Genomic DNA, 70,775 nt, shown 5'->3' with positions numbered 1-70,775 from the left:
TGAAACAAATCTTCCAGAGCACACAGAGGGAGAAGGTTACATCCTTCACATAAGCTGGTTTGCACTGCAGAGCTTTTCCTGTTGGAATCCTGCTGCTTGCTGACATAGACCTAGCCTAAGTCACAGAGTGATTACAATGCTGGCTTTGTTACCCCATGTTTATAATCCCTCAATTATTTCGTTCAAGTTGAATACATTTCTGCACCCAGAGAATGTTACAGGACTGGATCCTGACTCCTTGATCATCTAATGAAAAAATTCCAGATAAAAAGAAAGATTCTTAGATTTGCAAAATACACTGCTTTGAATGAAATAGAGTTAAAGAACAAAGAAATGTGGGATATTATGAAGACAAAACATTTTTTTTAAGACTTTCCCATTTTCCTTTTCATGGCTGAAGAGGAAGAAATAATGCAGCTGTAGGCTGCAGAGGGATTCTTAGGCATTACTCTTAGAAAGCATTAATAAAAAATGAGAGGAGTTGTGTCAATGACTGCAGTTCTGAAAAATGCTTGGTAAAGATGCTCAGTGTTTTCATCTTGTGGAAGGTGTAAGGATTGAAAAAAGAGTGAGATGAACAAAAGAAAGAACTCTGTGAATGTTTCCCCTTACTGGTTTGTGTTCTGAGATGGAAAACAACAATTGTCCCTCCACTATGGTGTCGTGTTTGCGTGTTTGCAAGGAGGGATTTCTTTGTAGCTTATTTGCAAAAAAACATGAAATCAACACATTTTCCAATGTCTTGCTACTGATTCGTGTCCATTTTCCAAGTATGTATGGCAATAAGCAGATGAACATATTTAAAATCTCCTACCTGCAAATAGGATGTTCCCTCATCAGCTTGGGCAAATGTTCTCCTATCTAAAACTGCTGAAGGAATGAAACTCTTGGCTTTAGCTTATCCATTTAGATGGTCATGGCTAAGGGAGGACTTTTGGTTAGAACAAGCAAGTTGCCAGGACCCTGGATATTTTCATGCAATGAGTGCAGTAGCTTTAGACTTGGTTTTGCAAGTGCTGTGCTCTCACATTCAGTAGTATCTGCTAAACTGCTGTCTCAAAAGTGCTGGGCTTACAAGCACAAAGTCTGCCCAAGCAAAATTGGGTCAGACTGTGGGAGGGAGAGGATTATTTGGATTTGCATGTAATATGAAAAAGGACAGCTTATTTTGTTTTCTGGGGTTTTTTTTCTCTTTTTTTTTTCAAATAATTCCAGTTTTCCATACTATATCTGATCTGAAGACAAGGTCAAATGGAAGGCCTTGATGGTTTTAGTGTGAAGAAGAAGAAAATTATCAACTGACAAGAAAAGGATTATTAGTGAAATTGCCATCTTTTCAACTTGAGCTGAAGCCAAGAGCCTTATTAAAAACTGAAAACCATCAGAAAGGGCTATGGTTCATTGCCACACACTTGTTTTTGCATAACATTGTCTAGTCAACCTCCTGGACTTGCATGATACTCTGCAAGAAAAAAATAAACAAGGAGGAAAGAAACATGAATATTTTTAAAGGGACTCCTCCTTTACATGTTTGATAGTAACAAAGGAGTACTTTTTTTTCCTTTTTCTCCCCTAAATTTTCTTCTTACAATGTTGTTATTGTTTCCTCCCTTTCCTTCTAGGACATTTTTATTCTGCTTGGTTTTGTTTCTCAAAGTCAGTTTAAATAAAACTGCATAGAGACACTGTTTGTTTTGCAAGAATACACCAGACTCACCAACTAAAGTCAACATCCAGGGCAAATTCTAAAGTAACAAAAGATACAGACCTAAAATTTGCCTTGGTATTTATGACTATTTCAGAGAAGGTTATAATAGTGTAAAGCAGTGGTTGACTGGCAGAGCCTCATACACTGGTTTTCAATCTGCAGTTTCTTATTGGTTGTGTGCTGGTTTCTTGCAGAATGTGAGACCAGAACAGTCTTGTTCTTGAAGGGGGCTCCAGCTAAGTGGGTTTTCCTCATCTTTTCCATCTTCCCTTTCTATTTGTGACCCTTTCTAATGGGATGCAAGGCACAAAAGCCAAGCAGCTGGCTGCCCTATTTTCCGTGCTTATACAGTGTACTGAGATCTTTGTAGCCAAGGCAGACACAAACATCTGCTTCAGATAGCTCAGATTGCCCAGGAATTAGTTGGTCCTCTGAAAACACCTGTGCCCCCAGGGTCCAGAGCAGCAGCCAATGGCAATTCTGTACCTCAAGTGGGAGATGTCTGGGTCAGACTGGCTATAAAATGGTAGCTTCTTCCTTAACTTTCCAGAGGCTTGGCCATGATCTGCCATTTGGTTAGCACAGAAAATGTGCATGTCATTTGAAAGGCAGTGCCTATGTGGATTATGTGTACTGCTCACTGTTGTCCTGATACATTCACAAAAAGAGGTAGAATAAGAAGAGGCTTGTGATACTTTCAGTTCAAATACTCTCAGTTGGTACAAACCTTTCTGGCTTTTCTTTTGACAAGAAGAAACCACTAATGAACTGTCATGTGCCGTTTATTCCACATCGGGAAAAGATAAAATAAAACTTGAAAATTTAGCCATTCTTCATAAACTTTAGTTGGAGCCCTGCTTTAAGCAGGTTGCACATGTGTATTTCCAACTGAGCGTCTCTTTCCTATGGCAGATTACCTCAAGTTCTCACCACACTCCTGAATGCTTGGAAACTTTCTTCTTCTGCTGATGGGACCCCAAACATGAGGGGCAGGTGGGTCTCACATGGTGAGGTGAGCAAGGCTGCTGCAATTGACTTCTAGACAGTGTCTGTGCAATGGCTTGATAAGGTAACTTTTTGTTCCCTTTAGGCAGAAGGAAGTTGGAGTACCAGCAATGGGAACCAGGTGTGACAATAAAGAGGTTGGGAGGAATTAGTAATTTTGAAAGGTATTTGAATTGATGTTTTTTGTCTGAGATGAACAGGGATGAGAGTGGTCAAGTTAGTGATAAATATTTTAAGACAAGATGCAGCCATGTGGCTACCAATGGAGTTAGAAGATCCAGAACAGCAGAGATGCAAGTAGGAGAAGCAGGCTGGAAACAAGAAGGTTTACAGGGTCTGGCATTACTAACAGTGGTTAGGGTACTGGGGAATCATTTGTTCAACAGAGGATATGGGCAAGGAAAATGATCAGTTGTTCAGAATCACCTCTTATATTTTAGGATGTTTGCTTAGTTCTTTTAATAGTAAGTCAGATGCATCAAATGCCTTCTACTGCCTGGCACAGCCACATCAGACTGGTTTTGCCCTCCCTGTTTCCCACAGATTCTGTTCCTTTCAGAAGGGTGTATCCATTCTTTTAAAGTTATTACAGTGAAGAAAAGCTAATACTTTTTTCAGACTCTAAAATGTACATGGAATAAGCAGTCACATCTGTGTAACATTTGAACTTACAGTGTGAATTCCACTGTATGCACTAGTATGTTTGCAACAGCTTCTTGATTTCTGAGAAACACCTGCAATGTCATTTACAGCCAAAGAAACACTTTGTAGGGTGTGAGTGGTGCTGGACTTCTGTTGCTTCTTTGCAGTTGGCAGCCTGGGCTTTGTGAGACTACTTGTGTGAGTTGCAGCAGTAGCTCAGCACCAGCAGCAGCCTCTGACTATTACCTCATCATGAATCCATGTGGTCTATTGATCCATTTCCTTCATTTTGTACATTTACAGGGAAGGAATAGTGCACTTTGGCTTGATCTGTGTTAGGTGGTTACTGGGAAACAATCTGAAGAGCAGAATTGAGAGCCCAGAAGCTGTGGTGCACCAGTCCCTAAAGAAGATGCTCTTACTTTCCATGATGGATGCTTCTGTTTGCTTTTAACACAGCTCACTTCTCATGGTCAGCTAAACCACACAAATGCATACTTAATGCAAAAAAAATTGTCTCCATGGAAAGCTGTTGCAGAACAGATACTCTGCAGTGGTTATTCTTAGCTCTTTCCTGTGTAGACAAGTCCTGTGATGTAGATCATTGCTTAACCTGCCCTTAATATCCTCATGTGAGGTTTTTAAATTATATTATATGGCCAAAAAGAGCTAATGCCAAGATCTAGCTGAAATGTGTTATTTAATTAGACATGGCTTTAGGAATTTTACTGACTCTAGTTTCCACCTGTGTCTTGATTTCCTCTTTCTGACTCCAAATTTTAAAACATTTGGGTTTGTTTTTTAATTACCTTGTTAATTACCAATGTTGGATAATAACATAATGTGGGAAGAGTGGTAAGAATTCCTTAGTTAAATTTTTACAAAACTCATTGGTCTGACCTTCAGATTTGTTGACATTTCAATACTCCTGGACAGGGGAGATTTATAATACCTCCTGTCTCATCTCAGTTTGGGATGTGGGACTCTACTATGCACTTGCTGTGATTTCATGTAATTATTTCCATGCTCCACTGTGCTGTGTTCTCACTTCATTAGCACAGTTAAGCAAGAAACCAGAAGCAATTTTGCAATTATTTCTTTCTTTTTAAAGAAAAAAAAAACCAAAGAAGACTTTTCAAAGTTTTTGTATTGCTAAGCCAAACCAAAAGGAAATAATAAAGAAGCATTTTGCCTGTGTGAATGGAGAGCATGGTAGCTGGGCTTGCTGTTGCCATTACAGCCACTGTACTTTGATTACAGAAACATTGAGTAATATCTGGGGAACAGGGAGAACTGAGATTTGAAGGGGCTACAGAAGCAACTCTTCTCTACCCGTGCCTCTGTAAAGCACGTATTCATTCATATCTGCAATGTCCAGGCCTTGAGATACTGACCTCCCCTCAAACCAGCCTTAGCAACTACAGAATTAATTTCTCACTAAGTACAGGAAAGAGGAATGCAAATTTCATGTGAAACCCTGACAAATTGTTTTAATGTTTTAATGACATGTGGCTGGGTCAGACACAAAAAGATGAAGGATCTGGTTTTGTGCTTATTCAAAACAGACACAAGCAGTGGGCTGTCTGTAGCTGTTCTAATTGAGCAGCTTCAGATGGCAAGGAACATGAAGGGTGATAAGCAAGAGAAGGAAGTTTGAACCTCAGTTTTGGTTCAAATGTTTGAACCTCATGTTTGAACCTCATTTCTCCACTTAAGAGTATCTCTTAAGATTGTAACTGCCTTTGAAATACTACTGTTTCAGTGCTGATGTCTTTAGGTACATACATCATCCTCTGCTAATTCAAGCTTTAGTATTGCCTTAAACTTTAATTTTGCTTTTTCAAACACTGTCAAAGAGATTTATGTCTTTTTTAAAAACACAGCATTGCTTATTTTGAGAGAAGTTTATATTCATCATGGGAAAGAGTGAAGGATTAGGAATCAAGCCTGTGATGGGATTGGTGTTATAGGTTTTTGCAACTGTGGGAAAAAAAAATGCTCTGTGTCTTTTGTTTTCACATAACACCCCCAGTGTATACTCAATCATTCTATCTGTAAGGGTAAAGTGCTCTCATTTATTTTCACTGTTCTTCAGGTGATTTGCTGCATCCTCAGTCTTGCATTGGCAGGTCAGCTCAGAGTCAATCCAGCATTTACATGTGTAGGGTGTGAGTGGTGTTACTGCAAAGGAGCAGGAACGTTTCAGTGGGTGCTGCTTCAAGGGCTGTTTTAGCACTACAGCTTTCTTGGAAACATGGTGATTTATCAATGCATAGTCTTTTTACCAATTTGACATTTTGCACTTCCAGCTGTTGAGATGTGTCCCAAATCTCTGTTTATCACCATTTGCTCTGGTTCTCCTATTGCTCTTGCACATATGCACAGCAGGCAAACTGCACATCACTGTGTACAGCTGATCTGCATTCCTCCATATCTGCTCTCTCCTGCCACTCCACACCTGTCCTGCATGAAGTTAAACAACTCCTGCCTCCTGCCCAAATGTTCAACAAGGCCATTTGTAAGCCACTGAAGCAAATAGTAAGTCATATATTCGGGACATCACTACCACCAGTGTGACACACAGCCATGAAATCACAAGCAGGAAGGCAACCTTGACTGCCCCAAAATCAGCTGGAGAAGCTGTTATTTTTCAGCAGAATTGTTGGTAGTTTAAAATAGTCCTTTACAATGTCTTTGGTAAGGGGTTTAAAATTCTAATCCATGTCATTTTACATATCTATTGAATTGAAGTTTAAGATTTGTCATTTATCCTTAAAATGCATTTAGAAACTTCAGCATGGGTCTTGCATATCTGCCATGAGATAAAGAAAATCAAAATCTCAATTATTCAAGCCTTGACCCATACTTAAGCAGTTAATATTGAAGATTTACATTACCATCTTTATTCCCCTGGTTCACTTACTTCCCTCTAAGTGATCACAACATCCTCTTAATGGAGGCACTAATCTTCATGACAGGAGCTCTGACTGCTGATCTACTGGCAGCAAATAGATCAGTCACTAGAAAGCAATGAGCATAATTAGATTCCTGGGTAAGATGTCAATATATGGAACCATCTTGAGGGAAGTCACCATTCATCTCTGAAATTCTTTGGCTACTGCTTGCCATTCCATTCTTGGGACTAGCACATCCTGAGTGGACCTTTGCAAGGAGATAGCCATACAGAAAACAGCTGCTGTCATGGTCCCCCTTCTCCATATATCATGTCACAGTGGCATAGAATCACTGAATTACAGAATGGTTTTGTCTGGAAGGGACCTTAAGGAGCATCTAATTCACCCAGCCTGCCATGGGCAGGGACACATTAGACCATGTTGTTCAAAGCCCCATTTTCCAACTCTTTGAAGTCATCCACCAATAAAAGGGGCAATATGGTGAAGAACAGTTCAGTGTTAGTGTCTGTCAGAAAGATGGTGCATGGTACTTTGAATATGGCAGCAAATTTAGTCTGGAGCACTGAACATGGCAAAAGGGTTACATTGTTAGTTTGGCCCCCGTCCTTAGCATTCTGATAGGTTCTAAAACACATTGCATAGAGCAAACAAAAGGTATTTCACTGCAGAATAGCACACAGGCTATGAATTCTTTGCAGTTATGTGGGGAAACCCAAACGTCACCCCCCAGCAGCACATTTTTGAAAGGGGAGGAACAGACTGCAGCAATCTGCTGTTGAAACACAGCAGCTTAGGGTCCCTTTAGCCATGAAACTCCTGAAAGAGTCTGCAGCAGGACGGCCCAAGGATGAGTGACTCCCTGGAAGTCCCCGCCACCGTTCACACCATGCACACCGGCTGTTCCCAGAGGTGCCCGTGGCTCCCCATCCCCTCCCGGGAGGTGCCCGCCGGGCAGGGAGGCACGGCCGCTCCACCTGCTGGGGACAGACTGGGCTGGGTGCGGGCAACAGCGCGACACCCAGGCTGGAGTGCCATCTACTGAGGCACCACCGCTGCTACCCTTTGCACTTGGGTGATTCGACCGTAGGAGTCGAAATAAAAGCAGCAACACCTGTGATATTTAAATTATGTCTTATATATAACCACACGTTTAAATGCCTGAACCTATCAATTGTGTTTTCCCTTGTCCCTGAAAGGGTAAAATTAGCTGTAAGTCAACAACCCATTCAAAAAAAGGTAGCATGCATTTTCTAAGCAGTGATGAGCCATGCCCCTGGTACATCTGCAACAGTTTAGAGAAACAGGAGAATTTCAATGGGAAGCACACAAATTCTGCTATTTATCTAAGAACTACCAGGTATTATTCCATAAAAGCAAAAGTTCTAAGCACCTCCACCTGGTCATTAATACAGTGGTTATTAACACTGTCAGGACACAAGCATTTCCAGGTGACTGGAAGCGTGCTGCCTGCACACTGCTTCACCTGGCTTTTGTCCAACAGAAATGTTGTGTCCTGTCCAGGCTTCTTGTGGTGCTTGGTGATTGAAGGAGTAAATAGGTTTTCAGTTCTTCACCTTCCCAATACATTTAGTACAAAGAGCATTTGGTGGTTCAGGGAAAACCAAAGTCACAATTCATTGCCTGCCTTTTGATTGGTAATTTAAAAGGTGCAGTAAAGAAAATTCAAGCAGCCTTTCAATTGCAGACAGTGGAAGAATAAAATGCATTAGCAGCCTTCTGTTGTCCAACTTGTGTGGACATATTGGCTCTTGTATAGTAGCCTCCATAACTGTATTTGTCTTGATTGGTGACATTCTCTTGGCTTCTTTTAAAACAGATTGTCCACAAAAAGGAAAGATATTTTTAGCTTGCTGACCATAGCATGTGCACACTGAAGAGAAATTGTTATTGCCTGTGGGGCAGCAGAAGACAATACAAATCAGTACTGTAGTAGTAAGTGTTATTGTTCTCTGTAGCTGAGAATGCTTTTAGGTATTTCTCAGTATTTTCCTGTTTTATTTGTGTTTAACTGTAGTTATCTAGTTTAAAATAGCGTTTTGTTGTCATTAAAGGAAAAGAAGATCCGACTTTCTAACATCATTTATGGAATACTTGAAAATTTGCAACTTGATCTATTAGGGCCGACATCACTGAGAATTATGTTGAAAATCAAAATTTCCTAATTTCTTAGGGAAGCAAGTACTGTTTATTCTCCTTTACATACATCTCAGATGTATCTTTGTAGTCTCTTGCCTTAAATTTCCTCATCCAGAGAGTTGCACTGACCTATTTCTTTGCCGGATTTTACACTGCAGTGAGAGAAATGGGGGAGTTGCCAAATATAAAATCCTGAATTCAGAGAAATGCATTTGCTAGAAAATCGACCGTGCTGTGACTAGTCAAAATCAAGCAATATTTAGCAACGGCATCCAAAACTGCAGATTAAATCAGCTGCAGTAGATGGAATCATAGAGAACAATCAGAAATGCTGCTCAGTAACAGACAGTGTTGTTCTTGCAACAATTGCAGAATGTCTGTCACAACAATGTGAGATGCTGCTTCTCCCTTGAATCTCTGATTTTACTGCCTTCACAGAATATGTGGTTTAGTACAACTGTTGGAGTATCAAGTTTAAAGGTTCAGCATACAGGGAGATTGCCTTCCTTGCCCTGCTGAAAAATTTCTCCTTTCTAGTTTTACAGGTGTATGTGTGTGTCTGGGTTTTTTGGTTTTTTTTTTTCAATTAATCAAATAAATGAAAATTAACTGAAAACCCAAACTGCAACTCTGTTCATATGATTAAAATTAATTAATAAAACTATCATTTCTTTGTTACACAAAGAAGATTCCTTTATGTATGTATGATTTCAGCTTTTCTGAAACATTAAGACATGCTTTTTTGCAGGGTTTTTTGGTTTCAGGTCAATAATTTCAAATGATGGTAAACAATCCACTGAACACAAAGTCTTACATTACAATAGGGTCTGGTAGAATCATTGGACCTCACCCAATTTTCTGTAACAGCTCCTTGCCTGTGGTGATGTAGAACTGGTGTGCAACTCTATGTGCAAAACTGATTCAGTACCTGCAAAAATTATGGAGAAGGTCATGCCTTTTCCCTGAGAATCACTTCAGGATATAGTATGAATCAGCAAAGTGTCCTTTCATGGCTTCTCCTGTTTCCTGCTTTTAATTATGTTCCTCTCTTGCAATAGCATTGCTGCTGCAGTTCCATCCAGCTTGTGTCCCTCTGCCTTGGCTGCAGTGCTGGTATGTTGAACTGGTGTCCTCAGCACACAACTTCAACTGGCCTTAGCAGTACTGCTGTAATGTCAGGGTTTATTTGCACTAACCCAGCAGATGGGTGGGTGTGTATATATATATATATATATATATATATATACGCACACATATATCTAGATACACAGATACAGACATGTAGGTAGATAGAGATATATAAATATAGGTACAGATATATAGATAGATATAGATGTGGGTAGTTGTGTGTAGGTACTTTCCCCCCAGGGATTTTGAGAGGTGATTTTGCTCATTTTGTTCCAGGAGTGGGCAGAGACAGGAGCATTTTCTACTGTTGTTCTGAATGTGAATAATGGTGTTGTGCCTAAAAGAACAGTTTGTTCAAACAAGCACAAAAATTTTCTAATTTCAGATGGGAGCCCAGCTGGGGCTATCTTCTGCAGCCTACAGCAACATCTCCAACAACAAACACAGTGACTCTCCCTTTTCTCTGAAGACCACCCAAGAAATAAGCCTTATTGGAGGAGAGATCAACAGTCATTCTGCATTTCAAGGATGTGAACAACATTGCCAGAGTGATTTCTTATCAGTCTCTGAATATCTGCCTTCTGTACAGTACCCTTAAGTGATCCTTAGCTGAGCTTTTTAAAACTCTTGTTTTTCCTGAGTTTTGCAGGGAAAACCTGCTCAGTCCACAGAGCTGTAAACCAAATTGGCATTAAAACACTTTATTGATCTGTCAACAATATGGAATTAAGCAGCAATGAGTGAAGTGTTGCATTCAAGTAGTAATGCAACAAGTAAACCCTCAGACTAGACACATTAATGTTAATTAACACTACATTAATGTTAATATAAACACTCTCTGCAACAAATACAAGAGATTTTTGAAATGCTACAAGCCTGCCTGACCACACATGCACATTATTTTAGTACTTGTGAGCATCAACTCTGAAACAGATGTAGGAAAATAAAACCCTGTTTCCCCTTGTGATCTTTTGATTTGTCTTCTTGAAAGTGGTTTTTGTAGCTAACAAACCCCTGGCATTTCATGCAAATAAAGATGTCATTTTTATTCAACTAATTGTGAGTTCAGGGAACAGAATAGAAGAGAAGAAAGTCTTTACTGTGAGGGTAGCGAGGCACTGGAATAGAATGCTCCAAAGAGTTATGGATGCTCCAGCCCTGGAGGCATTTAAGGCCAGGTTGGATGGAGCTCTGAGCAACTTGGTCTCTTGCTTGGTCTGAGCAACTTCCTTCTAGAAAGGAAGACAAATTCCACTGTCTACAGTGGGGGAATTGAAACTAGGTGCTGTTTAAAGTTTCCAACCCATGCCATTCTATGATTCTATTAATGAAATAGAATAGATAGGCAGTGTTAAGACCAGAGTCATGCATTATGCATGACAAACTCTGGTGTAGTAGTGAGGGGTCCATCCAGGACAGCATCTCTCTGCTTTGCACATCCAGGCCCATCCAGCACACAGGGACAGAGATGGATACAGAAGGGAAAAGGTGGTAATATGATAATAAATAGTGACTTTCTTAAAAAAAGAGAGTACTCCTGATTGAAATAATTTAATCTAGAAATTATTGAGAAGAAAAAAACTGTCACCATCTTCTTTTCATTATGATTTCCCAGAGCAGACGTGTGCCTTTAAATGTGTGAAAAAATATTCTCAGTTCTGGAATTTAAAATACCTTCAAGCTGAGAATAAGGTAATTTGCTCATCTTCCATCCAAAGAGACATAATTCATGTTTGCTCTGGATGGATGGTGGTGCTTCACTTACAGTTGTCTGATATTACCTTGCACTCAGTCTCCAAATCCTATCCTGTGATACAGCAATCACTGATAGAGTTTTTAATTCCCAGACAAGTAAGGAGGAGGGTTGGCAGAGCTGCACCTTGGAATTCTGGAGGGCAGGCTTTGGCCTGTTTAGAAGACTGATTAACATTGGCCCTTGGAAGGCAGTCCTGAGGGGCAAAGGGGTCCAGGAAGGCTGGTCATTCTTCAACAGGGAAATGTTAAAGGCAGAGGAGCAGGCTGTCCCCATATGCAAAACATGAACCACGGGGGAAAACTAGATAGCTTTGGCTAGAGCTCAGTCTGTGATACTTAATGCCTTCTTTGCTGCAGTCTTTAATGGTAAGTCTGGTTGTTCTTGGAGTATATGGCCCCTTGAGCTGGAGGACAGGGACAGGTAGCAGAATGAAGCTCCCATAGTCCAAGGGGAGATGGTCATCAACCTGCAACACCGCTTAGACAAACACAAGTCTGTGGGGCCAGATGAAATCCATCCAAGGGTATGGAGGGACCTGATGAAAAGGCTCAGCAAGTCACTATCCATCATTCAGCAGCAGCCCCTGCTAACCAGGGACGTTTGAGTCGACTGGAAGTCAGCAAATGTGACACCGATCTGTATGAGGAGCTGGAAGGATCTGGGGAACTACAGGATTGTTAGTGTAACCTTGGTGCTGGAGAAGGTTAGTGAGCAGCTCATCTTGAGTGTCAGCAAGTGCAGGATAACCAGGGGATTAGGCCCAGCCAGCATGGGTTGACCAACCTGGTTGACTCCTGTGACCTGCTGACTCACTTAGTGAAGAAGGAAAGGCTTTGGTTTGTGTCATCTGCACTTCAGCAAAGTCTTTTACACCCTTCTCACAGCATTCTCCTGGAGAAACCAGCTGCTCTTGGCTTGGACAGGTGCACTGTTCACTGGGTGAAAAACTGGTTGGATGGTTAATCCTAGAGAGGGGTGATGAATGGTGCTACATCCAGTTGTTGGTAAGTCACAAGGGGTTCCAAAGGGCTCAGCACTGGGACCAGTCCTGTTCTAGATCTTTATTGATGATGCAGATGAAGGGAGTGAGTGCATCCTGAGTCAGTTCATGGATGACATTAAGGTGAGCAGGAGTGTTGAGCTCCAGGAGGGTAGGAAGGCTCTGCAGGGGAATCTGGACAGCCTGGATTGATGGGCCAAGGCCCATGGTCTGAGGTTCAACAAGGCAAAATGTTGGGTCCTGCATTTGGGTCACGACAATCTCATGCAGCACTACAGGCCGGGGCAGAGTGGCTGAAAAGTGGCCCAGCAGAAAAGGACCTGGGGACAGCAGGTGAACGTGGGCCCAGCGTGTGCCCAGGTGGTCAAGAAGGCCAATGGCAGCCTGGCTTGAATCAAGGATAGTGCGGCCAGCAGGACCAGGGCAGTGATTGTCACTCTGTACTGGGCACTGGCGAGGCCACACCTCAAATCTTGTGTCCAGTTTTGGGCCCCTCATGACAAGAAAGACATTGAGGTACTGGAGTGAGACCAGAGCAGGGCAACGGAGCTGGGGAAGGGTCTGGAGAGTGAGTCCTATGTGGAGTGTCTGAGGGAGCTGGGGTTGCTTAGCCTGGAGAAGAGGAGGTTCAGAGGGGTCTTGTCTCTCTCTACAGCTGCTAGTTGTAGCTAGGTTGAGGTCAGTCTGTTTTCCCAAATAAGCTACATAACGAGAGGAAATGGCCTCTAGTGACACCAAAGGAGGTTTATATTGAATATTAGGAAATTTTTTTTTGCTGAAAGGCTTGTCACTCATTGGAACAGGCTGCCCATGGGAAGCAGTAGATTCACCACCCCTAGAGGTATTTAAAAGATGTGTGTATGTGACACTTAGGGACATAGTTTAGCAATGGACTTGGCAGTGCTGGGTTAATGTTTGGACTCAATGACCTTAAAGGTCTTTTCCAACCTAAATGATTCTTTGATTCTAAGTTTCTTTAACATCCATTTTCTTTATAAGGACAGAACTTTCTGATTATTGATCCTGCTTATAGAAACTCAGGCAACAAGGCCCAGTGCTTTTCAACGAAGAATCTGGAGCAAAACTACATACACATTTCAAATTGTAACTCTGTGCAGAGCAATGCACCTGGATAACATTTCTGGGAAGGAGAAATTGTATATAGAAGCCAATGATGCCTCCTCTGGTCTAAGCAAATCTGAGGGATTTACACATCCAATCAAGGAAAAAAAAGAAACCAAACTCTGCCATCCCATCCCCATAAGGGTGACCTTTTCACCAGATCAAAATATTTTGGCAGACACTGCAATGCATGCAAGTACTTGACCACTTGCTTTATCCAGTAAGAAAATCCATCACAAAATGTTATTGCATTTTCAAACACCATGCCATCAATGCCAGTGTCTTAAGACAATATGAGCTTCCATCTGGCAGGTGCCATCTGGAGCCCTGGGAATCAGATCCAATTCTCTCACCAAGTTAAAAAATGCTGCAGCACTCTACAAGGAAGAAGAGCACCATTTTTACTTTCATCAGACTGAAACAATTGCAGGCTTTTTTTTTCAGGACAAGGGTTTCAATTTTGCTTGGCATAACTTATTAGTTTTTCTAGCTTAAACCATCTATCATTTATTTGAAATCAGAGTCCAGAATGTCAGGAGTTCCTGACAGGCATTTTGGGACATGAAGGTTTTCTATTTAAACTTCAAAAGGATGTGGTATTACCCAAACTGATGGCTGGGATTGCGTCAACAAGAGGCAGCAGGAATGAAGCACAAAGCCTCTGCAACTCTTTCCTGGTCCTGCTGAGATGAAGGTACTACTAAGCACTTTTGGCTCCACTGCTGCATGCCCTCAAGTGTCGTCACAACTAAAGGTTAGGAGAGTAGGAAAACACTGTCAGGTAGAAACTGCTTGTGAAAGTATACATCAGTCAGGTACACCCTGCAAGAGCTAGTCTGGATATTCACTCTGCAAAACAAAGCACAACTCCTTGAGCCGGGAGAGTCACAGCATCATAAACCCAGAGGGAAAAACATGGTTCTGTTTGATCCTGTGACGTTTTATTCCAGGAACCATACAGCCCTACTTCCATGGTATTGCACTTCAGCTTCTAAGGTGCAGTAGGTCTGTGCAGCAACTTTTCCCTTCAGAAACAAATCTGGGGGCATCTGGCTTGGCTACTAGGCCAAGTTTAGAAACCTCTGTCAGCAAAGTAGACATGTCTTAACATAAGCAGCTGAATTCAGGAGTTGAATAAAAGGCGGCATTTTGAGAAGACATTAAACAGAGAGAGAGGGACACCAATGGCAAGGAGAATACTGAGAATATTGGAGAAAGGTCTTAGAATAGGAAAGGAGTACAGTCTTTTATGCTGCAAGAGCCCAATTCAGGTAAGCATGTAAGATAATTTGCAGTTAAAGGAAAAATGTAGTTATAGTTACATTTCAAGTCAGGACAACATATGTTGAGTCCTAAATGTACTATAATCTATTGCTAAGAAACTGTCACACAGTTTTGAGGAGAATTGCACCATAAATCTAGAAGAATTACCACAAAGCATGCAGAATCCATTTGTGCTGAACTAGTAAAAATCACTTGCAATGCTAATAGTTTTTTGCAGGTGCCAGACTTGTTTTATTCAATTAATAGCAATTACTTGGATTAATTCGCAAGTAATACAATACTAATTAACAAAGTATGAGTTTTATTCTTTCCTAGCGAAGAAGTAGGAACCAGGCTATAAAAGGATGATATCATAACTGATCATGATCTCAATTTTACATAATGTAGCACCACCTGGTTATGGTTAACCTGAGTATTTTCTTCAGCCAGAGTGAGAAGCATTGGAGCAAGCACAACTGTGCTTTTTATGGTTTGTATGTTGTTTTTTTTCAGGAGAACACCATTAACACAGCGTAATCACAAAATGACAGCCTGAAACACATTTGGTTTGGTATAAGAAAGGAGACAATGACGAGAAACCTATGCACAAATAACTAACTACAGAAGATATCTCATTTATTTAATCAGTAAATTTTAAATTAATAACATTTGTTAACTTTTTGTCTATGTATGCAGCACATTCAGCATAACTTTACATAACTTGTAACTCTAAAGTGTTGCATTTCATTACTAGCAAAACTCAGTTTGACACAAAGTGAGGAGAAAAAAAGGAAACAAATACCAGTCAGCATATTTACCATCATAACATAAAAAAAATCAGCAATCTAAAGAACTGTCTAACAAGCTGCAAAGTTGTTTAAAAGTGAATTCAGTGTATTTTTATTAAGTCAGAAGGAAGAACCAAATATAAGGTAAAAAGCTGTATATCGTTACAAATCTGTATTTTAAGGGTTACAAATTGAGGAGAACCAACCTTTCAACAAAAATCTTTGTCTACCACTAACAATAACCAATAATTAAAAACAACCATTTAACCTGTATTCCTTCAAATCAGCAACTTCACACAGACTTGATATCCACACTTGAAATGTGTTACAGAAACTGCAAAGTTTCAGGCAGTAAAATGCAGCTTGTACAGTAACAGTTTTAAGACTCTTTACAAAGTACTCCATACTGGAGAAACTGTCAGGAGAATACAAGCTGCTTTGAAATTCCTCTTCAGCCCATCTGTTTATCAAGCTACTGGACAAAAAAGCAAGGATTTCAGAATCCTATATACACGAGGTGTATAAGTATTTCTATTACAAGCCTCCCAAAAATTAAGCCATGAACTCTGTAGGAGTCTTAAACATGATAAAATCAGGGTGATTTGTCTAAGGAATAAGCAAGAGAGGTTAGTTATGTGCTCAAATTATCATTATCTGGTGCAAGGGAGCTCCATGCTATCAGAGATATCAGATTTTTCCTAGAGCCACAAACAGACTGAATTCTGCCCAAAACCAGTAATAAAAAATCTTTAGGAAAAAGTGCACATAGCAAGTTTAGCCATTGCTGTTTAACTACAAGTAGGTGTTCTATGGTGACAGGCTTTGTTTTGCAATATAAATGGCTTTTCAAACTATTGAAGGGACAAATAATTATAGTAATGATTTGTGAAACAGTATCAAAAGAACATCAAGCAGACTCAAAAGTATCAACAGTATCAAAAGAACATCAAGGATTCCTTCCTTCACTCGTCAGGCTATGCACACTATATGAGGGTTTCCAGGAATATCTACTTTTTTTAATCTTCTGAAAAAACATACCCAGGCAATCCCAACTGTCTCACCTTTGAGAAGGGCCACAAAGATGATCAGAGGGCTGCAGCACCTCTAGCACCTCTCCTGTAAAGACAGGCTGAGAAAGTTGGGATTGTTAAGCCTGGAGAAGGCTCCAATGAGACTTAAGAGAACCTTCCAGGACCTAAAGGAGGCTTACAGCAAGGCTCGAGAGGAATTGCAAAGGCATGTAGTGACAGGACAAGGAGAAATGGCTTCAAACCAAGAGTAGGCTTAGGTTAGATATTATAGGAAGAAATTTTTTACTCTGAGGGTGGTGAGGCACTGGAACAGGTTGCCCAGAGAAGTTGTTGACAACCCATCTCTGGAAGTGTTCAAGGCCAGGTTGGATGGGGCTCTGAGCAACCTGGTCTAGTGAAAAGTGTCCCTCCCTGTGGCAGGCAGGTTGGAACTAGATGATCTTCACAGTCCCTTTCAACCCAAAACCATTCTATGAGTCTATGGACACTGACAGTGTACTACAGGATTATATTTTTTAGTCGAAACTGTAAAATAAGGATAATTCTGAAATAATCTTGGCCATTGACATATAAGCACAGCTTAAGGCAAACTATACTATGGTAGTCAAAACACAAAGATGGTTTTTAGATAATAGCAAGTGAAAAGATGAATGGCAACTTTACTCTTCCTGAGTTCTCCATCTTTTACTTCTGCCCTTCTAAAGGGATATCCAAGCAGCTGATTATAGGACTAATTTCAAAATTCAGTCTGAAGTAGAAAGAAAGTCTTTTGCTCCAAGTATCTGACTTAAGTATCTTCATTTAAATATTCCACTTTAAAAGGTATGTAAGTATTCTTGAGGTGATGGCCTGAAGAATACTTTCATCTGAACCAGCCCTAGAGTACATTATAGCCTCTTATTAAGAGCTGAAATTAAAGCAAGGGCTAATACTGTCAATACATGTCAAATATTTCCTAGTATGCCTGCAGAGGTTACTTGGCCTTGTGACCAACTGCTGTACCTAAGTTGTGTGGTTGCAATCTGTGACTTACAGGAGTACCCAAAGCACATTAATGTTACAGGCCCTTCCTGACTGGGAAAAACCAGTGTCTTAGGCAGTATTCATGAAAACCTCCAACTAATAATCAAAGCATGGTACTTGTCCAGTATTCTGATAAGAGTAGCAGTGGGGTAATATTAATAATCAACCTACCCCCCCCAAGAGAACAACTTACAGTTAAATATATTACAAACTGAGTTTAACATATCAAAAGTTGAGAAATACCCCGCTTCAAAAGAGTCACAGCCTATCAGTATAAAGGAAGAATATAAAACTATTTTATTGACCACTGCTCACCAGTATTTACAATAAAGTAAACAATATACAGTCTGATAACATTCAAATTACTACAAAGTTAGTTTTCACCTGGTCATCTTAAGACCAAGTGATCCCAAATACTAGAAAGAATGACCTTACAGGTTTAAAGGGCTAGGTTTGGGTAAAGAAGATACATGCACATCAATAGTATAGAAGACTACAAAACATCTGTGAGTTTGTTTAGACATTCATTATGATTCTGTAATAACTAAGGAAGTTCATCAATGTTTTATAAAAGCTTTTACCTAATATGGAGGAAGTAGTAGTATCAAATGCTCTCTTGTGGTAAATGAAACAAGTTGCAGAAAGCTTTTATTTACTTGCTGTTGATGCAAAACATACTACTTCAAAAAAATATCAAATTTGAAACTTGTTAGAATGTATGCTTCTCACATTGCTAATAAATCAAATTTCAGGTTTTAATATTCTTATATATAAAAAAAGCAATGCAAACAATTATTGTGCTTCATCTTCTGGGCATGAATGCCAAGTTAGCCGTTCTTCATAAAAAGCGATTACGATCTGAGGACACTTCACATTAGCTTCTTTGGCCAGCACCAGATCTGCCTCATCAGAGTCTTTCCTGATGTAGAAGAGAGCAGGAGTTGAGAAAATTAATAATCAGTATTTCAAAACATTTAGCAGCTCTTCATAAGTTCTAACTTCTGAAAACAATATCAGCTAGAAACTAGCTTCCAGTATACCTTTCACTAAAGCTACCAAGACTTTCCATGCTAATGGTAATCATGAGGTTTCATAGCTCCGTTGATCTTCCCTTCCCATGATTTTTTTTGTTTGAAAGGAAAATGCTATTCAAAGGGAATCAGTCATAAGGTTACATACTGGAGTATGCAATGAAAGAAGTAAAACTCAGTTACTTTTGTCTTTTAAAGACTAATCAAAGCTTCAAAGTAAGACTTCAAAATCAATAGGACCAACCAATCTTGAGAGTTGGTACTTACATGCAAATTACATTTACTGTTTATGTAAGTAACTTCCTGTATTTCATACTGTTATTCTTGATGCTGTCTTGGACTAAGAAACCAAGCTTGCCAGTCTGCATGACTTCACTTCATTTGAAGTGTATGCTGCCTTTAAAAGTCAGCTTTGTGCATACAAACTCATATCTATGTTTGTTACCTAAGACAAATTATGAAAAACTAATCAACAGTCCCTGAACTAAACAAAAAAAAAAGTCCTCTGTGTTTGATATTGCCAATTAGCACTACAGAAATTCAAACACTAATTATCTTTGTTTTTCAACTTTTTAAAGTTTATAGAACTTATAGAAAATTTGAGAATGCAGAAGGAAGACAATCTCCCACAGCACTAATCTTCAGCAGTCTAGGTAAATCCCAAGACAAACCATGTCTCAGGAGATCACTCATTTTGACTCCATTCAGAAAATCTGCCCCTCTCAAAGGCTGTGGAAAGCCATCCTTCTTATCCCATCACCCTAAGAAATCTGACTCTCAGCAAATGTCAATTCAATCTCTTGATTTCTCAACACTGGGAAGAAGCATTAATTTTACCCCATTTGTTGACAAAGCTAGAAATCCTTCTCCCAACACTGTAGCTAAGCTGGTCTCCACCTACCCTCCCAACAACACAAACTCCCCACATCACTCTTGCCTCTTACTAGCCCATAATGTCAAGCCTCTACATATTGTTTATTCTTCATCTCCATCTCTGCTTTCTCCCCTAGTTGCTTCCAATTCCACTCTGGTGCATGCAGAACAGCTGGCACTATGCTTGGTTAAACAGCTGGCTATCCAGCAGCTGGCTTCTGCTTATTGAAACATGTAAAGCTGGATTTCTGCCTGCCATTCTCTTTGCAAGAGCATTACCAAGATCCAATTTTTTCCATACAAATGCCAATTTCTTCCTATTTTATCAGAAATTACCTTTTAAAGTAAAACTGAACCAACAGAAATGAAACATATTTTGGGTTTTGAAGGAAGAGGGATTTAAGTCCTAACTGAATATAGAAAGCTTGTTTTTCTAAGAATACAAGGTTAATAAGGAGACCACAGAGCTTCTGTGTCTTACTCCTGAGACAAAGTTGTCTCTTTAAGCTAAGTGCAGCTGCCTGCCCTCCCTTTATGGACAAGAACTGTGGATGTAAGACTTACCATTTCATGAGGAACATAAGCTCTCCACTGCTATCCGTAGCCCCAATTATCCGCTCAGGATCAAGACCCCTTGCAAACCCTCTTGGTTTATCAACCTAGTAAGTTAGAAGATAGTTATCTAGTTTAAGACAAAACTCTCTTTTGGTACTAGATACAGGAATTTTTGTACATACATGCACGTGTGTGTTTGTGTATCAGAACGAAAAAATCCAGCCTTTAAACCCCATCAAATCTATAATTACACAGTATTTTTTCATGACCAATCTTCAGGCCTAGTAATTTAGAGGTATGATAATAATAAAGGATTCTATATCCATGTTTCCAGCATTTATTTCTGAAAATATAATGGATGAAACAAATGGTCTAAAATAATTTCAGTAGATAAACAAACAAGCATGGTCAGCAAAAATAACAAAAGCAGTAAAGTAAAAATGCATGCCTGGAAGTGGAAAAAACACATCTTTTTCAGCAAAAAAACAGGAATGGGTTGGCTAAACCAACAATGAAACTGCACCCTTGGGGAACACCTCAACTCTTCTTGGCTCACTGACATCACATTGGTGACAAAAAATATCACAACTATTTCCTGTATTAGCTCCTTTACAGGTTCACAATATCCTTTTAGAGACAGTGGCCACTATTGTACCAGATGAAGCCAAACAACTGACTCTATACAGAAAGCAAAATATTCCTTGTATAATTCATAAATTATTCTTTCTGATGCCTTCCAACCTTTTTGACAGAAACCACATGTCCAACTGCCTGCCATCTTCAGTATGTGAAAATGATTGGCAGTGTCAGGTTTCAAACTGCTAGTCCAAAAGTTTACAGAAGAAAATGTGAACTGCTGAACACATTACTACGTGTGCATTATTCTGTACTTATCAGCACTAAATGTATCAGGTTGCCTACTCATTTAAACTGAAGGAGAAATCCAGACCTCTCAGGAAAGGTAAGCTTTTTTCACTCACCCCTTCTACTCCTTCTCCACCATTATGTCTGCTCCTAGTCTAACTGATTGGTTTTCATGTTCTGCCATCTTGCCACTCACCCATCCAAAATCATATACTAAATATGGCAGCAAACCACAACTTCATCTTTTTTCCATTCATGGACCTTTTCTAATAGAAACCTATCACTTAATACCATTAATTAATAACTCTTAACCAGTCTTACTTTCAATTATTCAGTAAGTGTTAGGGGACAATGTAAGAGCTTCTAATCATCATGTCAGTCAATCATCCTTTACTAACCATTTGGACAGTCTCATTACCCACAATGAATGTATACTCTTTTCAAACCATAGATCCAGATGCTATGACATTTTTAGAGTTTTAAATCAGTGTTCAGTCTCATTCTCAAAGTCACAATATGATTTTTGGGGGATGGAGAGGTAGGGAAGAGATGAAGGAAACAAAAACTTTACACATGAACATATACTTACAGAATCACGCTTTTTCTTTGATTTACTATCATCAGATTCGCTATCTGACAAAGATTTTCTTTTGGCACCATCTGTTTTTTCTTTACCAGCTTTCTGAGAGTTCAGAAAAGCTTCAATTAGCTCTGGACAATCTAAGTTTTCTTCAGGTTCCCATGTGTTGTCAGCACTGAAACATACACACATTTACGTAAAACTAAGTAAAAAAGAAAAATGTAAAACTAGCCCCATAGCTCCCCTTAAAATAAGCAACTTAATTTTGTCTCACTATATAAGGTAGGTCTGTTAAACCCTAAGGACATTTATCTTGCCACCTTTAGTAGCCTTCATGTACTGCATTTGATGACTGAAAGGATGCTCCACTAGTATTGAAAAACAACATTCTTAACCTTAAGGTAACACAAAGAGCAGCTCTATTAACATCTGTGTCTCCAGTGGGGTATGAGAGTTGAAACAAGCAATCCACACCCTACCAAAACTTAACTGTCCATTTAAACTGACTCACTTTCCTGGGTCCTCTGAAGACTGTCCATGAAAACAAACAGTATGATATGAGTACTAAGACTTACAGACAACAGAGTGTACACAGCAGTCATTACAAACAGCCTAAGTATAAATACATACATATAAGCTTTCAGACATGAGGAACACTCTAATGTTGTCTCTGAGCACTGAATACAACTATACCTAGAACTATCTGCTTCCTTCAGTTGACTGACTGCAGGAGGGAACAAAGGTGGGCAGAGCTGGGCACTGCATATGTTTCAGTGAGTATGCATTTTGCTAACTAAACTTTTAAGAAGAATGTTCCCCACCACCACTATGCATCTCACATGCAAATACCGGCACAGCACTACTGCACCGGCAGGATACCTACAAATTATTTTCCATTACAATAACATATTATTACAAGTTCAAATCAGACCCTCAAATACTAAACACATTTGTGCTTTGCGTTTATGCAGATATCACTACACACATTTCAGGTTGCCAGACTGCACAATGTTGCAATGCACTCACTTTGGGAGGTATGCCACAATAATATCATAGCACACATAACCATTTATGCACAAATTCTTCTTTCAGCTGGTAAAGCAAGCTGCCACAGAGTGTCACTGGAAGGAGGCACAACTACATTCCTTCTTAAACAATCAGCTTCTTAAGTCTACTGCAAAGTTTTAACGTACATATGTAAGTCCTGGGAAAGAAGCTCAAAAATTCCTTTCAAGTATGCCTAATGAAGGCAACCGTTCCACAGGCAAATTCAGTTAATCTGAGAGCAGTTCAGGAAAATTAATAATAAGCAAGCTACCTGCTTCAGAGCTGCCAGCAGTTTACATTCCTGTGTGATTTGTTACTCAGAAGTACCATTCATTCTGCTACTATATGATAACTGTCAGTCTATCTTACCTTGATAGCTATGGACACAAGCTCAATCAGAGTGATGAAAGAACAATCACTAAGAACTAGGTAAAAGTCCTCAAATATTTTATATAGCGTGAACAATGAACTACATTATCTTCTATTTTATTTTCATACTCAACTCTCCCACTTGACTATGCATTTAAGGATGTCCTTTCCTCAAGCTTCTTTGAAGTGGATGCCCATTGTCCAATCTCTTAGCACAGTTTCAAATCAATGGTGTTTATCATTCTATCAGAAAAAGAAAAAAAAAAGGGAATGCCTTACTCTGTAAATCCTTTCCACTTCAAGTAGTATTCCACCTTTCCATTTACAACACGTCTGTCCAGGACTTTCTCCACAACAAATTCTTCAGGCTCTGCCTCTTCAACTTTTTTACCTTTGCCATTCTGTTTCTTTCCCATTTTGTGCTACAAAAGAAATTCAGAATGACATTATTCTTTTTTTTCCCCTTGCTTTACACAATTACTTCACTGGCTTATTAACATTAAAGCCAGAAGCTCAGACTCCTTTCATGTTAGTGCATGTGGTCAGGTAACCTGAGCAAGACATGGTAATCTTTTGGGTTTTTATCATTTGCTTAATGAGATACCCAACACCAGTTTTTAAAAAGGTGAATTTTTTTTTTGTCCACATACTCAGTGACTATACACCCCTTAAAAATTTAATTCTCAGTGCTACATGCTCAAAACATCAAGGAAGCTTCTAAAAGTTAACTCTATGCCTATGAAAAGGCAGAGGGCAAGGCAGAAGTAAAGAGAAGTAATAAGGAAACTGTGAAAATGCATAAAATAGAAAAGGGATGGTACTGAAAAAAGGTGGCTTTTACCTTTCCCAAAAAAAACCAAGGAGAAACTGATGGCAGCAAAGTTTATGATGTATTGCTACAATAAGCAAAATACTCAATAACAACCCGCAACTATTGAACAGGACACATGCTAGGAGCATTCCATTACTGCTGTCCCTTCTCATTCTTAGCCATGCACCCATGTAACTTACAAAGAGACTCACAAAGGTGCATAAATTTAAGACTGCTACACTTAAGTAGAGCACTTAACACATAAATGGAATTTTGCTAACTTACAAAACTTTTAAAGTGCTTTAAAGTTTACATTTGATAGTTCAGGTAATATTCTTTAAGTTCTTAAAGCAAATATTACATCCACATCATCCTCAAGGCATCCCCAGTTTAATAAGGCATAATTAAATAGCAGTAGAAGGACACATTTCAGAATTTCCTTGTTTGTATTCTTAAAAAAGTTGGAATAAGCCTATCACGCTGTATCACAGTTCTGGAGGACGAGCAGACCAAAAGCAGTTTGCTTGCCATTTTGGACTGCACCTCATAAAGGAATTGTCAAGTGGCAGCCATAAACTAAGTATTAACCTCCTAAGAGTTATGCAGCACCCTAAATCAAAGTGGTCAGAACTAATTCCTCACTAAAGCACTTCCTCTACAACAGAACACAGACAAGCAAATATGACAAAGCACCTCTATTTGCTTGATAGCCATTCTTTAGTCCTCTCTAATGTGGGTTAGTTTGACAACACTGAAATTTTCAAACTTTTAGATTTAGTAGAATTTTGTCTTAATGTGGTGAAAGGTAAAAAAAAAAATGTATGTTAGAAAAAAAAAACTGTATTCTTTTAGTGAAGACTGGAAAACAATTCTCTTGCCAAAGCCCTGTCTTTGTACCCCTTATTTTTCATAATTAATTTTTCCCTCCCTCCCCAAAATACTTCACTCTTTATGACTGGCAACCCATAAACTGAAGGTTCAAACAACAAAGAGGAGAAAAAGTTTCTAGTTTCTTATTTAAACACCAAGTTTCTGTATATATCTCACATGGCCATTGTTTTGATTTGAGAGCATAGAAGAGAGAACAGAGCATGTATTTCCAATTAGATTTTAGGTGCCTGCATATCCCAGGTGTATTTTGACCACAGCATTCATGTCTGAAAAGTGTTAACTTAAGCATATTGGCTTTTTTTGCCTCCACAGGAAAAAGAATGCAAGACTGATATTGAAGGGAAATACAACATGAAGATGTCCAAGGCTTCTATGAGGGCAGCTTCTTTCAAAAAATGGAAGTGTGAAATAGAAAGGGGTAGATATGAGGAAAGTAAACAAATAATAAAAGTAGCAGAGGGGAAAACGACAACACAGAAAAAGACAGACTCACTATACCATAGTAATAACATTATAATTACTGGTGATGAGGCAAGCAGGCTACAAGTGGGGAACATCTCCATCTGTATTCTCCGTTGGACTAAAATTCTTTGATTCAATGGAAGACTGTTTTCTGGTACTCTTTTCGGCTTCACTAATTCTTGTCACTTAAAGATCAATGTTTTGGATTTCTGTATCAAAGCAACAATTTGGTTTTTTACTTTCTAAAACTTAAGTATCTTAAGTATCTTCCACAGAGGAAAATGAATGTCATGGGGGTCTGTATTTTTTTCTTGAAGCGCAGTAAGAAATAGCAAAATAAAGAGTATGCTGCTTCTGTTTTAAATATTAGAGATTTATTAGGTCTTGTGCATCAGCACTGCTCTTCAAACTCTTGAGCCTATTAAAATAACACTTGATTGCAGAGCCTGCAGAAATACTGAACATGTTAAAAACCTGTACATTCTGGGATTATACAAGCCCATGCAAATCTCAGCCCACAAGTGAATTGTGACACCTGACTGAACTTAAAATCATACTAAATGCCCACTTGACCCCTGAAGCTCTCTTCTCTAGGGTTGCATGTTGTAAGCTGTAAATTGGACATTTGACCATGGAAGGCTAATGTATAGCTTGTTTCTCTTTCTGCATTCAGAAGTCATATGACACCACATACGACAGATGCAGAGCTATGGATAATCACTCTTTCTTTGACGGGCAAGCTTAAAACACTGATGTGACACTGTGGTGTAGAATTTTAACATACAAGATATAAGAAAATCAGAATTACAGCTCTAGAGCTACCCTATCCCTTAACACATTTAGGTTTTGCATGCAAATATATAACGAAGCAGAATTAGTTATGGTTCCCATGGGAACCATAACTGATTTTCCTGACCTGTGCAGCAAAATTCTCGACATCAAAAGATTAAAAATACTGCATTCGTAAGATTTTTTTCCTCTCTCCAAAGCACTGCTCCCCAGGCTGGCTAACTTCTTCTCTTCTTCATATTAGGGATTTGTGGACAATCAATTACTAACAGAAAGTTTAGACATTCACCTTGGTGAAATATTTTAAACTAGTACAATGAAGAAGAAGCACTCCATCGCACTTCTAAGCCAGGAGTCAATACAAGTTTTGAATATATTTTGAGCTGAGTGATCATTTCTGTAAATTTAAGAACAGGCTTTTTGAGTGTATTATAAACCAGCTATTCTGCTATTGAAGTTTTGAATTGTGCACATATATTTTTTGCTTACTTCCCATCTTAACCTCATGTATAATCTCACATTATACTTCTACAGGTCTGTCTTTCATGAAACTATGTATCATTATTAGTTGAACTGTAACCAGCAACCAACTGCCCTTAGGAGTCCATATTTTAATGTCAAGCAAAGCTTTAGAGGACTTGAGATCCATGAATGCATCATTAAAATGGTCCAGGAGGGGTTGACATCTGATAATCTCTGCTCCTATGAAATTCAAAGAAACTGTTATTTGTTAAAAAGCATTTCAAAAGGCATCTTAACTATGCCACATCATTTCTCAATAATGTTACTTTTCATCTGTTAAAACTGCCTTTTGTCAGGCAAATACACTGGGAGAAATTAAATGAGTACATGATTTGGACTTTATTTTTTACATGTATGATGAATTACATGGTATGTTGAAAGGAGGCTAAAAAAAATCCTCAGTGTTTTCTATTGTAGAATAGATGAAATAGTGCAGAGTCCTTTCACACTTTTTTCCCAACAAGTTTCTCTTTAGAAATGGCAGATTTATTAAAACCAAAGACAATGTCCTTTGTAGTAGCCTTACTTTCTGGATCTGAAATTTTGGTCAGAATAATGCTGGGGAGGGGAGATGTGGATGTATCTTTTAAATGGAGATGCCAAGTTATAAGTTTGAAGAAAAATATGTTGATTAAATCCTTATATACTTTAGGTGTGCATGAACTTACCAATGTAGTTTTATTGGAGGCCATTTTTATTGCAGACTTGCAGAGCTTTTACTAGAAAAATGCATGACAATTAAAAGGAAGTTTGCATTACTCAAAGAAAGGCATCCCAAGACAAGCATGGTCCTTGTTCCAACCCCCATGTATTCACTGCATACAACATTTCTTACACGGATTAAATCCAGAACAAAAAGTAGGTTACTACTTTGTCCGGCATAACCCAGTAATGCACCATTAGGCTAGCCAGGATAAATGATACTGACAAGGTGGTATAGAGGGTTGAAAAAATACTTTTCCCAAGGCCTTCAAAAGCATAAACATGTTTCTAGGGAAAAGGGGGAGGACCATCAGGGATGCTTATTTCCTTAAACCAAATAGAACAGGAGTTCAGATTCTAGCAATTGAAGATATACCTAAGTTATATTAACTGCAAATATCTGATGGGGAACAGATATATATTTGTGGTGCAATGAATCACCCATTATCCTTACATAGTAACAATTTCTTATAAACAGCAAATATTTATCTTAATGCAACTATAATGTTGCCTTCTGATTCTCAAGTTGGCAAGAGTTAAGTTCCTAGAACAATATTAACTCAGCTAAGATGTACATACTACATATTTAACCTATGCAAATTACGTTGAACACAATCCATCCCCTTTTCCATGTCATTTCTCATACCGACCAGCTCCATAGGCATGTATTGTCACCACCCCGCAGCGAGCTATAGAAATGCTAGAATTCCCCATATGCCTGGGTAAAGCAGAGAAGCCCTTTAAGGCCAGAAAGCCTCCCGGACTCAGCAATCCCGCCCAATCCTCCCCTGACACGGGAGGTGGATTTTGGCAGTCCCATGGGCGGTGGGGTAGGCGAGGTGGGAGAAAGGCCGGGGCCAGGGCGCCACTGCCGAAGGTCTTGCCTCGTGTCTCCCGGAGAGGTAGCAGAAAGGGGTAAAAAAAAAAATATCCCCAGAACCCAATAACAACCCCCCCACCACACAACAGAGGCAGCCCTGCGGAGGCCTGCTGGGGGCGGCTGCGCCTCGGGCCTGCGGCGGGCGCACATGAGGCCGGCGGGGCCGCCCCGGGCGAGGTAACGGGGACGCAGGCCCCGGGCCGCTTCCGCCGCCGCTGACAGGGCCCCTTCCACGCCGTCTTCCCCCCGCCCCTTCACGTTTCCCCCGGGCCGGGCACACGCAGGGACCGCCGGCGGGCCGGCTTTGTCTGCCACGCGGGTGCCGCTGCCCCCGCCCCCGGCGCTGCTCTCCTTCCCCGGGGCTACTACGCCCGCGGGTCTGGGGCCTGCCTCCCTCCCCGAGCGGGTGCCGAAGCCCCGATTCCCCGACAGCTCCGCTCCGCCCGCCACCCCCCACCGCCAAGGAAGCGGGGGTGGGGAAGAAGCGGCGGTGGGGGGAGGCGGGCGGGTTGCGCTCCGCATCTCCCCGCGGTGGCCCGCAGCGAGCCGCAGAGGAAAGGGGAGTCAGGGAAGGGGACTCGAGGGTGAGTGGGGTGAAAGGAGGCGGCTGCAGCGAGAGAAAAGAGGGAGAGAGAGAGAGAGAAGGATACAGACTTCAATGGTGCCCAGCCGCTTAGGTCTCCTGTCTCCTCCTGGCTCCCGCCCTGCGCGCACTGAGCGGCGGCAGCAGCAACAGCGACATCCGCGGGGGGCTGAAGCGGGGGGTGGGGGCAGGGAGGGAGAGAGAGGGAGGGCGGGAGGCGGAGAGCGGCGCGGCGGTGGCTGGCGGGGCTGGGCTGGGCTGGGCTGGGCTGGGCGAGCACTGCGCGCCGGCGGCTGTGACGGGGCAGAGCGCACGACGCCGCCGCCGCCTACGCGCGAGCCGCTACAACCTCCGACCGTCGTCGCCGCCGGCACAGGAGGGGGTCAAGACGTCTCTCCAACGCGGGGCGAGCGCAGGACCGCGCCAGGCGTCCAAAAGAAGGAAGATGCCTCGCGGCGACAGGGAAAGCGACTGGGTAAGCCTGGGGGAGCGGACGGGGTTGGCGGACCCCGGGAGCCACGGCCGCCATCATGGCCGCCGTTGCGAATGCGCGCGGGGCCGATGCTGCCCGCCGCCGCGGAGCGAGGCCCTCGATCGGTGTGGCCGGGCGGGCCCCGGGCGTGGGGAGGGCGGGCGAGGAGCGCTGGGGTGGGTTTGAAGCTCATTTGGAGGGCCCCCCCTTGGAGCGCCGCCATTTCCCGCGTTGCGGCGGAGAGGCCTGGGCGTGAGCAAGGGGAGGGGGGAGGGAAGCGGGCTTGGAAAGCAGCGGGGCTCTGAGGCCCGAGAACTCATTCATTAAGTGGGAAAAGAGGTTCGGGGAGTCGGCTGGGAAGGCTTCGCTGCGGGCGGGAGATCCGCGGGAGGATCCGCGGTGAAGCTGAAAGGGGGGAGGGGGGGAGCAGAGGGGGTGGGAAGAAAGGAGCTGCTCCAGCGCCATTTCTTTGGCGCGCGGGGCGGCAGCACTCACCCTTTGTCGCGGTGCGTGTAGGGCCGCCGGAGAGGGAAAAAGGGAGGGGATGAAGGAGGGGAGGAGAACAGAGCGGCGGAGCGGGCGGCACGCCCGATGCCGACGGTGCGGGATAGAGCGGACCTGGCTGCGGTGAAATCCGCCTCCCTCCGCCGGGGCCCCGCGATGTGTCGCACTTGTGCCAAAATCTGTGTAGCTCTCACTTCCTCCTGCCTGGGCGGAGGGGGAAGGGGGCCAGGGCGAGGTTTCGGGGAGAGATGCGCGGCCACCCCCCGACGACTAATATTAACGCCAATGTTTGAGCCTTCGGGGCTTTTTGTCAATTTCCGGGAAAAAAACCAAACAAAAATAAGTGACACGGTGCCAGCGGTGTTCAAGGCCGCTTCGGCTGCGCTCGGGCACGTCGGGCGAGCCTGTCGGTTGTCGGAAACTGCCGAGCTGGCTGAAGTAGTCGATGACTTGCTGCGTCTTTCTGTCCGGAAATTGCCGAGCTGGCGCCGAGCGCCATTTTCGTATGCTGCGGCAGATTCCGGAAATTACCGAAGCGAGTCGAATGGGCTTCCATTCCTGGTTCGGCTTTTTCCGGCGGCTGTCGAAGCGGATAAGCTCGACGACGACAGCTCCTTCGGCTCATTTCGGAGACGGCCATTACTAACGGAGTCGATGACTTTTCATTACGCGATAAAAACACGTAGGGGCGTTATTCAGAACTGCAGCCCCTTTGGAGATATTTAAGCTCCGGATCCTGGGTTTTTTTCTTTTTTTTCTTTCTTTTTTTTTCCTTTTTTTTCCTTTTTTTTTTTTTAATTAATTAAACCTCGGAAGCTGGAGTAGGAGGGCGCTAACACTACGCGGAGCTGAATTTCAAATTACGTAACAGCTAAGGCAGCCATTACCGACCGGTTGTACGGTACTCTCGAGCAGGAATACATAAACCATGAAGAACATGGTACGTGCAATGGGAGGCTTTAGAGCTTGCTTTTAAGGAGGGACACGCATTTGCTTGTGCAGATGGAGTGAATTTTTTGGGGGGGCTGAGAATTACAAGCAATCTTGAGACGTCTGCGCAAGTCCGGGCGCTGCTGCCGGGTCGCAACGCGGGGCAATGCTGGATGTCTTTGCGCAGAGGAAGGTTCTGGAAGCGGCGACTGGGGCTGGCGCGCAGCCGGGCGAGGCGGCGGAAGCTGCGGTAAACGCGCATGGCGGACAGCGCGTTCTTGAGCCCGTGGCCATGGCTATTAGCTGCGTTGATGCTTAAGTGTCGGAGGAGGAGGGGGAGTCGAAGCTCCGCGGGCTGGGGGCCGTCTTGGCCCCGCGAGGCGCGGAGCGGCCGAGGCGGCGCTGCGGGTAATGGCGGTGGCAAGGGGGAGGGGTAAAATGGCGGCTTGGCTGAGACTCGCGGCTGCGAGGGGCAGTGGGGATCCCTCCGGCAGAGCGGGCAAGGCGGGGGACAGCTATAGTCGTCTGGTATGCACTGGGGCGAGAAGGAGCGCCGGGGAGGTCTTAGTACCGTGTATATAGGTGCACGCTCGGAGCAATTTGCAGCGCTCTCCCTGGAGGCGGCGGCTGCTCCCGGGCGCCATTTTCCCCGCCCGGCTCGGGGCCGCGGTGTTCCCGCTGCCGCCACATGGCGGAGCCGGCGCGGCCGCTGCGTCCCGGCCGCCACGGGCGGCGGGCGAGCGGCCGCTGAGGGATTGCCGAGCCCTGGAGTTCAGGGGTGATCCCCCTCACTGATCTCCCTTAAACGTTTTTGTTACCCGAATACTTAATTCCGCAGTCAGCGTGGATTGTGTGTGCGCACGCCTTTCCTTGGCTCTGGTGATTAATTTTTTAGAAAAGGTTATGTATTTTCCAGTGTTTTCAAGTCGCTTTAAGCATGTGAAGGAAAAGTTAAAATACACATGGCTGAAGATCCTAGAGGGGTAAAAATTTGCTCTGGCGCTTGATTCGTGCCATGGGATGTATTGTGGAAATCTTGTAAAAGGTGTTACCTGCAGCTTTTATATTGTGGCCTTGCCTAGGTATGAGGTGTCTGTGTCTTTACCAAAAGAGTATTTTCCTCAGGATTCTAAGATGTACTGGCATGATGATAGCTATTGTTGTACATTTTATACTTTCTGCACAAACTTTAGATGGGCAGAACTCTCTAGACTGTGGTAGGAAGTTAATGTTATGCCATCCAGCGCTTCTTGAAACTGACTCATTTAAGACATAGTTTCTTTGCATCTAGAGATGGTCTGCATGGTAGTGGAGCAGTATGTGTGTGTGGTTTTCGCACAGTGGTTTTCATTAAAGAACTGGTAATGAATTTCGTTACTGCTGTTTTCTGATGTGTGGTGCCTAGATGTGCTAGGTAGATCATGACCCTAAATACATCTGTAAAATGTATTACTATTCTGGTCAATGTCTGTTAGTTATATATAGTATATTTTTATAACTATTCCATTCTTTCCTTGAGTTCCATTTACAGGTTTATGGCTGTTTTCAGGGGTCAACAACACTGAAAATATCCTACCTGCCTACTAAACTTTATTAATTCTCATATTTTAATAATAATATCCTTTATTAAATGTATGGTAACTGATTATATAGGAAAAAGATTTTTTGTAGATCTGTGAAACTGTAAGCAAATGGTCCCTAATTCTCAAGCAGCAGAACTGAAGGGAGAGTTTATTTTTGCAGTATTGTTGCTTAAAAATTTTTTTTGCCCTCCTACTCAAAACTAATAAATGACATATTGATTAGTATGATTTTTTTATACTGCTCTGCTGTGCAGTGTTCTTTTGTTTGTTCCTTTTATGCGAAGAGGTGAAATTGGTTAGAACATGTGTCTGCTGCTTTTGAACACGTGTCTTATTTTGCGTGTCCTTTGTGTAAGGAGGAGACAGTACTAGCTTTCTTTTTATTCCTAGAAGAATAAAACTGGATCCAACAGCATATTCCAAATATTTTTCAAGAGAAATTTGAACTCAACAGTTTTAAATAGAGGATGTATTTGGAAGAAGGAGGGGAGAAAGTTGACTTCCTTGTCAGACTGCAGTATATGAGGCTGGTAATACGAGGTGTATTTTGAAGAAATACACCTGGGTTGTCGCTGCCTACAGTAATTGTGTTCTGTTATGTGCATCTTGATCAGGCCTGCCTTGGACAACCTCAGAAAATATGTTGGTCTGCATGCCGATTGGCTTAAGACTTCTAAAAGCATATGTGCACTGAAGTATTTTGCTTGTTTTCTTAGTCACAGTGTTTTCCTAGTTTCCTATTTAAATTTTTCTTAATCCGCATTGCAGTTAATCATGTTGTGTTTGTCAATTACCCCTCCTGCTGCAATATTTGAGTTGTATAAAAAGTAACCACCAAACTAAAGAAAACACAACCAAACACCAAACAGATTTCCTTGATTTTTAAAGCTGAAGTGATTTGGTTTGAGTTCTCTTGTCCCTAGCAGAACAGTTCTCTTCAAAAGAATAAATTTGTGGAAGGGGACTACTTCTTAGTGCATTTTTAAGTGTTTGGCGTAAAATTTTCACATAGATGAGCTAGTGATACTTTTTATACAAACAAGGCAATTAAAAGGCCTGGTTTGTTTAAGAAGTTACTATAAAAGTGCTTTCAACTGGTAGAAGTCGGAAGGTTCTCCTTCTTGCTTTAGTTTACCAGTGTATACAAATAAGTTTATTCAGTACCTTATTATTGGTCCTGGTTTTTTGTTGAGGTTTTCTGGTTTTTTTTATGATGCTTTTGTCATTGCATAAAAGGCTTTCTGCTTAACAAGTGCAGGGATTGTTTCTCTGTTAGAAAATAAAGTCTTACTGAAAGCATTAGTGGATATGAATATGTATTATTCACATTTCTGCTTTGAAAGGAATTATTTTAATGGTGCTCCTGTTGAGGGTGTATAGGTTTGTTGATAATTCCAGTGGTGTGGGATTCCAGATTATTTTACAGATGCTTGAGTTTCATTTGTTCTAGTAATTATGGAGAAAATATGAATTGTTAACCTGTTACAGAACATATTTAGATGTATTTAGTTGATTTTTACTTATAATGCCTTGTATGAATAGTACAGTAGTATTAACGTAAAACAATTTTAACCAGAATGGTTTTTAGGAATAAATGTTACCCAGGATGGAATCAGACAGTATAAATTAATTTCTATTTTCTGTAATAGAAACAAATCCCAAAGTTCTCATTTTATTTAAAAAGCATCTCATATGGCTCTTACAGAGGAATATTCTGAAAGCTTTCAACTGTGGTCCCTTGTTGATATCTAGAGGGAGACACAGGAATAAGCACAAAAAAATATTTGTATTGTAAAAGTGGACCTCTAGAATTGCATAAATTGCTTAATTTCTGTAATAGGGGTAGAACCTTTAGAAGAGCCTGGTCTCATTTTGAAAACAAGTCTTACTGAAGGTCTTTGACACTTAGGAAAATCTTGGTTATTGTGTAATTTGCTAATGCAGAAGAGGTTTCAAATTACATTAATGTAATCTTTTTTTTTCCATGGCAGAGGGAAAAGGAGCAGTTCCGCAAACTGTTTATTGGCGGCTTAAGCTTTGAAACCACAGAAGAAAGCCTGAGGAGTTACTATGAGCAATGGGGAAAGCTTACAGACTGTGTGGTAAGTTTAACATACCAATACATAGCAATGGTATGGAATGTGTAGGAATTTTAAATGTTTGTTTTCTGGATAGCTAAGAGAATATTAGCTTTTAACAGTACAGTTTGTTGCCTTACACTCAGTTCAGTCCATTGTAGCAATGCATAAATTTTACTCTTGCAAACTTGACAGAGTTAGGGAACATTCACAATCTGTTTTCTGTAAAATTCTCCCAGATTATCTAACCACTGATTGCAACAGTTCAAGTTTGGTATCATTGTCTGATGTGCTTTAGGAAGTGCATACAGAGGGCACTATTACATCTGTGTGGTTGGTAACATTTGGCAAAAATCTGGCGTCTTGGTAAGCAGCCTCAGTAAAGCTGGAAAAGTTTGTCTTTATCTGTGATGTTTTCATAGAATTGTTAAGGTTGGAAGAAACCGTTTAGGTCATTGACTGTTTAACCAAGTGGTGACAAGTTTATCACTAAACCATGTTCATCAGCACCGCGTTTGTATGTCTTCTAAATTCCAACAGGGATAATGGCTCTGATAGAAGCTCTCTGCTGAATTGTCTTGGGGGTAGTAAATAATAACACAGGTTTGAAGTCTGTGGTCTTCATGAAGCTTCAAAGAAATTATGTAATTTTTTTTTTTTTGCAAAACTGAACACAAATATAAATGCACCTCACTGATCTAGCAGCATTTCTGAGTTAACTGTGTCTTGGAGGACAGCAGTGGTTTGAATTTCTTTGATCCCAAGCAGTGTCACTCATATTAAATCAATAGAGTCTGCTGCTTTACTATAATTGTGTTTTGATATCAAATTAAGGTAAAGTAAATCAAGCTTACACAATTTCTCTTAATACTGTTAGCAAAAAGCTTAACATGAGACAGGTATAAATAGTTTAAATGCCTTTATTGATTCTAGGTTATGCGGGATCCTGCAAGCAAAAGATCAAGGGGGTTTGGTTTTGTAACATTCTCTTCCATGGCTGAAGTTGATGCAGCTATGGCTGCAAGACCTCACACGATTGATGGAAGGGTGGTTGAGCCTAAGAGAGCTGTGGCTAGAGAGGTAAGTATGACTTTAAAAGCAGATGCTTCTCATGCTTTAAAAAATGCCTGTTTTGGTCAGACAGTTAGGCTTTGTTCTTGTTTAAAATTGCCTGGATTTAAATTACCTGGTTCAAAGCCCATAGTTGAGGCACTATTTCCCACACTTTTGGTCTCTTATGTAAATGTTTACTGTTACAGTGAATTACTGTATTATTCTGGTTATGGAATCATGTCTGCAAGGGACACATCTGGTGATCTGGAAATTGTTGTAGCAAACATGTTCTGTTGAAAAACTGTAATTATGCAAATTCCAAAGTAACTCTTCTCTGGAATAATTCCTGTTACAAGCCTCAAATTAATAAACTCCTGACTATTCTGAGATCTTTCTGGGGTATTTCTAAAAGGTACATAAAACCAGAGCCAGGTTACTGTGGCACAGAGGTACTTGAGGAGCAAGGGTGGATTATATGGCAAGTTCTGCTCACCACATGGAAGCTCTGGGAGGGTTTACTGGTACCCCAGCTATTCCAGTTTTCTTTCTGTTCTCTGCAGAATGCAGGGTTGGTTAGCATTTGGAAAAAGGTAATTACAGCAGCATGCGTGTATACTGTTTAATGGGGTTAAAATGCATAGTTGTGAATTCGCTGAGGTTGAAGGACCTTGAAACAAGTAGTAGAGTGTGGGTTCACTGCTCTTAGGGAATGGGGTAGAATAAGCTGATGCATCTTTGTTTTAACAGTTACAAAAGTCATGCTCTAACTTAAGTTATTAAATACTTGCAGTTCTTTCAAACAGTTGATCTGTATCATTTTTCAGTGCTTTTAAAGCTTTGACATAAAAGGGAGAGGAAAAACCTCCAAGTAACCCTATGTTACTTTCCTCTCAGAAGGCCCCCCTAAATGAGCTTGCAGGGTCATGCCTCATAAAAGGGCTGTACTTCAGTGCTTGAAAAATTGTAGTTTATCTGAGTTCTATTCCTGAAATCCAGATAAAATAGTGCTTTGTGAAATTTTTTTTGTGCTAATTTAGAAAGTTCTTTTAACAGGAATCTGGAAAACCTGGTGCTCATGTTACTGTGAAAAAATTATTTGTTGGTGGTATTAAAGAGGACACTGAAGAGCACCACCTTCGTGACTACTTTGAGGAGTATGGAAAAATTGACACTATTGAAATCATTACTGACAGACAGTCTGGTAAAAAGAGAGGGTTTGGATTTGTTACATTTGATGACCATGATCCTGTGGATAAAATTGTATGTAAGTAATTTCACTCCTTCTTTGGATAGTATTAATTTTTTCAGCTTCAGTATAAAGCTAAACTTACAGATAATGGTATTAGTTACGTGCCTGTATTATTTGCTACATCAAATCATAGATTGCTGGATTGTGTGGGAACATGTATTTCAAATAAGTGTTGCCATCCTTGTGTAAAAATTGTATGGTATTTTGTGTTGTTTTACATTATTCAGAATGTGTTTTTATTGGAAGTCTGGTATTCTGACTTGTTGCCAGTTAAATGCTGATAGCCTGTTATTTGATACGGTTACAGTGCAGAAGTACCACACCATCAATGGACATAACGCAGAAGTAAGGAAAGCTCTCTCTAGACAGGAAATGCAGGAGGTTCAAAATTCTAGGAGTGGGAGAGGAGGTATGTATAAGTGATAGTTAATAGTTTGTGGTTGATTTTTGTGTTAACTTTCCACAATCTCACTACTTAAAAATATTAAACTGATACAGGGAACTTCGGTTTTGGTGATGCTCGTGGAGGTGGTGGCAACTTCGGTCCAGGACCTGGCAGCAATTTCAGAGGGGGAGCCGGTAAGACAGGCATGTTTGTAGCATTTACATTTTTTACCTTATTAATGCTCAGTCTTTCTAGTTCTGGATAACTTTGTATGCTGTGGTGTTGTTTGACTTAAATGCACCTCTAGCAGTTGAGAGAATTTTTGGGAAAAAACTTGGAAGTGAATTTGTGTTTTGTTTTTTCTGTTTTGCTTTGGTTGTGGTTTTTTGGTTGGAGTTTTTTTTTTTTTTAGCTTTTATTGAAAGCCAAAAGCAATCTAAATTTCATTATTTGCTAAAGAGATTTCTCTGGTTCTGTGCAGTGCTTGCCCGACATTTTAAAACGATGCTGTACAAACTCAAGAAAAGGAAAAATGTAGAGCAATGATTTGATCTTTTGCTTTATTTTTCTGAAGTTAATTGTACATGTTCTTAATTGATAGTTTCTGAGATTTAGTTCTTAAGGTCATAAGAGTTTGAGAATTCAACTAGTTTGCTGCAGGTAAATTGAAATCTTTTGGGGTTTTTCCTCCTAATAGATGGATATGGAAGTGGCCGTGGATTTGGTGATGGATATAACGGATATGGCGGAGGACCTGGAGGTAAGTTTGCTGTTGTGGTGGTGGTTTATTTTTCACTCATTAAGAAACACTTCCCTATTTCTATCCGTATGTATAAAATTTATATTAATTACCTGAGCCATTTTGTTGGCTTCTGTCAAATGGTTGTTGGCTTATGTCAGATTTCCATATGGCAGATTGTATGCTTATTTCTTGGACTAGCATTCTTTAGGATAAGAGTGGGTCTTAAATTTCCTGGAAAATAAGGATTTTAATTAAACGTTTCAGTTGAGGTCTTTAGGCAGTCTGACTGTTGGGGTTTAGTCATTGTTCAGTTAGAGTGAAAGTTGGTATGTGATTTAAAAAATACTGTCCACAGAAATTTCTTTACAAAACTACCTTTTTTGTTCTCTTTGTTCTTCTAAACAGAAAAATATTCTTTGTGTATAATTTGAGTGCATTTTATATTGATAAGCTCATTTGAAAGGATTATATTCTCACAGGTGGCAACTTTGGTGGCAGTCCTGGTTACGGAGGAGGAAGAGGAGGCTATGGTGGAGGAGGACCTGGTTATGGCAACCAGGGTGGGGGCTATGGAGGTGGTTATGACAACTATGGAGGAGGTAACATTTAGGCTTAAATTGTTCAAGCATTTCAATTACAAATTACTGCAAGTCATTTGAGGCTGGGGGGATGGTTGTTTGGAAATGTTGTGGAAGGAAGCTGTTGTTTTTCGGGTAGTATGAAATACGATGAAAGCATTTTTTGGTGCATGCACTGCTGGAATACATGTGTGATTTTTGTACTTTATTTATAATGGGGTGTTTTTTGAGTGTTGCATCCATTTTAGCTCATGTAGGTATTTCTCCACTTTTGCGTTGATAATACAGGCAATTACGGAAGTGGAAACTATAATGATTTTGGCAACTACAACCAACAACCTTCAAATTATGGTCCGATGAAGAGTGGAAATTTTGGTGGCAGCAGGAACATGGGGGGACCATATGGTGGAGGTATTGTATATGTCCTGTATATTTCCTTGTAGCTGGAGTGGGTGGACTTCTAGGACTTTGAGGGAAATAGAAGAGAAGGCATGGGGTAACTGTTTTGAACTAAAAAATAATAGACTGAGATTAGATATTAGGAAAAAATTTACTGTGAGGGTGATGAGGTACTGGAACAGGTTGCTCAGAGGTGGTGAGTGCCCCATTGCTGGCAGTGTTCAAGGCAAGGTTAGATGGGGCTTTAAACATCCTGGTCTAGGGACAGATAACCTTGCCCATGGCAGAGGGGTTGGAACAAGGTGACCTTAAAAGGTCCCTTCCAACCCAGGTTATTCTGTATGATTCCAGGGTGGATATGTAGGAATTGGATAACTTCTGCAATAGATGGGCTGCAGTGCCTGTGTTCTTTCTGCAAGTTTGCTTCAGTTTCTCATCTTGAGATTGTAAAGCTTATCTCAGGGAAATTTATTTTTATTATTTTGAAACATATAAAACACATTAACTCTTTTTCACAGTGTTGTGCAATTTCAAGTTTTAAGATGCTATTTCATGTTTTTGCTGTCAGCTCACACTATTTGTGGAGAGTCTAGTTACTTAATTTCCAGCATATTTGCTGTGATTTCTTTTTATCCTCCTCTTGTGTCTTTTTTTTTTTTGAGAAGTCCTGCTTTTTGTTGTCTTAAAGTTACTTAATATGAATTATCAGGCTTGTGAAATGGAAGCTGAAACATGAAGCCCTTTGTTGTAAAGTTTAGACTGTAAGCAAATTCAGCCCTCACAGGCTCAAGACAGCACAGTGCATCAAATTATGTGTGGCACTGTTGACTCTTCTAAGATTTCAGCATGTAGTTGCTTTCTGTGGCAGGCTTTGGAGGTTCTTCAGAGGAAGACAGTGAAATGTTAGAAGTCTGTGTTGCAAATGCTGTCACTGGAAGTAAAGCAGATGTTACTCTTCATTTAGGCAAGCTTTGATTGATTGCTTCTGTGAAAAACTTTCCTAGATTTAAAAATGTACTGATGGGACCGTTCTGTTTCTTGTTCTGCAACTGCAGGAAACTATGGTCCCGGGGGCAGTGGAGGAAGTGGTGGCTATGGAGGGAGGAGCCGTTATTGAGTTTCTTCAAGCATGCCATGGGTAAGTATGTTTTTAAGTGTTAAAATTGCAGTGATTCTTGAGAGTAGCTGCAGGAGTTAAAAGCTTTTTAGGATATTATCTTTCCTTTAAAAACGGTTAGATGAATAATTTCATAACCTATTTTTTTACTCTTTACTTCTGTTGAAACAGGCTTCACTGTATAAATAGGAGAGGATGAGAGCCCAGAGGTAACAGAACAGCTTCAGGTTATCGAAATAACAATGTTAAGGAAACACTTATCTCAGTCATGCATAAATATGCAGTGATATGGCAGAAGACACCAGAGCAGATGCAGAGAGCCATTTTGTGAATGGATTTGGATTATTTAATAACATTACCTTACTGTGGAGGAAGGATTGTAAAAATGCCTTTGAGACAGTTTCTTAGCTTTTTAATTGTTGTTTCTTTCTAGTGGTCTTTGTAAGTGTAGAAGCATTCCTTTGATAATGTTAAATTTGTAAGTTTCAGGTGACATGTGAAACCTTTTTTAAGATTTTTCTCAAAGTTTTGAAAAGCTTTTAGCCAGGATCATGGTGTAATAAGACATAACGTTTTCCTTTTAAAAATTTAAGTGCGTGTGTAGAGTTAAGAAGCTGTTGTACATTTATGATTTTAATAAAATAATTCTAAAGGAAATATTGTGTAATTTTAGATTTTTTTTTTAATACTGTAAAATAAGGCAAGGAGTGGGTAGTATAAGGTCCCACAAATAATACAAAGCTATTGTTGTACGTGTAAAATTTAATGCTGGTGAGAAAAAGTATGTTGTCTGTAAATTACCAGGTTTAAAATATCTAGGTAACTTAAGGGGTATCTCTGCAAGGAGAAACACCTTTTTAGATTTTTTAGATGCTGCTTCTTCAATGGCAAGGAAAGGAAAAAACCCCAGCAAGGTACTCTTCCAGGGACGCAGGTCTAGTACAAGAGAACTCTTGAAAACGTCACTAAAAGTTCAGCCAGTCTTAAAAAGCTGTGCTGTATCTCTGCAAAGCTTTAACTACGGTAGATTGTTTATAAGGATGGCAACGAAGGCTGAGGGTGTAGAGCAAAATAGTTCTAAGCTTCAGTTAAACTTCTTTAGGTAAGATCTTGTTTACTTTTCCTTTCTTAATGTTTCAAACCCAAGAAATTAATAATGTATGACAGTATTCTTTCAGTATAGTGATAATCATTATGTAGTTTAACATATAGCAATGAATTGAGTTAACAATTACAAATTGAAAAGAAATTTGTGAATCCTGTTTTCTTGTATTATTAAATTTTTTTACAAAAATAATTGTTAATTTCAGCTACTTAACATATTTTTTTCCTACTGGAATCTAGCTATGATATGAACCCTGGACAAGCATAGACTGCTGCCACTGTACACTGCTACAGTTGAACAAATGAGACCTGCAAGTGTCCATTAGTAAAGCTTTGCAAGGGTTCCATCCCTGGTGTTGGTAGTTAAAATGGTAGGTCACAAGTTAATTAAATCATACAACTTTATTTTTGCATCCTGCAACATTTTCTTTTTTCTTGGGAGTCTATGCATTATGGTGGTTGCAAGGTAATGCAATGAAGGTAGTTCTGTGCTGTTGAAAATGAACTATGTTGTTACGTGTCTTGTCTGCTGTAATCTATTCTATATAACACATTTCATCCTGAAGGTTCCCAAGTAACTGTAGCGTGTTTACGTGTAAGGAAAAATTTCACCACAGAATACATCTGCCTCTGTGAAGGAATGTGTCGTCCATTCTTTTAACAACTGCATAAGCAGTTCTTTAGGAGGGCAAGTGAATCCTTCAAATGAAACTGCAGGTGGTATTTCATAAGTGTACAGTGTATTTATGTAAATTGGAATTTGGCTAGAATGTTGAGGTTTCCACCATTTTTTATAGTTCTTGCAGCTAACAAACCTTAGTGCCAAATTTAGTCAGCCTTACTCTCACTGCATTGAATGTTTGCACCTCAAATTGATGGAAATTTATCAAGTAATGAATAAGTTACTCAGAGTAAGGGTGGCGTACTCTACGAGATTTGGTTTTAAATAAAAATCAACAAAACCTTTCAAAAAAAAAAAAAGGCAACCAAAAATGCCTTAATTTCAAAGTTCATTGCCTCTAAAAGGCTACCCATTGAAGAACGTGGACTCAGCTAACAAAAGTCCTGTTCCTTTTGTGTTAGACACACCAGTGAACTGCTTATACTTTTTTTTTTAAAAAATGGCTGAAGTTCCCCTATTGATAATTTGGTTTAGACATATGTGATAAACATCTTCAGATACACTTTTTTTTTCTTTGGCAGGAAGGTGCCATGCTGCAGGTAACTAATGAAGAAGTGGTCAACCACAGAAACGCTTCAAGAAATAAGAAATTCTGTATCATCAGAAAATAGTTGTTTTTGCTGCCTTCATTAAAAATCTAGAGGTTAAATGAATACTGATAAAAGATCACAATTAGTACAGTTCCCTGTAATGATGGGTTTTTTAAATTATAGTAATAATGTCTTGTAAACCTTTCAAATAAAATTCGGATTCGTTAGGAGAAACAAATCACTAATGTTAAAATAGCAAACATTCTGTGATTAGAAAGTTTAACTACATATATTTATAACTTTCATAGCTTTAAAATAAAGTATTTTTATACCAAAGTAGTTCTTAGTGTAATGCTTAATAAAAACGTAGTGTGTATCTAACATTAAATAATGCTTATGTTTAGACCCTTTCATGATTTGAAACATTCCATTTTGAGGTGAATTTAAAACAGAATCAATTTGCCAAGTGTGTTCATGGAACTTGTTACTCTGACCATGGGCATCGTTCTCTTTTGGGAGAAACAGTGCTGCAAATTTAAAAGTGCTGATGTCTTTGCTGTTGGACACAAGTGCTTAAAAGTAGCTTTTTTTGGCTGTGTTTTATATTACCTCATACTGTCCTGTTAACAAAACTACAACCAAAGTCAGTTTGTCAGATTGCAGTAGGACCAAGAGCGTTATCTTTTCACTTTTAAAGTGCTTTTAGCATGAAGACAGACTGACTGGAATGTAGAGTTCCTGCTGTGTAAAACTATTACCCATAGCTGCATCTGGGGGCTGAAGGAAAATACCAAACCAAAAAATACCAAACCAAACAAAACCAATTAAAACAAACACCTAGTGTGATCTTGGGAAAGCTTCAGTTGGGTGTGTATTTAAGGGAAGTTACTTTTAGGTTACACTGTTTTAACCACTTATCTTCATGCATGGTTTATTCAAAACTTGAAATTTATATGCTTTGGCAGAATCATCATGTCTTTAACCTTTATAATACTGTTTAAGGATTCACATACAATTTTTTTCTGTTTCTTAAGTTGAACTTTGAAATACTTGAATAGGTAACCGGTGGGCTGCAACGGAAGCAGAAAATGAAGACGCACAAATCTACTTTACTTTCTTCTTTCCAACAGAATGACCAGATCATAAGGAATTTGCCTTCTTTCCTATAACTTAGATGTAGTTGATGGTAGTTTTTTCTTTACAGTTACCAAGTCCACATTCATACATCATTTCAAAAAACTAACCAAACCACTTCAAAGGGCAGTAATTATTTTTCTGTTTAAAATACTACTTCAGTAGTGTAGCAACAAGGTTTAAAGTACTTGCATTGAATGTTTTCCATAGGGAGGATGTTCTCATTTTGATCTTATGGCAGTGGGGGAAGGGAGTGTTTAGGGGAGACAGCACTGTGCAAGAAGGAAATTACTGGATATTTCAAATCTCAAAAACCTGGTGTCTTAAGTTTCCTGATGTCCTCCTGTTGAAGTTCATGAATTTTTTTCTTGGTACGGTCTTAAAAGTTATGGCATATGACAGTCAACAATGGTCACCAGCAAATGTGGTGAGACAAGTCAGTTTTGAGTCAACCTGATACGGGAAGTTGGCAACATCAAATAAAAGCAGTATTGTGTGGTCAATTATTGGTCATCAATTTGTAGACAATGGATTCTTACTTTCTATCAAGTGGGATTTAGTCACTACAGACATCTTCCAAGTAAGTGTGACCTTATCTTCCAAGTAAGTGTAACATTGCAGTGTTTCCAGGTTCTAACAGCTGAGGATCAGGTTGTCAGTGCATAGGTACCAGAGCTTTTCCCCAGCGAACACTTTGTGCAGCAAACTGAGGGAAGAAAGAAAAACAACGTAACTTGTTGCTAACTGGTATGTGACCCAAAGAACACCCAAAAATTGAGTATGACTTGTATTTATAAAGTGATGGTGAAAAGAGGTCATTAGTAGGGTTCTGGCCGCTCAGACTTCGTGTTATCCACAATGAAAGTTGAATTTTCTTCACTTCTGTTGTCCTGCAGGTGCTAAAAAACATTCAAGAAAATACGACCAATTGCTGTTAATGCTGTAAAATGAACAGGACTTGAACTTTGTTATGTGTAGGAAAGACTGTTCTTTTAGTTTGATGATGAATATACATGATCTCTTGGTGATGAAGTGTCATCGCTTCTGGGGAAGAAAACCCAAGCCCCAGAAATGGATCTGAATTTTCAAACAGTTGTCAGCTGAGTTTGTTTTGGTAGCTTTGCCTCATTGGTAGAGGATAATTGGCTGGGAACGTACTGGGGCTGTGCATTCCCTGTAGGCTTAGTGTTGTATTTCATTTTTCAAGTAGTGTGTGAAGCAAGTGAGCCACTACCACAGTAGTGCTATTGCTTTTCCACCTAAGGGAGATGGCTGTATCTCTTCATGTTTATTCAGCCCTACCATTCAATGTGTCTAGGATAGGAGTGTTACAAAGAAGGGTTTGCCTGGGTAATAATCCATTTTGCCAGAAGTACTGTCCCTTGTAGCAGTCACATTTTTGCTTTGCAGCTACTGTTGGTTTGTGTTGCACAGAACTTTTGTCAGGAGTTACTCCAGTTAATGGAGCAAGAACTGGTTAGCTCATCAGCAGTAAAATTACCACTGTATAAATAATACCTGTGTGACTTACCTGACAGAGTGCTATGAACATTAGGTCAGCAGTGTTTGGGCACCTTGTGAGACCTCCTATGCTGCTTCACTGTACAAAAAAGGGTGACTGGGGGAAAGTTGTAGAAAATTGCTGTTACCAGCACCCTTCCCCCCCCCTTGTTAGGTTGATTTGGAGGCATTCTTGTATGAAAATGAGTGGCTGATGGACTTCATGGAGTTGTAGTAACTGTGCAGCACATGTCAAGTTGCAGTGCTTCATGCGGTACACACTACAGTAATACGACTTCACATGGTTACATCTGCAATCTCTGTTTGGTTTACTTAATAAACAGTTTCTCACTACACCCTGGTGTTGAGTGTCCTGTTGCCTTATTTATAGGTCTCTGCCACTTCTGTCCTCAAGATTCTTGTTAGATGACTCACAGAGGATGAACTAATGTGTGTGTGTGTTTTGGGACAAAGATTGACAAGTTAATACTCATTAAGTGCTTTGTCCATTCTTTTCCTCATTGAAGTTTGTTCTCATTCCCTCATCTAAAACTAGATTGTAAGCTCTTAAGCAGGAACATCTTCAGCTTGTAAAATTTGGCATTGTAAAAAGCCAAATCTCTTGAATAAAACATGAATTTAAAGCTGCACTTCAGTGCAGTACTGCAGTGGTCATTTAAAGTGTGTGTAGTGTTTCAGCAGAATGCTGTGTGCTCCGGGAGCGCTTGTTCTCAGGATGCCTCAATGGGACTGTCCAGCCCTTGTGGCTCCACAAGCATGCAATGGGGGTTGCAGTAGGGTGGAGTACTCGCTTGCCTTGGCTGCTGGTGCATGTTTCTCCAGAACAGGAGTGAATCTTGGAGCAGCCAGCAGGTAATGCTTCATAGTACATGTTGCTGCCATCAATAATGGGAATACAGTCCAGTGTTTTTCCTTTTACTTAATCTGACCTTCCCCTAACCTCTTGCAGATACGGTCTTACTAACAAAAATGCAGTTTACCACTGAAGTGCTACAGACTACTTAAAAGCTTTGCCCCGGGCCCAGTATTTTAATGATCACTCCCACTTGGGTATTTCTGGGTTTTGTTGCTGTTGTCAACAGCTATTTTTACAATCATCAGCTTGATGGTTTCCTAGTTATATTTAAAAAGTGTTTTCAGTCCAACTTCAGAGACTTGTGTTTCAACTTAGTAGTAGTGAGGTAGGATGCAGCTGTAATGTTTTTGTGCCATCTGGCTTTAGAGTAGGTTTGATACCATATCATGTCTTTCCATGCAGTAAAGCTCCTGGTTTGTACACCTGGGATTTTGATTTTGTGAAAATCTTGATCTGTCAATAATAAAGACAAGACGGACATCAGTCAGATGTTACCCACATTTTACAAGCCTTCCAGTCCTGTTTACCTGAATAGCTCAATTCTGTAGCGTCACTATTTTGGTATTGCAAATACGGTCTAAGGCCACTACATAAAGTGCATTAAAAGCTTCAGCTGTCTAGCCTAACCCTACATCATTTAATGGAATTATAAAGCATAGCCAAGACCAGGCCATGTTTGGGAATTTTTGTTTGGTGTGGATTTTGTGTGTGTGTATGTCTGTCTGGAATTTTTCTTTAAACACAGGCTAGTTGCAGAAAGGGAATACAATTCCAAATCGTTGTCTACTCCAATTAGAAACAGGACATTAGTCTGAATTCTACCTATGGTTTTGTCCTGTGGGCAGGTAGCTGATGGTTTAAAAAAATACACATCCAGACATAAAGTTCGTTGTATCATCAGTACTGTTGCAGTCTGCCCAAAATGAGTATTTCAGCTCAGTTTTTTGTAGTAGAGTTGCTTGTTGGGTTCTGAGGAACTGAGGTTCTTACATCAACTTGTTAAAGAAATACAGTTACTAGGCAATAATGACAGTTGAACTAGCTGAGGGCAGCTCATGATCCTTTACAATCTACAAATTTACAGGGAATGGAATGGTATTGAGGCTGATGTCTTAAATGGATCAGTTGGAGCAAGCTGCTTTCCATTAGTATTCTGAAAGAATTACAGTATGCTTTATTTTTGGCACATATGAAAATGTAACTGTGTAGCTGCTTCCCAGTTGGGTATATGTAATAGTGCATTAGCAGCTGGCATTACAAAAATCCACAGAGCTCACCTGACACTGCTACTGAAGGAATGGGCACCAAAAAGTTTAGGTGTTTTTTTGGTTTTTTTTTTTTTTTTTTTGTCTCCCCATGTGAGGCCCTAAAGTAGAAATACTTTTGGCTTTCTGGATTTCTCAGTTGTGAGCATAATGAAGTAGCTATGAGAATCTATGCACATGGGCAGTGAAGTAGGTTTAAAGACCTCGTCCTGCAAAGGGTAAGTGCGTGGATTTTAAAATGTTTATGTCATTTAATTGATCATGATCATGCTGACTTAAATATGCACTTCTTTTTTCCCCTCCAAGTTAACAATTTGTCATATGTATCTGATACCTACTGCATGTTTTGGGTGGAGTTTGTGATCTAGCCAGTAGAAAAATCCCATGTGAATACAGATTAGAATAGATGTGTCTCACACTGATGCTTAACCAACAGCAAAAAATAGCATTGCCCCAGTAATGAGACTTTCTGCTATGAATTTACACTTATCAATTTGAGACTCTGGTGAAACCAATAAAGAACATGCAGACATTTATTTAAAGAAATATTTTAATAGAAAATGCTGAGAAAATTGTTCAAATAGTCTGATTTCATTATTGATAATTCATTGTACTTGGCACTATCTTAGAGCTCCCTTTTTAGAAAATGTCATAGGATAAGATCAGTTTTGTTACAGATAAGTGCAAGCAGCCAATGTGACTTCCATGCCAGGGGCGGTTTGTTTCTGCAGCAGGTATAATTTGGCATTTAAGCTTGTATGTGTAGTTCTTACATGATTGGTACAAGTGATTTTTTTAAGTTTGCTCCATTGTCATGCCATGACCAATGAGAACTTTTTAAATACCAGTTTTATATGTTTCAGTTATAAAATTAACATAAAGTATGTGCTGTTATCTAGAAATTATTATTAGTAGTTACTTTCATAATAATATACCTAAACATTCCTTCCTTATCATTAATTACATGCCTTTTAGGCCATCTCTCTTGCAAACCTTTTTAGGAAGTTGTAAGTATGTAAGTGAATAAAACTTTTCCTTTCTAATAGCACAAATAAATGTCAAACCAAAAACCTCTTCATTTGGAGCGCTATCAGAGTGTAACCTCAAAAATTACAAGTATAGATAAACAGTAATTTGGTTCAAGTTAAAGACTACGTAAAACATATATTTTAAAAAATTAAATCTGAAACATTAAAGACACTTAAAAAATACCAGTTAAAAATGCCACAGAGAAAAACTCAAGTACTTCTTGAGGAAGGTATCAAAATGGAAGGAAAAGAGAAGGTACACAAATAAATATCACAGTCACTAAGAAACAGAACAGAAACTCCTTCATCACTGGTCATTTTGTGGAAGAAAGTTGAGAGTAATTTAGTAGCAAAGGATGAAGGTAAGAAAATATTCAATCAGCCACTATTTTTCAGGATGTTTGCAGACTGTGTGTATATGAGTCATAAAATTAAGTGCCAGGTTATCTTTGCTTGGAGTTACGATGCTGAAAGTAGTGAGGAAAAATGCACTAGCCTCCTGGGCCGCTCTCCTCGAAGAAAAACCAGGAAAAGCAGAGCTTCTTCTGAATAAATGCAAAGCATGCAGTTTATCTCTTGAGCCTATGTAAATCCACAGTGAATTTAAGTTGAAAATACACTAGAACTGTAATTTTTCTTTCAGTGCTAGAGAATAAAGTAAGGTCATTTTCCGTATAAAGAGTCAAGTATTCAAGACTAAAACATTTTCTTGCATGTGTAACATTGATCCAAAGTTGACTTTTATCCCTCACTGATGTTCTCCCCTCTGCCCCCCATTACCAGTAACTAAATTCCTAGTTTTAACATAGGTCTATAAAGCTACACTGCACTGATGGTCTAGCTCCTTTAATTCTAACTAAAACTAAACAGATTTTCTCATCTGGAAGCCTCAGCTCATGGACCTTCCAACAGATCACAGCTGCTCGGGTTTGCCAGACTCCTGAACACAGAGTATTTCTCTTCAAGTGTAGTTGTTTGTTTGAACTGCTGTAATGACTGACCTTTAGTTGTCACACAAGTACTCTTATCATCCTTTAAGGCAAAATAAAGGTGATTTTGGTGATCTCCAGTCATGTTACTTTTGTTTCTGCTCTTTTCTGTTGTCTTGTTTCTGTTCAGATTTGGCCAAGTGCTTGGGTATTATGAAAACACTTCCATTGCTACTGCAGTCAATGACATACTGGCGTGGGTTAACAGGTCTACCCTGGTCATCCCTCAGTCTACTGAAAATGTCATGATACAAGTTGTTTAATTTTTGCTTTATCTGGTTGATTAATTTGCTACACTGGGAGTGCTCCTTTTTAAGGCTCTCCTTTTGTGTTTGGAGATTACACACATCTTCTTCCAAGTTAAGAATTGCATTCAGTTTGCGTTTACGGCATTTTTGGGCAGCTACCTTGTTTTTTCCTCTTCGTCTGATGTCACGTAGAAGTGATACCTGAGTTTCTGTCAGCTGGTTCTTTGATAGCATGGCGTTGAAAGAGTCAACAGACATGCTCACAATTTCCTCAACTGAAAATGGTATTCTCAGAGCTTTTGCACGCCACTCGTCTCTGCTCCGGTTTGTAGCAGTAGAATTATGGCACCTCTCCTTTACTTCGTTTGCTTTCTTCATCCACATCTGTTGATAATGCCCTGGAGTGGGTGCTGCTTGACTTGGCAGCTGATTGTAAGTGTGATTATGAAGAAACTGCTGAAGCATGGCTTCTGTAGAACACTCTGCAACACCTGGATATTCCACATGGCTGTGCTTAATGTTTTCTTGGCAGTGGCCACCAACAGCTCCTAAGCCATGTGAAGGAGCAGATTTAACACCACTGCTGTACCCAACAGAATCTTCACAGCAGACTGAATAAGAGGTGGTGCTGTGATCTGAATTCAAAGATAGTCCTGAATCTGAGCCAGGCTCTTCAAAGATCTGAGAAACTTCTATAGGACTAAAGCCTTCCTCCAAAGCCAAAGACATGAGCTTAATTTCATCAAAATTATCATCATGGGCTGTTAGATTTCTAAGGTCAGCAGCTGAAAACAGCCCTGTCAAATTTGACCCATGAAATTGTGATTCTGGATTTGTGATATTAGAGCTTGATTGAGGGAAAAACTCTTGCCTTTGTAAGTGTCTTGGTTTTGAATTTAATTGAGTGGGGTAGTCTGTTCTTAGCAGTGAGGCATCAGGAGGACTGAAACTGTTCTGAAGTGTCTGGGTCAGGTTTATATTGAGGTGTGAGGATGATGGGTCTTGGCCTCCACTAGAAGTAGCAACTTGTGTATCTTCCAGTAAGTTGACCTAGAAGATGAAGGGGGGAAAAATGAGATCTTTCATAAATTGAATGCTTCTACATCTCTCGCCTACACAGTCATGAACATTTTTTAACATTCCACTACTTTATTCTATTAAAGGCAAATTTTTATACGTTAAACTCTTCTTCTAGCTATTTGGAATGCTGTTTCCCATCTGTATAAAGCATAATCTGCATTGGCATATGGCAAAAGGAAGCAGGAAGAGTGCAGAAGTGACTGAAGGAATGGGAGAAGGACTTGCGAAGGACAGTGGGGGACTAATGAGGGTTGAGAGGGGAAAAATGGGACTATTGCCAAGTGTACAAACTATGGCCTATGTGTTCTGTCTGATCTGATCTAAGAAAAGTCCTGCTGGGAGGAGTGGTCATGACCCTTCCCTGGCAGTGGTATTGATGATTCAAGGGTGAGCTGGTTCAAGGTGCTACACTGTTAAAACCCAAACTTCTTAAAGAAGATGAACAGCTCATCTGCAGAAGTTAACCAGTAAGGACAGCGGTGAAGAAAAGAGTGGAAGTCAGGAATATTAAGACTGTGCTTTTGCAGTCTCACTACTTATTTCACAGTTTATGTTTTCAGGGATGTGAGGTGCCACATTTGGTTTAGTTCCATTTAACTGAAGTCTATTGTATCCAAAACTCAGCTGAACTGTTTTATTGATCAGTTTGGAGGTAACATCCCACCACCAAGTCACAACTTTTGTGGATGTCTTGACTTTAAATTACTACTCAGGGTTTTTTTACAAAGCCAAAGCTGACATATGATGCCTCAGCCCTCATGTTCAAACAATAAACTGGACTGGTAATGCTGCAGTAGCACTAAGGTCCACCTTTTGAGGACCTGAGTTAGAGTTGCTGGGTCTTAGAAGCACAAAAGCAGAGTAGTCATGAAACAGATCGATACAAAGTACTTGAGAATGTAAATACTTTGAGTAGGAAGTGTATAGGATTCCTCCATAGTTGAGTGTCCTTACTGTGTTTCAGGAAAGAACTTTCTGATTGCCATTCAGTGAACATGTAAAAAGCACTTTCCACAGGGAAGGAATGATGTACTGTAAGGACTAGAACATCTTAAGTTTCCTATTATGTTTACTGGGAGCTCAGGTAACAAGGAGGTGATCTTGCCTTATTTCTCCTAGGGAGTTACCTTGTACTAGACCACCTGCAGCCTGTGGGACAGAGATGCTATTTTTAACTAATCCTTTGAAAATAGTGATTCTTAGTAAGTCAGCTATCAAAAGATTCCACTCATTGTAAAGTCTTCATACTTAGCAGAAACAATCAATCCATATTCAACAGAAAGATTGTCACAAGATGGCAGTGCATTAATGATGTTAAATAAAATATGCAATGTGTTACTATGTATTGTAATAGCTTTATAAAGGCTACAGCCAAACTCCTTTCAAATTTTGAAAACAGAGAAAACTAAGCTGATGAACTTCTACATCTCATTAGCGTACAATCCATTTCCAGAGCTGAACAGAAGAGGAGGCTAATTCGTAGGCTAGAAGGTCCTATCCAAGCTAGAGATTCCCAAAACCAGATAAGCATGGAGTTATAAGGAAAACACTAATGACCCTGGAAGAGGATCCTATGATGGGAAGTGTATGTAAAATGCCCTTGAAGTATTGTAAAAAAAGGAATGTAGGGAGTACCTCATGGTCAACATTGCAGCTATGAGCTGTGGGAGGTGGGGGAGACTTCAGTTAAGATAACTACTGGTTTTTGTGAAGATGGGCACACAGAAAGTATCAGAAGGCCACAAGATTTAAAATACAAAAAACCCCAAAACACTAAATGGGTTTTACTGCTAATGCTGATTTGACTTGATTTTCAGTGAAGATGATCTGCTGTTCTTGAGAGTAGCAACCCTATAAGCACTTGTCCCTATATTTATGACAAATGTAATCTTTCACCACAAATACAATAAATAAATGTGTAATAAATGTAATAAATCAGTGTTGCTCTAGAGAAACACACCAAGAGCTGCTGAATAAATACAAACTCATATTAGGCTTCAGAAAGGCAACTATTAGTTGAAGTAATTGAGTTGTCCAGTGGCTCCATCCAACTCTGAACACCAGATCACAGTAAAGACACAGCTCTTATACCAGACAAGTTGCTGGGGAAAATTTTTGAAGTAAAGCCAATGAGAGCTGCTGTAAAAGGTGGATAGTAGCATCTTTAGCAGTTTCAGGTCAGTTTTACTACATCGGTTTGCCAATATATTCCCAGAGTGGGTAGGGTAGGCTGTGGTGGTTTTATTTGATAAAACAGAGTAATTGCTGACTCTATTAAAATCTATTGGCAATACCTGTATCTTCTCATTTACCTCTAGCATGTTTTCCACCTGTGATGACAGAAGCTGTAAATAGCCCTCTAAGGTGAGAAGGGAATCTACATGGTTGCTATTGCTCTGTAACAAAAAGAGAAACATAGTGTAAGGCACGGTTATTTCATCTAAAAGGAGGTAAAAATCAAAGTCTGAGAGGAAAAAGAGAACAGTGCAATACTGCTGCTGACCCCACCATCAAGTCTTTATCCTGATGGGAGATGACATGTTGCTAGAATGAGCAGAACAGCTCCATGGCCTGAGCATCCCTACTCTGCCCACAACAGCAGAACTGGGCTCTCCTCTGAAGCTGTACCTCCCCACTAGTGTGGAAAAATCAGGTACTTTTTCAAAGCCAAGCTCTCAGGTGAGTGGCAAACAGAGAGGCTGGCAAGACACCTGGATCGGATGTTCTCAGCTCTCACAAGGTCTCAAGAAAATTGAGTGCTCTTTTCATTGCAGCTCTTACAGAGAACAGAACTGAAGAGTTCAGTGTCCCAAATGTAATTTTACATCTGAGCATCAAGCTTTATATAAATGGTGAGAGCAGTATAATTTAGCATCCATGTCTTTAGTGTTCATAGGCAAAACCATCCTTGCCCACAAACACACTTTCACAACAGAGAAAATAAACCCAAATTAAAAAATAATTAGTTGCAAGTGTTGTCTGTAAAGCTCTGAATATTTCAACTACTCAAAAAATAGTGGGGGATTGAGGGAAGGAGGCAATTTTCAAAAAGGTGTACAAGGGCATCATTCACAAAGCATTGTCTGAAGTGAGCATTTCTTTCCTGCCCTGGCAAGGAACACTTCAAATAAAAAGAGAAAATAAATGATTCCTTTCAAAACTCACTACTATTTATCTTAGTGATAAGTTCTGTATCGTCCCTCACTTCCTCCTCAGTTTTCCCTTCTTCCCTTTTTTTCATCACTTACTTGATTTATGTCTTTCTCGTCTTCTTGCAGTTCCAGCTGATCCTCTCCTGGAGGTGGACAGCAGTCATCCAAAGCTCTCCGACATGCTTTCAGGTCAACATCCTGAAGACACAAATAAAACAGTTCTATTCCACAGCATGCTCTCAAAATTCATCTTTAAAAGGCATTTTTTTTTCTCCAGTGATAGCCTTCCAAATAAAATATGCACTGAACAGGTCATATGGATGAACTGAGTGTGTAGACTTTGGGGCCAGAATAAGACCAGTGTCAGTTCAGGGGCGCAGCTACCACCTCTTGTTTTGGTGCCCAGGCACTGAACCCATCTGCAGCAGAAATGGACACTGGAAACAAATTCCTCTAAACCAGACAAACAACCATGATATGATTTCATTAAAAGTTTGGACTATCAGTGTCTTTTGGAGGTCATTTCACAACAACATATCCAAGCCAGATAGATACTCAATGATGGAATCATAAAACAGGCAATTACACCTAACCAGTAAGCAAAATCCCTTGCTTAGTTGTATTGTAATAGCAACTCTGTTTCTCATCACTTCCATGTAGACATTACCCATTTTCATTTACCCAAGTGATGGAGTTTTTTTAATCTTCAGTGATGAGATTGTTCAAATTTAGGGGCCTCAGAAGCAATTCCCAAGTTTTATTTTTATTTATATTCGTATCATCTGACTTCTTCATTGTTTACTATATAGGGCTGGAGTATTGTTAGAGTAAGAAGGAAGCAGTGCTAATTCCTATTTTTAAAAGGTGTATATTTATATTTAAAAATATTTTCATATTTCAGCTTTTTCAGGGCCAGTCTGTATTATTAAAATGTGAAACTGAGAGGAGTGGCAGCCAGGAAACCAAGTGGCCACACTGCATTAGTTCCAGGTATTCCAGAAAAATGCTATGGCGGGAGCAGTAAAGACAAGTTTTCAACAGCAGCAAAGATAATGAGATAGTGTTCAGTTCTAAAAATCTCAGCAAACAATTTACTTTACAGGTTTGTTATGAAAGCATAAACTACATAAAACCCGCAGTTGTAATAGTCATCAAAACATATAAGAGTTTTTAAATTGTTCCTTCATACAAAACACATTAAAAAGTCAATACAAAAAGTTCAAAAACAGGACTCTGGAGAAAAATTAAATATAACTTTACAACAAATCAACATTATTTTCAGTTTTGTACATTCTATTTAAATATTTAAAAATATGAAAACCAATTTCATTTTAAACTAATTTTGTTTGTTGGCTTTCAATTTTTCTGTGCTTTTCTTTCTAGACTGGAAAAGAACTTTAGCTTTATAAACAGCCATTTGTAAAAACAAATAGATCTACTGGGCACTCATCTGTCATTCTGATGCAAGAATGAAGAGTTTCCTTCAGTGATGCCTAACACAGTTTCTACTCATTAGAAATTATATTCCAGTACATTATGTCTTCTTTGTCAGCTGCATCTGGAAACAACCAGATGATTTCTTATTGCCAAATATGAGAAAACAAATTTGCTTGCCTAAAACCAGACATACACACATACAAAACAACAATAGCAGCAAAACAAACCTCCTAACCAACAGATTTCTCTATGCAGTTAAACAGGAGAGGGCATTTACTACACAAGACACTGAGAACATGGCAAGTAGTTACTTGCAAACACTTAAATGAGTCCAAAGGAGCAGATCACAGGAACAAAGTTAGTCCCATACTTACGTGCTTGCAAGATCAGGGCTAGGCTTTAATTTTACAGAGAACAACCTAATACTTGTCAAATTAATGTGACCTGTTAATATTCCAATTAATAAAATTCATGATCATCAAAAGTGAGCAAGAAGTCAAGGACAACTGCTATCAAAGACCTTAAGCAGGCTTCTCTGGAGCCAAGTGGCCTGGAAAGCTGCTGCTGTGGCAGAGCATTCAGCTCCTGGATAACACGGCAAATTCATTACTCTACTGGCTGCAGAAGAGGCAAATACAGGAAATAGTTAGAAATGTGGTATCTATAACGTGATGGCTCTAAAGACCAACTGCAAGCACTGGGTTTGTATACAGAAGGTATATGAGTGACAAACTTTTAAAATTTGTCACTCCTTTAAAAATTTCCAGGGTATAAACCTATTCCTCTGCCAGGGAAAAGAAAAGCTGGGGGTAGCTTTGGGAAGAGCTCATGGTATGTCCTTACAGATAATTCAAAATCCTCACAGTTTAACTTTCTTACAGTGGAAATCTGACTGCAGATGATGCTGGTCTGCATAATCTACAATGGAGATGGTCCTTCCCCCAAATCACTGTGAGGACAACTAAATTTCTGATGTACCTAATGGGACATCTCCTTTCTGAAGGGAAACTAAATGCTCCTGAAGCTCACAGAAATGTGTGAAAACTGTCTTGCATTAATTTCCCCAAGATGTCAAAGATAACTGAATCTTCAGGTCTTTTCTTATATAAAACTGCTGACTGCTAAGGAAATGGAGAATATTTCCAACTACAAATTTTAGAATTTATCTGAAGTCTACATTAATTTTTATGTATCTTTTAGGAAAAAAATATTTATCTATTTTCTCTACTCAGCCATAGATGGTGTCATGGTACCCACAGTTTCCAGGCTGAGAGCCACCAACTGCAGTACAGGATCACAAACCATTTTGCCTAAAGGACTCTTGGCCTTAAGCACAGAATGGAGGTCAGAATCTCCCTCTGATCTTTGCATAGAGCTCCTGCTGACGTGAATGGAGCAGAAGTGCCAGTGGGGAAGGGAGGGAAGCAGAGTCTCACACTTGCAGTCATGCCCATTCCCTGTGGCTTACCAAAGGGAATGTCTCATGTCTTCTGAGTGAGCTTCCTAATGCTGCCCTGTGTGGCTCTGAAGATTATTCTTATTAACACCATTTCTTCCTCCAGCAGATGATATTAAAAGATACTCATGGCTGTTCACAGCGATTATTACCACAATAAGTTTTCCATCCTTTCAAAAAACCTGTTTTCAGCACTACCAGAGCACTTGCTGAAGGATCCTGGCCCTGCAGCCAGGTTTTCACAACAGTGGTGGCATAGATACAGCACATGTAAGATATTTCACATCACAAATTTTCACCTAGGGGATCATTTCAGCAAAAGCCTCTATACAGCAATCAACCAGAACCTTTTTGCCTTCGTTTCTCTGTTTAGTCTTTTCACAAAAATCCCCTGGATTATGCTGGTTTTTGCATAAACCAGGTATCCCCTGGTTTTTGCTTTTTGTTACACCTCACACCAGCTTGTTAGTCTTCCTGAGTGATGATGAATGACTGAACAGCACAGCTCAACAACAATGCTTCCTTCCATGCCTGTTGTATCACTTGGGACTGACTGCTGGATTACTGCTATGGGGAGAATAGGAGGGGTGTCTCCCCAAGAAACAGCCACACTATGTTTTTGAATAAGGCATTTCATTAAAGATACCTTAATTCTACAGACTGGATGTACATCCATTGACAAAAGTTTTATTACAGAGGATACTAATGTAATGACAAGAAGGATTAGGCATAGATCCTATTTATTCAGCGCTGTGCTGCCACATTCAGTGTTTCTGTCCTTTCCATCCTTATTCTTCAACAAGGGTAACAGAAGAAACAGTCATAGAGCTACAGCTCTAGAGGGCACTGAGCCCAAGAAACCGGGAAAGCACACGGTTGTCTCTGTATAGAGAAAAAGACTTAATTTTTGCTGATCACAGAAGACGTAACGATACCACCAAACCCATCGACTGCAGGAACCTTTCCCTTTCTACCACTGGAGGGTGTGGAAGTTCCTGCCTCCAACAGCAGGCTGCTCCCAAATGGTAAACTGCAACCCTACCTGAGGGCAACCTTCGATTTGCATTTGGAAGGACTTCTGTGCAAGCACAAAGCCAGAGAGCGACACTAAAATTCTTGTCATAAAATAATAATAAAAAAATAAAATCCCAAGTATCTGAAATTTTCATCTTGCTTCCGTCACTTACTGTTTTCAGCTGCATTAAAGAACACAGTCTGAGACTGAGTATGATTTACTAAATTATCCACCAGCCTTGTATGTGGGGGGCTGGGCTCTAACTGTGCACCTGCCCTTTCCCTAAGGTACAGCTCACCACAGGTCAGCTATAGGCTTCAGTTTGTCAAAATGAGAAATAGTAGTTTATGTCAAATCTCCTACTTAAGGAGGGCCAAGAATCAATGTGGAAGTGAGAGAAAGTATGGTTTTGTGGGTGGCCTGGCCTGCACTTAATTGGAAGCATGCTGCCTGCTCCAGCAGGTTTCCAGAGTTTTTTTACTCTATGTTAAAAACAGAGCCTTCAGATTCCAATTACGTAAATCACAGTATTGATCTCAGCATGAACTGGGTGCATTGTACATCAAACTATCCTCCACATATCTCCTCCCCTTGCTTCCTACACCTATGTTTCATTTGCTGTCCTTAAAAGAATGTACAGGGAGCACAGCCTGTAATGACACCAAAATACGAAAAGGTCTCCTGTGGTGTATTGGATGGGTGAAGAAGATCCCTCTGAAGGGGCAAGCAGAAAGCATAATAAATCTCTTTTCAGCTATTGATCTGTGTGCAGTTGGCACCCAGGACTAGAACTAGACAACCCAGGGCTACAAGTGCACAGAAATACTTGAACTAGCTCTGGAGTAACAGAAAGGTCTTGCTGGAACAGAGCAGAGCAGACAAGGTGGCTTGCCTGGGTGCACAGACAGCACTGAGAGACAGGGGGTACCTGCCCCTGCAAAGCTGTTTCATTGCAGTCACACTCAGAGTTATCACTACAAATATCCCAGTGCTGGAGCAAAGGTACACAACCCCTATTACTTGCAAAAGAACGTGGGGTTTTTTTTTTGGTGCTGTTTACTCATGTATCCTGTTAATGTGGTATCTTCTACATTATGCTCTCTTTATTTTAGTTGTTAAGTTTTAAACTGCTCATTAACCTTCAAGATGATTTTCTACAAACTTTTGTCCCTTCTCCATTACTAACTGCACTTCTCAGTGGAAATAGCCCTCTCCTCGTTATTAGCTGAAAAGATGTGGCACAGACATGGCACTCTTTGCCATGTTTTGAATAATTAAGTAGCATTTCCAGAATAGAATCATAGAACAATTTGTATTGAAACGATGCTTGAAATTTGCACAATGCCAGCAGAAGTTAAGCAAAACAGTTTCTAGTAACATAACCTGTAGTTTCACTTTACTACTTGGTAGAATTAAATAAAATTAATAATTAAATAAAATGAGGTGTATCTGATATAATTCAGCTCTAATTTTAGTGATCTTGCTCTTTGCCTGTGTACTTTAAATATGTGATAATAATCTTACAAACTGATATCTACTTAATAGATAAGAAAAATAGAAAGAAAAATATTTCTTGCTGTTTCTCTATAGTCATAATAAGTCCTAAAATATCCTGAAAACACCAGAACAGAAGAGTACTTTATTTTTTGAAATACAGCTAGGGTTTAGGATGTGTGGGGGGTGGAATGATGGATGGACACACCAAGTATCAAAGTAAATTCCATGTTATGGCTAGACTTAAAAATGACAATAAACAATGCTAGGTAAGCAATGCAACCGAGTAAATCAAATGGTTCATAGATGTGACTCCAAATGTGGCAGCTGTCAAACATTTATGACCTATCTACTCTAAATCCTTATAGTGCCATCTGGGCTGTAACCAAACACTCCCTGTGAGAGCCCTCCTGTGTGCTGCAGTGAGATGATAGCACCTCTCCAACCACATGCATTTCAGGGCTTCAGATAGCATGGGCCAGCTGTGTCAGCTATTACAAAACACACATTCTGTGTGCACTCTGTTCCAACACAAAATTAACACCAACCTACTCCCCAGATGGAGGCAGAGACAGGTACATGTTGAAGACACAGAGACTGATTGTGTTGTCATTGACTTCAATTCAAACAAAGTTTTCAGGCTGAAAATAGCTCAATAAGCCCTCCAAAATGAGCTTTTAACACCACTTCTAACAAATACACCAAACAGGTGCACACTCCAGCCATTTGGTCCTGTGCACAAGTTTTTCACCAGAAACCGACTTCATTGTAATGGCAGACAACATAAAAAATAGAAATTTTCAGTTTCCCTCGAAGTTGCTAAATAGAGCTTAAAGCCTAAGCAGCAAAATAGATAAAAGAATGCAAAAGTAGACAGACAGGATGCTAAACACAGCTGGAAGCAGTGGATAAAGAGATAATGAGGAATATATTGGCTTTTGTGGCAAAGCCACATAAGAAGAAGTAACAGCGCATGCCCTAAGCCAAGTTCATCTGTCACACTGGGGGCACTCAGTGAGTGTGACCACCAGAGACTCCTCCAGACAACCCTCTAGGACCATAAAAGGGCTTCCAGTAAGAGGCACATGCATGCAAATTAGTTCTCAGAAAAGTGATACTTATGTATTAGTGTACTCACTGTAGTGAATATGTATGGTCCTGATGGAAAAAACATCTTCTTGTAAAGTTTCACAATACATTCGATTAGAGGAGATATTCTCTATTCTAATACATTAGATTATAGGGTGTGTTCAGCACACTGAGAATAAAGAATGCCTGCTTTCTAATACTTCCAGTTGTGTTTGAAAGTTTGTTTTCTGTCCAATTTCGGTATCAGTAAAGCATGCAACATCCCTGAGAGTAAATGTGCTGAGGGTAATTAAATTTACACAGTCACTCTTTCAGACAGAGCATGGTAAAAAAAACAAAAAAACAAAAAAACAAAACCAAAAACAAAACAAAAAAAAAAAAAAAAAAACCAAAAAAAAAAAAAAAAAAAAAAAAAACCAAAAAAAAAAAAACAAACAACAAAACAAAAAACCAACTAAAAAACAAAACCACCCAAAACAAACCCAAAAATCTCTTTCTATGCCTCTGGTGCTCCAAGATGCTTTTTTTTTTGTGGTCCATGAACTACTTGACATCAGGGTTCTGTAAGATACCTCCCCTCTTCCTGCTCTACCTTTACCATAGGCTGGTTGTATACCCTTAACTGGCAGTAGTCAGTACTGAATAAAGACAAAATTACCCAGGGACCTTTTTAGACAAAATTACCCTTTCAGATAAAACTTTGTCTGCAATTCAGTTCCAGATGTCTTCCTTTTGAGTCTTCCCGGCAAACATACTTTCTCTGGTATCTAGCTTACACAACTCCCAGCTTTTCCAAGCTACCAGCCTCTCTACAACACCAAATGCCTGACAACTCACAGATCTGAATAGGGAGCACTGTTAAAGTCACAGTCTGACAACTCAGCTCCTCTAGGATTTGAGTATCTTCACTTTCCCTGTGACCCTCACCTCTAATTCCTCTTCAAATTTCCACATTTACCACACTCTAATTCTTCCTTCTTTATGCCTGATATTCCCATCATGCACTTTTCATCCACCCCCTGCAATGGCAATACCTTGGCTACTCTCCAGAGAGCAGGAAAATGCTGTTGTAAGTCAGCCCAACACCACAACTTCAACTTCCTCCAACACCCTCCCTGAACACTCCTTTGACTAGGCTTTTTCAAACCCTTGCAAGACTAAGTTCGAGGCTCTTCTCTTAGGAAGATAAGTTCTCTTTCTGGAACATCATGAAGTCCTCCCCCCACCTCCTTAAGGTGAGATCTGGCTAACAGGTAAGGGCCATTCACAAGCAGGGACCCATCCCATTTATCTACTTCCAGATGTCTCTCCCCAGCAATACTGCCATGTCCTCCTGCTCAATGAATCCAAAAGAATAAAACAAAAGAGTAATTTGAAATATGTTCTGTAAATTAAGCACACAGCTTCAGTGGGAAGCTCTGAAATGGATTACAGAAACAGCCTTTGGAGAAAAACCTTCAGAGTAAAGCCTACCTGGTTCCTACTTAACTTTCACTTTACCAAACTTTGACACTCACCAAGAAAAAAAAATCCATAACCCAAATCATTCTCACTTTATATAAATACTTCAACTGATGTTCAAAGTCTGCTATGAATTCCCCCCTTACAGTGCTTTAATACCATAAAACTCTGCCTCTGATGGTGTTGAAAGAACTGTGCTTGTATGGGGTGTTACATAACCTCATACTCAGTTTGACTCAAACAGCCCTTTCTAAAAAGTAACATAGAGACAACAATATAAAAAATACAAATTATCCACTGTGCATCTTCTTCCTTAAATTTTGCAATTCATAAACAACAGCAATGTTATGCTGTTAATTATTAATGAGAGCAGGTGTTGTTTAATCAACAGCAGGAATTCAGCTCTTGGGAAGGGCCTCAAAGATCTGTTGAAAGAATGCAATACATTCAGATATAACAAACCTACTTGACTCGTGTGGGAGCAGAAGCTTCCTTCTCTATTTCACCCTGAGCTGAAGCTCATTTCACATGGAGTGCAATGACCTAGCACAGCAACTCCTGCTCTCATTCAGGTACTGCCTCTTCTGCTGGCATGGGCAGCATCACTGCCTGGGGTTCACATGATTTGGAACAAATATTTTTACTGTAAGACTGACACAGAGAAAAAGTTGAAGAGCTACACATTCCATACTTGCTAATCTAAATATTTTTCCCATGTATATTCTGAAAATGATAAAGAAACTATTGATTTTTTAAACTACCTTTCTTCAAATGTCTACATACATACATAAACACACTTGCACACGCAGAAGTACTGTTATACAAAAAAGAAAGGGAAAAGAAAAACTCTGAATCAAGCAGAGCAGTTCTGAATCCTTGTAAGACCTTCAGCTAGGACTGTGTGACAAGCTTCTTGAGACTTTCTCTGTTTGGGAGGGAATACTATTACCATACACATAGGACTGATGTCACACCTTGTAGCACTGAGGCCTCCCGTTTCCCCACACACAGTTTTTAAGGTGCTTTGGAAAATGTGTTTCATTCATTTCTCACATGGACTTAGGGCTTAGTGTAAGAGCTTTCAGAAGTGTTGTTGAGGCAGTGTTACATTGAGAAGCCTAGGAAAATGCAGTTGGCAGAGTCGAGCATGGAATGTGACCCAAGTTATGTGCCTGTAGAATGGCTTCTCTTTTCCCCACCAATATAAGACCTATACTCTGTGTCAGGTACAAGTCTTCCCCTCATCTTTCCTTTTTTTCGGCTCTTTCTGAGCTTAAAACTTCAAAATATACACAGTCACATAGTGCCTCTAAATTTCAGTTTTAGTTTTCCTTAAAAAAAGCTACTTCCTTGAGCAATCCAACAATACTTTACAAGCACATTGGGGAAAAATAAGCAGATATGCCCAGCTTTACCTGTGTAATTCAATGTGGCCTATTCACTGTGATTTACTTGTATGAGTTGGTTTGAGTAGAACAAAAAAATTCAGGTACCCTGTTTTCAGTAGGGGATGTCAGCATTCAAACAGGTGCTGAATATTAAGGAGCAAGTGGTGGTCCCATTATAAACCCTTTCTTAAAAAGAACGCCAGCAAAACCAACCAGGACTGCAATCTCTTTTTCCAGCTAACTGTGAAGAGAAAGACTAGGTGCAGCACAAACACTGAAAATAAAAGTAGCATGAGAAATAATCACCCCAAAGAAAAGACCTGGCTCACTCTTAGGCTTTTTATCTGTTTCCTTAGCAAACATGCCCACTGGAGCCCGAACTCTTGGACTCAGGTGTTCTGCAAAGAGGTAGGGCCTGAATCACCACCTTTCATTACTGCAGAAATGAATCCATTTCCTTGCATGAGCTGATGAATGTTTTTCCAGTTGTCCAAAGCAAATGTTTATTGCTTTTCTATTTATTTTCCTCCAAACTCATGGTTCTCAGGGAGCTTAATCTTAAACATCCCTGAGAACGAAACCTACAAGCTGTGATTGTGTAGCTGACCCAGATCAGAACAGTGAAGAGGCACTAAACTAACACTTAAGCCATAGGGCACATCTACCAACCCTGCTCTGACCTGCTGTAGGGGATGCAGGACAGGGCAGCATGCACAGCACAGAACTTGGAACAAAAAACCTTTTTTAAATGTAGTCTTTGTAGTGGTACAAACACTTCTATCCCTGGTCTTGTTACACATATCCATCTAAGAAAATGAGTAGCAAGACACTGACTTAGTATGAGTACTTTGTCCATTAAAGGGTGTATTTCTGAGGAAGTATATTTTGCTATTTTTATTACTAAAGCAATAAAATATTGTGGGGTTTACATTTCATCAGCAAGCCTATGTTTGATTACAGAAACAAACAGAATGAAATAGTTTGCTGGGAATGTAGTGAATACAAAGGTTAGGGCTGATCCCAGACTGCTGGGCAGCAAACTGAGTGTAGGAACCTACCTACTCACTTTACTCCTTGTCAAAACCAAAGGGCTCAGGCTGTTGTAACACTGCACCTCATCTTAGCACAGGACTGTTTAAACCCCTGCAGTTTAGTATGATTCAACAGCGAGCTTTGGCCACTGAATTAATTTTCATCTGCAGTTGTTTTCAAGGGTAGTTTTAAGCACCAGATCTCAGAAGACAAGGACCAACAGCTTGCATTGTGTTGCCAGAAATGTTCTCACCAGGGACTGGAGTCCAATTAATAAAATCAATCCAGGGATGGCTAAATCCAGCTGCAAACTTTTCATGATGCCACACAATATCAAGCAGAAAAAACCAAATACTTCCATCTGTTTACATAGACTTCTCATCCTGATCTAGTGTGGATAAGAGAAATGCCAAAAATAGCTCAAATCTATGTTTACAAAAGGCAAATTGAAATCACCGAACCACTCTGGAATCCATTACACTATTACAATTACGTTTTGACAACACAAGTAGACTCAGTCAAAGCTACCAAAGGTCACCTTAAAAACAAAGATCTACTTTTTGATCTGTGTTTCATGTTTTGGACCTGCCGTGTGCTTCAAAAGACGTCCGGTGGAAGTGACATGGGAGTTTCTAGACAGATGTCCCTTTATGCTTTATTTCAAGAACTGAACAATGCCTTATCTTGCTCCAATCATTATTTCACTTAAATGCATTGTGGTAAAGAGAGAGGCCCAGAGCTACACTTAGCAAAGAAATGAATCATCTTCTCTCCACATAAAAAGAGTCATCCCTTACAGCCAGGGTGTTGAAACTAGTTTTGCAACTACTTTTGCAACTACTTTACAAAAATAACCAAGTTAACACATGGGGAAAAAGGGAAAAAGAAAAAAATTAAAAGAAAATTTTAAAAGAAAAATAAAACCTATCATGTATGACAAATTAAACAATTACCAGTTGATGCTGGTCCATTAATTCATAATAAGAACCAGCTATTCACAATTGTTCAAAACCAACTTGAAAAATGTTGGTAGTTCAACTTGGTATTTCAAAACGTACTGAACATCAGTCACAAGCCCACCGTCTTGGCATTCCTGTACCTTTTGTATCCACGAAGTGCACCACAAAAGTCACAGATCATAAACTACGCAGGAAACAATGAAACTCTATTCCCAACAGCAATTTAACAGGGAAAAGCCAGCCCCGCAGCTGAGTGGCTTGGCTAATCTTGGAGCTGCATTCTGCACAACTCTTCGGCTCTGTGCAGGACTGGGCACAAGGCGACAGGAGCGCGGCAGGGACTGCACGAGGCGCGAATAACCAGGGACACTGGTCAGCGCTGCCGGCTGCTTATTGCTTCACGGCGAGGTTGAAACTGCCGCGCTGATAACGGAGGGCAGATAAAAGGAGCCCGGAGGTTTGCCCTGGCACAGTGAGACCCTCTGCGTGTAAGAAATGTTCCTGACAAATGCAGTTACCGCATTACTACGCACAGGTGCCCTGCGCCCAGGTGAGGGGTGCACTATGTGAAACACTCTGGAGAAGCTGCGTTTTTGCAGATGCGTGATATTCCTGAGAAGCCCGTGTGCCCACATGAAGAAAACAGAGGCGATGCCGGCGGAAATGCCAAGCAGAACTGTCCGTCCTGGCCTTTACATCCCTGCCCGGCAGGTGACAGCGGCGCTGGGGCGCGGGCTGTGCCCGGTCCAGGGCAGCTCTGCGGGCTGGCCCCGCTCCGGTGCAGGAGGCTCCGCGGTCGCTCCGTCAGCGGAGGCTGCGCGGCAGCCCGGCCCGGCCGCTCGGCGCTTTGCCTCCCGCCGCCCGGACACGGGCAGGGCACGGCCAGTCCCGCACACCGCCGGAGGTGTGTATCCCTCCTGCCCTTTTCTTTTTTTATCTTTGTGGGACGGTGCCTAGCTCACAAAAGCGTTCTCCTTCGCGTCCCCACCGCTGCCCCCCACGGACAGCCCAGACCGCCCCGCTCAGCCGAGGCGGCTCCGGGGTCGCCCGCGCCTCACTTACCTCCGCCATGGGGCAGCCGCCTCGGCCGGGGCCGCCGCCGCCTCATCCTCCTCCCGCGGCGGGGCGGGGCACGGCTCCACCCGGGCGGGGCGGGCGGGGCCGGGGAGCGGGCCCGCGGGCTCCGGGGCTCGGTGCCCCATGGTCGGCCCATGGCTGCCCAGCGCAGGCCCTCGGGGGGCGTGTGGGCTCGGCGGGACGCAGAGCGCAGCCCCAGCTCCGCGGCTCCGCAGCACAAACCCGCCCCCCTCTCCTCTCGCCGCCGCCGCCTCACCGGCCCTTCCCGCGGACGGGAGGCGGTGCCGGGGCGGGACGGGGACGGGCACGGGGGCTCCGCGGGCACGGGATCCCACCTGTGTGCTGGGGGTTCCTGCGTGCCGCGGGCGGGACAGCATGCGGTTGCTGATGCGAGCTGGAAATAAAGGAGACGAGTTACAAGGGGCGGTAGCGAGAAGGAAATTAAAAAAAAAAAAAAAAAAAAAAATTAAGGGATTCTCCACAACCCCCGATCAATAGAATCTCCAAATAAAGTTACAGGATGCAGATACAGGTTTTAACTACAATGAACCTGCTGCTGAAGCATCTCTTCAGTGCCTTTTCTTTCCCACCTATTGAAGTGCATTTCCCTCGGCACATCTACTCAGCACTACAGGAACTAACTCTCTCACACGTTAGAGTTACATTTCCAGTTGTGTTGTCTCTGTCCTCTGAAAAGGTCTCTTATCGCTTCTCATCACTTCTACTTATCTGAGTGTTTCAGACTTGTTTTGGCATTTGCAAAGCGTTAGGCTGTTCGGGCAGACCCTGAAAGTGTCACTTCTCCAGTGATAACTCTGTGTGTAACGGGTGCAGTTGCTCAATTTCGCTGTTATCACAGATGACATTTCCCTTTTTCGGTGGGGTCCAGTGTGATACCACGCAATGAGTGTATTACAGTGTCCCTAACGTTTTATTGCAAAACTTGTTTCTTGAATTCTAACGAAGTAACAGTTTTCTTTAAAAAAATCTAAATGTACTGGAATAGGATACAGTCTTCCATTGCCGTTTTTGGGGGTATTTTTTTGTTGTCGTTGGGGGGTTTTGTGGTTTTTTGTGGTTTTGTTTGGTTGGGTTTTTTGTTTGGTTTAGGGGTTTTGTTTTTGTTTTCTTTTTTTTCTTTTTTTGGTTTGGTTTGGTTTTTTTTGGTTTTTTTTTTTTTTTTTTTTTGATGCCTGAATAAGATCTCTGACTTTTAAAGTGGAAGTAACGTTGATTTTGCCGTGGGAAAAATAAATTATATGTGTGCTAAGGTAAATATATTTACAATCATGATTCACTGCATAAAGCCAAGACAGCCACCACAAGTCTTTATATTCCACATTACGCATTGGTGTTAAACCTTTTATTTGGGGGGGGGGGGGTTAGCATGCTCAAAATCTCTGCACATAATTTTTATGTTTGTAGATCAAGACTTATGATGATGAGGAAATATATGACAATTGAAGAATTTCAATTTGCTAGTAGAATTTCTTGCAAGAGACAGAGAAGGAACTTGGCACATCCCACTCCCCGAGGGAGACAAGAGCCTCTTTGTGTCCACTGTAGGCCGATGCAGGGATATGCATGAAACAGGCCTGTTCAATTTAGTCTTCGACAAGTTGTGTTCAAAATGTTTAATAGAAGTTCTGAACTGTTACTGTTGCTTTTGGCTGCTAGGTTTTCACCTCAACTGAGTTTTGAATCACGGTCCTTAAGACACTCAGCAGCACACACAGGCTGCTAGAGAGGGACTGAAACCTGAGGCTGGCCCAGATGCCTTGAACTGGACATAACCTTCAATCAGAAGACATTCCATGGTGGCAGATTTTAGGGATTCTCTGGCTCCCAGTATTCAGAACTTTAAAATCCTGCCCTGAAATAGGGATGAACAAGTGTGTGCTCACTTAGCACTTTGCTGCAGAAAAGTCTTTGGTGTCAGCTCTCCTGTGCCCTCTCCCAAAAAATGCTGTGACTATTTTGCACATCAGACACCGTCTACATAAACAGTCAGCCCTTCCTCCTGATCTGCAAAGTCAGTACTCTTTCTGTGCATCTTTACAAAGAAATTAATTGCAAAGACCATTACAATGTTATAGCATGAACACTCCTTTTAGAATGAACCCCTTAAACAAGACACTTCCCCAAACCTCTTAGTCAAGTTCAGCACAACAGCAGATGTAACAATTTATACCAGTTTGGCCTGCTCTGGCAGCTCATTGCTGAGGGAAAAGAGACAATTGGCTTCCCTATGTCTGACTAAAAGCTTGATCTGAGCCTGTGAAAAATCACAGAATCATAGAAAATGCTGAGTTGGAAGGGACCCATCATCATTGAGTCCAGCTCCCGCCCCTGCACAGGACACCCCAAGAATCCCACCATGTGCCTGAGAGCATTGTCCAAAAGCTTCTTGAACTCAGATGGGCTCGGTGCTGTGACCATTTCCATGGGGAACCTGTTCCAGTGTCCAGTCCCCTCTGGGTGAAAGGCTTTTATCTGGTATCCAACCTAATCATCCCCTGACTCAGCTTTGTGTAATTTCCTTGAATCCTGTTATTGGTCATGAGAGTGCAGAGATCAGTGTCTGTTCCCCTCTTCCCATTGTGAGGATGTTGGAGACCATTGTGAGGTCTCCTCTTCTCCAGGCTGAACAAACCAAGTGACCTCCTCATAAGCCTTCCCCTCCAGACCCTTCACCATCTTTGTGGCCCTCTTTCAGACAATCTCTGATAGCATAATTGGTTTTTTATGTTGTTGTGCTGAAAACTGGCCCCAGCACTTGAGGTGAGGCTGCCCCTGGTGCAGAGCAGAGTGGGACAACCCCCTCCCTTGTCCAGCTGGTGATGCTGTGCCTGATGTGCCAGCCAGGACATGGTTGGCCCTCCTGGCTGCCTGGTGCATAAAAATGAAAGCTGCCTTCTCCTTCTTTACCTCAGTTTGCAATGTAGTAACTTCTCAGTGTTTCTCCCGAGTGACACAAATGGAAATGGAAGTTGATCCCTATGGCATGTGTTCCCCTACACTTGTCTTTGCATACAGGAAAGCTGGACACATAGCCCAGGTAAATGCCACAATGGTTTTCAAGATTTCTGGTGTGTTCCTAGAGAACAAAGAGTGTATATATGTTCATGTATGGAGCTGCAGATGATTACATCCCAGCTGTTTACAGCCTCCTAAGGGCATCTGTAGTCATAAATTCCAGAGAAATCTTTCAGTAGTTTCAAGTACTCAGTCTAACATTCAGTGAATCTAGTAAATAACTGTTTTCTTTTTCCTTATGCTAAACTCTCAAAACAATTAATTTTGTTCAGTAACACATCAGCAAAGTTCCTTGCATATGACATTTCATAATTCTGGACTCTTTCAATTTATAAACCTACTTCTCATGAAACATGTTTTTAATCAGGGTAACCTATTTAGATAATCTTTTCTCAGGGAAGCATTCACATCAGCTTTAATAAGTATGTTGCTCAACTACTTGGTGTTGATTCTGCTGTGCTAGACTGGTGCCTCGGTCCCCATTGTGCCTTTGTGCTTCATACCAGTGTTGAAAAGGAGGAACAGGCTCTTCACCATTAGAGCATTTACAGCAGAAGGCAAGTGATGGAGTAGAAATGGAGTAGAAATCCTTGTGGCAGCTAATGCAAGTGTTAACTTTGGACCCCTCGAGCGGGCAGGTACTGTCAATCACAAACATACAAATGTCAAGAATGTGTTGTCTTGCTTTAGACTGTAATAATTTTCCTACTTTATCTTCTGTCTGATTTCTTACCATAACATCAAATTTGTCATCTTGAGTGTGACCAAGCAGTAGCAGCTTTATTACTTCCCTAACAGATGCCCCTTTTCTAGTTTCACTTTCATACTTTTTGTGTCACAGGAGATTCTACAACTGGTACTGGGTTTAACAATTCTCTTACAATCTATGCATAAGTGGTTCCAGTTATCAGTTTTATGTTATTACCTAACAGTGTTAGCTATAAAACACGTAGGAAAAAACCCCTTTGTTAATTTTGGTCAAATTTTTGCTCTGTGCTTTGCAAAACATTAGTTCATTACAGATGTTTGTATGGGCAGTAAGAAAAAATAGCAAATGAATCTTCAGTGGCCAGGTCTGGCTTTTTCTGAGTTAAAAGGCACAAGCTAAGCATGGACCTGGAGCCCATTTTCTACACATCACATTTTTATCACTTTCACACACTTAAACCAGCTCTCCTTTATGTCAGATGCAGAGATACAATGCCAGTGTATGTACCAGGCTGGATCATGTATCTTGCTATGCTCTTACACAAATCCTTTGGAAGGGCTCTGAAATAGCTGCATTAGTGCTGCTGAGGCCATGGCTTATAGAGCTGGACACAGATCATGGGAGAGTGGCTTATGAAGTCCTCCTAAGCTGGTCTGTAATGCACACATGCTTTCATGTCTTGTCTCTGTTATACCTCCTTGCAAGGAATATAAGCAGATACAGATCTAAATCTGTCTGTCTGTCTATCTATCTATCTATCTATCTATCTATCTATCTATCTATCTATCTATCTATCTATCTATCTAATCTATCTATCCTCAGGGGTGGGAGGTCAGTTATGCCTCAATGCAGAAAGACCTTAAGTTCTAGATATTGTAAGAGTTAAAAATAAAAAGCTTTGTCCCCTGGACACTGAGCCACTCATTCACAGATTTAGTCAAGTATGAAGCTGAATATCACTTTCTTTTCACAACCCATCCCCTAGATTCAAGCTGCCAACTCTCCTTCTCCAAATGCTTACCCAAGCTGCCCCCCATGCTGGCACTCTGCCTATGCACAGCAGTCTCCCACAGGAAGGGATGGGTCCTGGTTTTCTCTTTTGACCCATACCATCCACCTACTTAGTGTTTCATCTTTATACCATCTGGAGAACATAAAATGAATGTCAATTCATTTCAAAACCATGGGAGGTATCATTTTTTCTCATTGACATACAGTTCAAAACACAGCAGACATCCAACCTTCAACATTGCCTTTTTTAAGGTGTGCCTGGGTATGATCCAACTCCCTCTCCATCCTCCACAAGGGAGCCCATTTGTCCTGTCCCAGTAGCCTTAGCTCATAGAAATTCACTCTTTGGTCCTCTGTGACCTCATTTTGTTACATCAGTTGATCTCAATACTGAAGAGTTGGTGGCAGCCCTGTAGAGATGGGCTTTTTGTGCAT

The 70,775-nt window shown here is 40.6% G+C and overlaps 3 protein-coding genes across 13 annotated transcripts; 1 reads left to right on the top strand and 2 right to left on the bottom strand.

Annotated features, from left to right (window-relative positions):
• Positions 1 to 17,812: 17,812 nt before the first annotated feature.
• On the bottom strand, positions 17,813 to 29,607 carry CBX3 (chromobox 3). 4 transcript variants are annotated; one of them, XM_009086063.4, is made up of 6 exons: positions 28,569 to 28,707; positions 27,001 to 27,051; positions 23,137 to 23,279; positions 21,451 to 21,616; positions 20,007 to 20,101; positions 17,813 to 18,457 (listed from the first exon to the last, which is right to left on the bottom strand). In XM_009086063.4, exons 2-6 carry the CDS (start codon positions 27,022 to 27,024, stop codon positions 18,331 to 18,333), a joined length of 555 nt encoding a protein of 184 aa, XP_009084311.1. In that variant the 5' UTR covers positions 27,025 to 27,051; positions 28,569 to 28,707; the 3' UTR covers positions 17,813 to 18,330. The 4 variants fall into 4 exon arrangements, with proteins under 4 accessions (XP_009084311.1, XP_050827398.1, XP_009084313.1 ...); XM_050971441.1 differs by lacking the exons at positions 27,001 to 27,051; positions 28,569 to 28,707 and adding an exon at positions 29,465 to 29,607; XM_009086065.4 differs by lacking the exon at positions 27,001 to 27,051 and having other exon boundaries at positions 28,569 to 28,721.
• HNRNPA2B1 (heterogeneous nuclear ribonucleoprotein A2/B1) lies at positions 28,794 to 44,893 on the top strand. Of its 5 annotated transcripts, XR_003945535.2 has the most exons (12): positions 28,794 to 28,972; positions 33,978 to 34,088; positions 34,998 to 35,144; positions 36,171 to 36,381; positions 36,674 to 36,775; positions 36,865 to 36,954; positions 37,449 to 37,511; positions 37,973 to 38,092; positions 38,360 to 38,482; positions 39,526 to 39,608; positions 40,932 to 41,062; positions 41,895 to 44,893. XR_003945535.2 is itself a non-coding variant. In XM_018909518.3 (11 exons), exons 1-10 carry the CDS (start codon positions 28,943 to 28,945, stop codon positions 39,585 to 39,587), a joined length of 1,059 nt encoding a protein of 352 aa, XP_018765063.1. In that variant the 5' UTR covers positions 28,794 to 28,942; the 3' UTR covers positions 39,588 to 39,608; positions 41,895 to 44,893. The 5 variants fall into 5 exon arrangements, 4 of the variants coding, with proteins under 4 accessions (XP_018765063.1, XP_030090345.1, XP_030090192.1 ...); XM_018909518.3 differs by lacking the exon at positions 40,932 to 41,062; XM_030234485.2 differs by lacking the exons at positions 40,932 to 41,062; positions 41,895 to 44,893 and adding an exon at positions 39,759 to 40,244 and having other exon boundaries at positions 36,865 to 36,945.
• A 2,318-nt stretch (positions 44,894 to 47,211) lies between these two features.
• NFE2L3 (NFE2 like bZIP transcription factor 3) lies at positions 47,212 to 66,217 on the bottom strand. 4 transcript variants are annotated; one of them, XM_050971435.1, is made up of 5 exons: positions 66,175 to 66,217; positions 65,920 to 65,978; positions 53,273 to 53,374; positions 52,319 to 52,420; positions 47,212 to 49,994 (listed from the first exon to the last, which is right to left on the bottom strand). In XM_050971435.1, the coding sequence occupies exons 1-5, from the start codon at positions 66,200 to 66,202 to the stop codon at positions 48,783 to 48,785; spliced, it is 1,503 nt and encodes a 500-aa protein (XP_050827392.1). In that variant the 5' UTR covers positions 66,203 to 66,217; the 3' UTR covers positions 47,212 to 48,782. The 4 variants fall into 4 exon arrangements, with proteins under 4 accessions (XP_050827392.1, XP_050827393.1, XP_050827394.1 ...); XM_050971436.1 differs by having other exon boundaries at positions 52,337 to 52,420; XM_050971437.1 differs by having other exon boundaries at positions 66,135 to 66,208.
• Positions 66,218 to 70,775: the final 4,558 nt, after the last annotated feature.

Source organism: Serinus canaria, chromosome 2 (genome assembly GCF_022539315.1).
Source record: "Serinus canaria isolate serCan28SL12 chromosome 2, serCan2020, whole genome shotgun sequence".
Taxonomy (NCBI): domain Eukaryota; kingdom Metazoa; phylum Chordata; class Aves; order Passeriformes; family Fringillidae; genus Serinus; species Serinus canaria.
The sequence above is the reverse complement of the archived record's forward strand: the minus strand, read 5'-3'. Positions and strand labels throughout refer to the sequence as shown.

Bases quoted from the DNA above. Each gene is read 5' to 3' on its own strand.
- CBX3 (XM_050971439.1), bottom strand. From the start codon at position 25,122: ATGGAGATGTTCCCCACTTGTAGCCTGCTTGCCTCATCACCA. The intron at 21,617-23,136 runs GTAAGGCATTCC...TGTATGTTTCAG, and splicing joins AAGTGGAAAGGATTTACAGA to TGCTGACAACACATGGGAAC. The intron at 20,102-21,450 runs GTAAGTATATGT...CTAACTTACTAG, and splicing joins CAAAGAAAAAGCGTGATTCT to GTTGATAAACCAAGAGGGTT.
- NFE2L3 (XM_050971435.1), bottom strand. From the start codon at position 66,202: ATGTGCCGAGGGAAATGCACTTCAATAG. The intron at 52,421-53,272 runs GTAAGTGATGAA...TTTTTGTTACAG, and splicing joins ACGAGAAAGACATAAATCAA to AGCAATAGCAACCATGTAGA. The intron at 49,995-52,318 runs GTATTGCCAATA...TTCATCTTCTAG, and splicing joins AGGTAAATGAGAAGATACAG to GTCAACTTACTGGAAGATAC.
- HNRNPA2B1 (XM_018909518.3), top strand. From the start codon at position 28,943: ATGCCTCGCGGCGACAGGGAAAGCGACTGG. The intron at 28,973-33,977 runs GTAAGCCTGGGG...TTTCCATGGCAG, and splicing joins GCGACAGGGAAAGCGACTGG to AGGGAAAAGGAGCAGTTCCG. The intron at 34,089-34,997 runs GTAAGTTTAACA...TATTGATTCTAG, and splicing joins GAAAGCTTACAGACTGTGTG to GTTATGCGGGATCCTGCAAG.